The following is a 55,000-nucleotide window of genomic DNA, read 5'->3' on the forward strand; positions in this document are numbered from 1 at the left end:
TGAAAACACAGAAAGGAAGTATAGTATTATTTACTGACCCAGCAATGTGTTACTTAAACTATGAAAACACAGAAAGGAAGTAGAGTATTATCTACTGACCCAGCAATATACTTAAACTATGAAAACACAGAAAGGAAGTAGAGTATTATCTACTGACCCAGCAATGTGTTACTTAAACTATGAAAACACAGAAAGGAAGTACAGTATTATCTACTGACCCAGCAATGTGTTACTTAAACTATGAAAACACAGAAAGGAAGTAGAGTATTATCTACTGACCCAGCAATGTGTTACTTAAACCATGAAAACACAGAAAGGAAGTAGAGTATTATCTACTGAACCAGCAATGTGTTACTTAAACTATGAAAACACAGAAAGGAAGTACAGTATTATCTACTGACCCAGCAATGTGTTACTTAAACTATGAAAACACAGAAAGGAAGTAGAGTATTATCTACTGACCCAGCAATGTGTTACTTAAACCATGAAAACACAGAAAGGAAGTAGAGTATTATCTACTGAACCAGCAATGTGTTACTTAAACTATGAAAACACAGAAAGGAAGTACAGTATTATCTACTGACCCAGCAATGTGTTAGTTAAACTATGAAAACACAGAAAGGAAGTAGAGTATTATCTACTGACCCAGCAATGTGTTAGTTAAACTATGAAAACACAGAAAGGAAGTACAGTATTATCTACTGACCCAGCGATGTGTTAGTTAAACTATGAAAACACAGAAAGGAAGTAGAGTATTATTTACTGACCCAGCAATGTGTTAGTTAAACTATGAAAACACAGAAAGGAAGTAGAGTATTATCTACTGACCCAGCAATGTGTTAGTTAAACTATGAAAACACAGAAAGGAAGTACAGTATTATCTACTGACCCAGCAATGTGTTAGTTAAACTATGAAAACACAGAAAGGAAGTACAGTATTATCTACTGACCCAGCAATGTGTTAGTTAAACCATGAAAACACAGAAAGGAAGTACAGTATTATCTACTGACCCAGCAATGTGTTAGTTAAACCATGAAAACACAGAAAGGAAGTAGAGTATTATCTACTGACCCAGCAATGTGTTAGTTAAACCATGAAAACACAGAAAGGAAGTAGAGTATTATCTACTGACCCAGCGATGTGTTACTTAAACTATGAAAACAAGGAGCGTCTCTGTCTTCCTCTCTCCTTGTTCCCCCTATGTTTAATTGAAAGAAGCAACAAAGTACAAAGGGTACACTCATCAGGCTCTATGACATGGAGGCTAATTAAATTGATACTCTTTGATTTTTCCCCCAGATCAAACAAAGCCGCACTGATGCAACACAAACTAAGACAAGCATTTCAATTAGCGTGTAAGGCTAGAGGACTTAACATGGGCAAAATGTTATATGATGAAACCAATATACATTGCAACAATGTGCTCAGCTCTTATTATTGTGTTTATAAATTGCATGTAAAAATGTATGTTGCAGGTGTAATAAACATCTGTATGTACGAGCCGCTATCTGTGATGATGACTAATATATGACAGCAGTGCTCACAACAACAACAACCCTTCTACACTTCTTTTTTCAATATTTTATTTTTCCGTTTTTTAGAACACAAACAAAACAAAACAAAAACGAACAAACTCAGACACAGGAGAAGAAAAGAAAGAAAATGCATACATATATTATCGACATGACCAAATATTACAACCTGGTGCCTCCAGCCGCGTGAGGTGCTTATGTGCTTGTAAGAGATGTTGTGCATGGGATCCTATGTAAGGGGCTCCATGAGAAATCCGCTGGGCGAGTCACTTGTCGCTTTTAACCTCGTCAAAGTATAGGCCAGAAACAGGTCCCAGATAGTTAAGAATCTTTTAAAGCTGCATTCAATGATGTTTTTTGTGTTAAAATCCGGGATGGTCCGATCCGATACTCAGTATCGGTATCGGAGCCGATCCGGCCAAACTGGATCGGATATCTGGCGTGAAAAAGAAGCAGAATCCTATCCGATCCATAGCCTAAACTATCACTAAATGCTTCACTAAACTTTGAGCAAGAACAATCGCAGCATCGTGCATGTGAACAGAGTGAGATTGCACTGTGTTGTCAGTCACCACAGCTGTGTTGATCAAGGAAGAAAAAAGCCGCCTGCAATTTAATACGATGCGAGAGTTTTAAGCGTTGGAAACTTCAACACCGCGGCGCAGACTGCCTGCCTGATACAATAGTCACTGTTTCACACACAAACAACCTGATAGCAACGTTACAGATTGAGAGGGTGAGAGGAGATCAGATGCAGATCCACTCCAACTAGTCACCGGTGAACCTCAAAACACACCGCCAGCTGCGTCAATTCCGCAGCCAAATCTACGCAATTTCTGCATAACGTAACGGATCGGCAGATGAATGCTAACAAACACTCACCCAACTCAGCAGCGATAAACTTAGTTGTTCTCTCCTCCTGGTAGTCCTTATAATTAATCCCAAAAGTCCAAATCTTCCTTGAAAACGCCAAATAAAACTAGATTAGGCCATGTGTCCATGTATTTACAAACACCATGATCCGTGAACTGCGCTTCGCCCCTTGTTTCACGCAACACGAAAGTTTTTAGGCTAATGTTAAAGTTGTTTAAAGTTAAAAGTTAAGTTAAGTTAAGTTTAGGATATGTTAAAGTTTATAGGCTAATTACGGGGTACCACACTGTATTTATAGTGTAACTACGGGGTACAAGAAGTGAATTTAGACTCTAACTACAGTGTAACAAGATCTGTACTTATAGGCTAATTACCGGGTACCCGTAAATTCACTTCTTGTACCACGTAGTTACACTATAAGTACAGTGTGGTAGGCCTACCCCGTAATTAGCCTATCAGTACAGATCTTGTTACCCTCTAGTTACAGGCTAAATTCACTCCTTGTACCCCGTAGTTACACTATAACTACAGTGTGGTACCCAGTAATTAGCCTATAAGTACAGATCTTGTTACCCTGTAGTTACATGCTTATTTGCGGGCTGTATTCTAAAGCATTACCTATGCCTGTTATAATTGTACTGGGCATAAGCGCGCCACATGCCAAAGCAGGCGTTCCAGTGCTAAAATGTGGGGATAGATGGCATTATCCTATCGTCAGCAGTGTGCAATTACTTTGCACTAATAGCTTTGAAAAGGACCTCTTAATAGGTGCTATACCTCGCTGCGCTGGAGCGCACTATAATCTCAGCGCAGCGCAGAAACGTCATTACGCACGGACGTGCCACCCCAGGACCATCAAATTCTGTTGCTAAAATTGGGTAACCAGCAGATTATTCGGTGAGGGAAACTTTTATCACATTGCAAGGAGGGGTTATGGTAAATTAATTGAGAAAACTTGTACATTGTATAGAATAGAGTAGAATAGAGACAGTCGACATGTGTGGGAACGGCCACAAAATGTTATACGGCTGGCGCGCAAGTGGGGGAAAACCACCCATATATCTCAATGGGCTGACTCACCAAAGGAAGGTGCTGCAGCTCTACACTACAGGTTTGGGGATTCTAAAGCAGAACATAAGACGTCTCTTCAGATGTTCAAATCGCGATCGTGTCAGCCTGGGCTGCCGCGCTAGCAGCTAAATTCTAACTTTGCTGAATGGATAGAACGGGGGATTTACCCCAGTCTGACCACGCCCCCCAGCCAGGCTGAGCCAGCTAACCCAGCGTCTATGACGCAGGGCCGTAACCAGGGTTCCGAAATAGGGGAGGTCCAGCAAGGGGAGTCGGACCTAAAAAAGGGGTTTTTTCCCCCTTTTTTAGCCATATTTAGAGTAATATATCATTTTAAATCAACATTAGGATTATACTGTTGTGATGTCATTATTCAGTATATTCTCTTTCATGTCACCACCTGTAGCCTGTACTACGAAGCTAGTTTAATGCCTTATCTGAGTAAGTTTGAGTTTAAACCTGGTTTAGCCGTACTACAAAGCAAGTTAACTTTCAATCACCATGGCAACTGACGCTGCAAAGCTAACCTGGTCGCGACCAGGTTAGCTTCAGAGGATAAGATCAAAATCCATGAGAGACCCATATAATCGGCTCTCTGGAGTCACTCACCATTCATATAAGATCGTCATATGAAAAATAGATTGCAGTCAACTGAGAATAGAACAAGCAAAACATTCGTGGCTCTGTAGGCTACATAATTAAATTAAGCCTACTTACCACTTTATGTCTTAACAGCTCAACGATGCGTGGAGAAATATGATCACTATTAATCACCGCGGCGCATATCATGAACGGACCCTCAAATGGAGTGAGGGTGATATTCTCCTACATGCCAGAAAAGCCTATACATATAATATAGATATGGGCTAAATATGGGATAGCCCCAATACTAAATATGCAGGCTATTCTTGCATCTTTCAGCTGGAACTGTGTCCTGTAGGCTGTATGCCAATATATGAGCATAAATAGGCTAGTTTTTATCAATGATAACTATGCCCGCATCGTCTCAATTCAGTTCAGCAGTTTTCTCTTTTATAGTAGGCTATTAGGCTTTATACTAGGCTATTTTATATATTAATTATTCGATCAGTGCAACCACACACATGAGTGATAGAGATCATTATTCATTGAGCATGCGTTTCTAAATCTATGGTCTAAATAGGCTTACAGATTGTGGAAATGTATAGACTGAGATTACACATTTACATTTGTTGCTGCTGTATCAATGCAGCTGTATCAGACAGAAATCGCTGATCAAAGTAAATCAAATGACTGATGTGAATACAAGCTGCTGCTTTAGACAGCCCTTCAGCAGACTATCCAACGCGGATTTTCATTCTGACATTAAATCGCGGATACATGAAATATCCGCTAAAACTCTGATCATGCACTGCGCTTTCATTGATCGAGGAAATGGATGTGGAAATGGGTGTGGGCGTGGATCAACTCAGCTGTTCATAATGTGATTGGCTAGCGCACCTCTTTCGCGTGGACGCGCGCCTGTGCACGAGCGAAAAACGTGCGCGTGCACAGGCAGATCCCAGCTTCAGTTATCGAGTAAAAAACCAGCGTCGTAGTATCCTTAAACTAGATAGCTTTGATCCTGTTCAGTCAAACCAGATCAAAGTGACAGATCGCGGGTCTGTTAAGATAGCTTCGTAGTACAGGGTACTGCTCAGCTCTCCTGTCAACATAATTGTAACTAACAAACACAAACTGTTTTAGCCAAATTCATATCAAAATGACACCTACAAACACAGGTACACAACCCAAGCCGTACACAACACACAAAGTCATCATCGATAATAAAAAAAACATACAGAGGGACATTTATTTATTCCTGATAGGAACGATTGAAAAATAAAATAAAATATATTATGTTGTTTTTAACTTTACACCACCTCTTTTTGTTACTTATTGGGTCATGAAACTGAAACCATGCATATAGCCACCTGCATACCTGACTTCGGGAGCTTGGCAATTGGCATCATGCATGATTAGCCAGTAGCATCCCAACGTGTCACACAGGTAACATTACTTAACACATTCACTGCCAACAGTTTATCCAATACAGTAGGTAGCTTCTGCCAATGGGGTTTTTTGAGGATTCTGGCTCATCTTTCAAGAGCAGAGGATTATTTTCTGCTAGGACTTTGTGAACACAAAATATCTCAAAAGAACTAATAGAATGTGTGCTTTCTCTGTCTAAAAGAGTTAGTTTTTATCATGTTCTGTTATGTAGGCATTAGCAGTTGAATACAGCATGGTTTCAGCTAGGGATGTCAATGGTTAACCGTTAATCGATTAACCGTCGCTAACGTCGTTGTTCGGTTATTGCTGTCGGTCTATCAGTTAATATTAAAAAAAAAAAAAAAAAAAAAAAAAAAAATTTTTTTTTTTTTTTTTTTTTGGACACGTTTTTTGAGTTTCCTTGCAGATTTTGCACAGTGTTTTGCATCATGCAACTATTTTGTTCAAATTTTGTTCAATTGTTGGCAGCAAATCGAAATAGGCTATATTTTGTTTAAGTTTTTATGCTGCAAAAGACAGTAGGCCTAATGTGAAAAAATCAAAAGAAATAACAGATTGTTGTTGTTGTAATGTTTACATAAACAGGAAATAAAGCTCTCAAAAATATATTTCCTTGTCATCCATATAAGAGCCAGAATGATTTTGGAATGATTACCTGATCAAAATGTGGCAATAAACTTATAAATTTCAGCAAAGCCAACAAAAAATAAAGGCATAATTCTAACACAAAAAGCATTAACATTTCAGCATCTAAATAGACACGCCTTGTTTGGGCATGAGCTCATTGAGTAAATAGACAATTTTTTTTTTTTTTTTTTTTATATTAAAAAATTATGAATTAACCGATAGGTTAATCGATTATTAGCGTCGGTTAATCGAAAGTGAAATTAACCGAAAATTGACATCCCTAGTTTCAGCGTCTGAGAAGGAAAGCTGAGATAAATGCATTTTTGTGAAATTCGATAGAACAGGCAGAACAGTCACTTTAACCATTTATTTTTGGCATCAGTGAGACATCAGACATCTAAACAATAGTTCTGAACAGTAATTTCCTCCAATATAACAGCACCCCCACAGCACCCCGCAAACTCCTCCCTCCGTGGGTGTGTCTCTGGTGGCTCTGCAGCGTGTGTCACAGGCGAGTCTCTGCTGCCTGTCTGTGCTGACTGGCGGCCGCTCGTCGGGCGAGTCTGGATCGGGCTCGCTCGTTTCTGGGGTTTCGGTTGTGAGCTGGGATGAAGATGCGTGCGATTCTGGGCTTTCTGCTGCGTGTTTCAAAGTGTGTTGCACCCAGAGTCTATTTTTGGAATCCCCCACCGTTGTGCGCCAGCTCCCAGTGCGAAAGCGTTTTCGCCAAACCATTCTCATGAGAATGGTTTCCTCACGCTTTTTCCTGCTGTTTTTACTCGACTTTCTCTAATCTGGAGAGCACTGTCGCCACTTAATGGGTCGGTAAAATAGGTTATACACATTCAATAGCTCCCATATTTTTATAGGAGATGTAAAAGGGTTTGATCCACGTCCCACCGTCAATTTTTTTTTTTTTTTTTTGACGAGTTAACTCGTCAACGGCAGTCAACGGTTGGTTTCTGTTTGATGAGTTAACTCGTCGACGGCAGTGAACGTGTTAAGAGACAGACTAGACACTTACTTTCTTGGTTGTTGCTAAAAAATCTGTCATTGTCACTCACTCACCTCGTCTGTCGTTCACTCGCTCACTGTCTCGCTCACCTTCAATTATCTCGCCAGGCAGACAGACAGTCATCACTCACCACCATGCTGCTGCTCTCTCGGAATCAAGTTACCGCGGACGCGGCGTCAGATGACTTCCTGCCTGACCTGCCTTTCGTTTCAAAATAAAAGCGATCCCGTGTTTTTCATGCTTTTCCATGCAGATTGTTTTATTTTTTTCTCTGAAATATTAGGGGAGGTCTGGACCTCCCCGTCCTCATAGCTAGTTACGGCCATGCTATGACGAGACATCGCCTCAACCTATAGGCTATTCACCTTCACCTGCTATAACCCGGAGGGTCGTTGGCATCACAGCCGATCTGGCACAAGCCTCGGCACGAGTCGAGTTTTACTGAGTCCACTGTAAATCCTCAAATCTTTTCTTTTGTCTCCGCCGTTTACCCGCTGCAAACACGTTTCTATTGTCCAACCCCGTCAACAAAATAACCCAAATTGCATCAAAACACAGATGTTTTTAACAGGTATATGATGTGATGGTGTAGATATAGATTGTTCTGAGATAGGGATAATATATACAGTTAATAGGCCTACACCTAGTCTCTTAGAACAGACGAGTTGGCTTCCGCAATATTCAAATGCTTCCGCCATACCGTCTGTACTTCGTGGGGGAGAATCATGCACCAACCGGAATGGGAAGCAGAAAGGCGGGTCTTCCGCTCATTAGTCCAATCAGAATCCAATATGCCGGCAGAAAGGCGGGTCTTCCGCTCATTAGTCCAATCAGAATCCAATATGCCGCATTCGCGTGTCGTGATTGGTCGGATTCCGTAGAACTTCCTTCCAGTCTGAAGGTTTTTTTCCCAACTTCCTTGTGCATGTTCTGGGGGTGTAACGTACAGACTGTATATAGCTGCATTCGCCGGATGTAGATGATACAGTCTGTTTTAAGAGACTAGCCTACACCTATCCAAATTACGCATGGGAAGAATTACAGCATGCCTCATGCAAACTGTAGGCTATTACATGGACAGCAAGATGGGAATCTGGTTTGATTGATGTGAGGTCTCCAGACCATATTTCAAGCTGAAGGCCACTCATGCATAATCCGATCATCCCCTGACGACAGTCAAGTCCTAGCATAACGTGGTCAGTCAAAGTCCTAGTATGACGCCTGCTATGACGTCAAATACGACGTCAGTTAATCCTCACATATATAGCCAGTGATGGGCAAGCTACTTGGAAAATGTAGTAAGCTAAGCTATCAGTTACTCTCAATTAAATATAGCTAAACTACATTGAAGCTATCCACAGAGAAATGTAGCAAGCTAAGCTACGAGCAACATGACAAAAGCAGCTTGCTACTTTTTTTCTCACATTGAATCAACTTCATGTCAAAGAACAACTTTCCACCAAACAAATAGGCAGGCAAAAAAAATCTCATTTTGATTGTTTATTATATTATAAAATACACTGAAACTCTCACTGGCACAATATTCAAAAACAGACAATAAAACCTGAACGTCTTCTTCATCACTGCCAGTGGCTCCCTCTGGCTCTGCCATCTTTCAAAGTTCGTTGCTGATGTGACTTCGCCAGCACATGCCATATTTTGCTTTACCCTTAACCAATCGTCAGTCTTCATTGCCTAAACCCAACCCAATCAGAGGCAGAGTAGTGCCGCGTAGCGGAGCGTACGCCGGGGCAGAGGGTGCGGCCGCCACGGGCCCACTCGTCAGGGGGGCCCATAAAAAAAAAAAAAAAAAAAAAAAATGTTTTTTTTTTTTTTTTTTTTTTTTTTTTGCAGGCCAGGCCACCTGGCTGGCAACCTGTGTTTTTATTTTTCTTCTTCAGAACAAGCTTGTCTGTAAAGTGGCTTCACTGTAGTCTTTCTTGGACATAATATTACTTGGCTCAATGAGTGACAAATTGTGTTTTCGGATATAGGGGCTATCAGCTATTTTACAGTTGTGACTTAAAATGACTTTATTTAATAAAGTCAGTGGTGTGAGTCTGAGAGGAATTCAATCAATAGACAATAACATTGGTGTGTTTAAAATGAGATATTCCACTAAATATGGCTAAAACCGATTCAAACATGCAAAAAAGGCACATTTTTCTTCACGGCCTGGCAGGCCCGGTTCTACGGGGGGGCAAAAGCATGCATTGCACCCTTATTTGTCTGCATGCTCAGTTGAAAAGTAAAAAAAAAAAAAAAAAAAAAATTTTTTTTTATAAATGCTACAGCTGCACACTTACTGTTTAAACTTGAATTATAGTTGTTGTTTTTCTTTGTTCTTTGATGTGATTTTATGGCTTTTTGGCACCTATGTAACCTTTTAAGGTTGAGATAATTGTATTATCATTATATGGTCCAAATATTTCAGTAAAGCACTTGAAACACTTGAAATATTCTTGCTTGGGTGGTATCATTCTACTTGAAATGATGGTCAAATGCATTATTTTTAGTAAAATAACATGTCAAATTTTTCGGGCGGCCGGCCTTTGGCCGGCCACCCGAGTGGGCCCGGCCAAAGGCCGGGCATCTGCACCCCTTCCTATCTAGGATGCACCCCTAGTCATCTTGTTCTGGAACTGGCCCTGCGGCCTGGCCTGGCCTTCAAATTTTTTTTTTTTTTTTTTTTTATGGGGCCCCCCTAAGAGCTTCGCCCCCTCTGGGCTGTAGGGTCGCTCCGCCCCTGTGCCGGGTCTTGCTGCAAGAGAGGCAAGGATGCTAAAAAGCAAGGATGAGACAACAACACTTGTTGTCCATCATAATAGAACTGGAAGTGCTTTATTGGCTACACACAGGCACACTTGACATATGCAGTGTCTCCTCCTGTTTAATCCAAACCGCACCAGAAATCTCCACTGCGTGCTTTGCTCATGGATTTTCTCTGGCGAGTAGCTTGTAGCTTTTGCGGGAAGCTACAAGCTACTTGGGTCTATAAATAGCTTAGCTACTGAAAAAGCTACTTGGTTCAAAAGTACTGAAGCTACCACCAAGCTACAGAGAAATGTAGTTAAGCTATGTAGCTTCACTACTTGTAGCAAGCTACTGCCCAACACTGTATATAGCAAGGGTTCTACGTCACCTCTCTCTCTCTGGCTGATCATAGCAGCAGCAGCTTCACGGCAGTCCAGCTCCCTCGAAGCCGTCCGAAGCGTTGTTTTGCACCAGATCCGCAGACCGAATCAGCACCCACAAGCCTTCTCTACCCGTGGATATTCCCATTCCTGGCATGTCGAGTACCGAGCCAGAGCAGCCCATGGACTGTGACGACAGCTTAGACATCGGTCCCCTGTTCCGGACCGGCCACGGAGCGTACTTGCCTTCCGAGGTGTCTGACGAAGACGTTGGCGAAGCGACCGGACCACAGGCTGCCAGCATAGCCCCGACGAGAAGGCCCAGCGCGCGTTCCCGTGGCATGGGGCGCGCCACTGCGACGGCCCGTGTAACAGAAGACAAAGCGGCGCGCCGTGGACGCCCAAGAACGCGTGCGGGCGTGCCGGAGGGAGAGGCCGCTCGGCGCGGACGTGCGAGAGGCCGCGGGCGAAGACCAGTAGAGGCAGCTGCCCCGAGAGCCGGGAGCCGCCGGGGAAATGCAGGCCGCGGGGCCGCCGCGAGACGCCACGTACTTCCTGGTCGCACTGACCTCCAGGCCGCCGCCCCGGAAGCGGAAGCGGCCCCATTCGTAGCTCCGCCGAGCCGACAGGGGTCGTCAAGAGCCATTCTGCTGTCCCTGCTAGATGCTCGCAGATCTGTAGAAGCTTGTCTGAGGGCCCTGGAAACCCCCCCCCCCCCCATTCCCCCCACGTTAGCCTCAGCCCAGCAGCAGCCGATCCTGCCCGGGCCATTAAGAGCCATCCTGCTGTCCCTGCTAGATGCTAACAGATCAGTGGAGGCTCGCCTGAGGGTGCTGGAAACCCCCCCCCCCCATTTCCCCCACGCTCGCCTCAGCCCAGCCGGCTCAACAGCCGATCCTGCCCCCGCCCGCGCAGCAAGCCGACGTGCTCCCCACCACCACCCAACCCGCCCGGACGAATACCCTGGCATCCGCCACGCCCCCGGAGCACACCAAGCCCTCCCGGCTGGACCGGCTGATGGACATGCCGCCCGCCGGCCCGGACGTCCAGGTGCAGCATTCCTGGAACAACGACGACCGCTCGCTCAACATCTTCGTCAAGGACGTCAACAAGCTGGTGCTCCACCGCCAACCCGTGGCGCAGAGCACGGACGCCATCCGCGGCCGGGTGGGCTACACGCAGGGACTGCACGTGTGGGAGATCAGCTGGGCCACGCGCCAGAGGGGGTCCCACGCCGTGGTCGGGGTGGCCACGGGCGACGCGCCGATGCATTCGGTGGGCTACACGGTCCTGGTGGGAAACAACACCGAGTCCTGGGGCTGGGACCTGGGCCGGTGTAAACTCTACCACGACGGCAAGAACCACGCGGGCAGAACCTACCCCGCCTTCCTGGAGCCCGACGACACCTTCATAATACCAGACTCGCTGTTAGTCGTCTTGGACATGGACGAGGGGACGTTAGGTTTCATAGTGTACGGACATGACCTAGGGGTGGCGTTCGGAGGACTTAAGGGCAGGAAGGTGTACCCCGCAGTGAGCGCCGTGTGGGGACACTGCGAAATACGAATCCGGTACATAAACGGACTCGATCCGGATCCCCTCCCTCTGTTGGACCTGTGCAGGCGCTCTGTGCGGGCGGCTCTAGGAAGGGACCGCCTGAGCGGAATCCACGGACTGCCCCTGCCCGCCTCTCTCAAGAGCTCTACCAAGGACGGGGTTGACGACCACAGCACACCGAGCATACCCCGGAGGACCAGTCACCCGTGGATGCGAAAGGACCCATGAGGAAAGTATCAGTACTTCAGCATTTAAACGGGCAATCTACCAGTCCAGTAAAATCAATTCAATTCAATTAAAAAAAAAAAAAAAAAAACTTTATTAGTCCCGCAAGGGGCAATTTAAGGCATGAATACTGCAAACAAGCTGTACTCTGTACACATCCAAAACACAATACAAAAAAAAAAAAAAAAAGACAATAAATACAATAAATGACACTGATAAAGCAAGATCCCTGATTACAGTGTATCCAACACCACAAAGGAATATAGGTGTCAGATCAATACAAATTAATTTCAGTCAATACAATCCAAGTGCATATTAGACTTGTTCAAGGGTTCAAATCAAAAGGTCAAGGTACAGACCTAGTCTAGATAAACTGACCACTTCTCGTACTGTGGCTGTTCACCAGTCGAATGGCCCTGGAACAAAACCAAACTTCCTTCTGTTTGTTTTGCAGGCAGGCTGTCTAAAGCGCTTTCCTGATGGCATTAAGTCAAAACAGACATGAAGGACATGTGTGGAGTCATTGATTATCTCGTGCGCTTTCTTGAGCACTCGTGCACTACTAAACTGTACTAGGGATCTTCGTGTTCTGCCTATAATGCCTATAATCCGACGTATTCTCATCTCTTTAATACTCCGTCTGCCCGCAACGGCCCGCCCCACCAAACAGAAATACTGTCTTACATTGCTCTGAAAACACCACATGTACCGTAGGTGTCCCTCGTGCTTTGACTAAGTAAAGCGAAGCTGACTGACAAGTTATTTGGCCTGTGATCTGACTATTCTATCCAGTGGGCATCTCAGCCTGCCTATTTCCGACGCCTAAGCGGAAATCGCTTTCTGGCAAATGGCCAGCGGGAGTCACAATAATAATAATAATAATAATAATTATAATAATAATAATTACAACAATAATAATAATAACCACGCAAGGGGCCATTCTAACACCCCTGGCCCACGGAGCTTGTCTGAGCATCAGCTAGAATGAGTGTTACTGCATAACTTTCGGACCGAAGCCGGTCTTAATACACCACTTCCTGTTCTTAACGAATTTCAAAGTAAAATGCCTCTGGCATTTCTTCAGAAGCAGAATCAGAATGACTTTAATGATCCCCGAGGGGAAATCGGGACAGGTTACAGTAGCTCGCTCACAGAACACACATAGCTTAAAATAAAATAAACAGTAGTAAATGCAATGCAAATGCAATATTAAGCAATAATAAAAAAAAAAAAAAAAAAAACCATAGCATAGAATAACTAGTAAATGCGCTAGAAGCAAAAATAAGTGGAATGTCTAAGTAGCAAAATACAAAATACGTCAGGTAAGTATACATTCGTGTCAATTATCATTATTGCACCCTGGACTATATTAAGTCGGCTTGCCCTATACGCTACACGTGGCTCAGCCAGGCACAGTTAACCTATCGGCTGGCTCAGTCTCAGGGAGACTGAGCGTCTCCGAGGTGCTCTTTAAGAGAGGCATTAAATAGACCAATGGCCACAGGCAGGAATGATTTCCTGTGCCTCTCCGTACTGCATCTAGGTGGAATCAGTCTCTCACCGAACGTACTCCTGTGTTCGACTAGCACGCCGTGGAGTGGGTGCGAGTCATTGTTCATGATGGAGCGTAGCCTGGACAACGTTCTCTTCTCTGACACCGCAGTCAGAGAGCCCAGATCCAGCCCCACAATGTCCCTGGCCTTACGGATCAGTGTTGAGTCGTCGGCATCCGCTGCCCTCAGCCTGCTGCCCCAGCACACAATAGCATACAGGAAGGCACTAGCCCCCTTCTGCCCTTTCTCGTTCATGGCTCACTACGTCAAGCTCAGGCCTCGGACCGGCCCCTCGGCTCCCCTGCTCCTCATCGCACCCTGTCACCAGATGACAAGATCCCGGTTCACCCTGCACCTCAAGCAGACGCTCCAGCAATGCAACCTCCCGACGAAGGACTACTCCAGCCACTCCTTCAGCATCGGAGCGGCCACCTCGGCCGCCGAGCAAGGAGTGTCCTCCGCCTCCCTCCAGCAAATGGGCCGCTGGTCCTCATCGGCATTCTCCAGCTACATCCGCCCGGAGCAGGCGGCCATACTGGCGGCCCAAAGAACCCTCCTCCCTAAATCGGTGAGCATGGCAACAAACAGTGTCCCGGACTTTAAAATGTCTCGTTGGTGGCGGCTCCCCGTAAGCATGGCGCCCAGTAAGGCGCAGTAAATTCCCCGGCTCATTTTTGGGGGGATAGAGTCGGAGAAAGTCAGGGTAGTTGCGCCAAGGCAGGCAAGTAGGCCAAGCCGGGAAGCGCCAAGCTAAACTTTAATGTACCAAGATCGAAGGCCCGACCGAGTTGGGAGCGCCAGCCGCAAATAGCTGTAAGTCGCTAAAAAGGTCGAAGGCCGGAAAAGTACAATCGCGAAGCGCCAAGGCGGCCAGGTAGGCCAAGCTGGGAAGCGCTATCGCGAGGTGCCCGACCGAGTTGGGAGCGCCAGCCGCAAATAGCTGTAAGTCGCTAAAAAGGTCGAAGGCAGGAAAAGCACGTACCAAGGCCCGACCGAGTTGGGAGCGCCAGCCGCAAATAGCTGTAAGTCGCTAAAAAGGTCGAAGGCCGGAAAAGTACAATCGCGAAGCGCCAAGGCGGCCAGGTAGGCCAAGCTGGGAAGCGCTGTCGCGAGGTGCCCGACCGAGTTGGGAGCGCCAGCCGCAAATAGCTGTAAGTCGCTAAAAAGGTCGAAGGCAGGAAAAGCATGTACCAAGAACGAAGGCCCGACCGAGTTGGGAGCGCCAGCCGCAAATAGCTGTAAGTCGCTAAAAAGGTCGAAGGCCGGAAAAGTACAATCGCGAAGCGCCAAGGCGGCCATGTAGGCCAAGCTGGGAAGCGCTATCGCGAGGTGCCCGACCGAGTCGGGAGCGCCAGCCGCAAATAGCTGTAAGTCGCAAAAAGGTCGAAGGGAAAAGTACAATCAACTACTGGCACCTGCAGATCTCAATTAACCTCCGGTAATCAGATCTTCCTTTTGGGGGATCTCCTAGCCTATGCAGGTGCCCTCCTCTTGCCTCAAGAGCAGCGCCACTGGCCAATGGAGTCAAGCGCCAAAGTATTTGCCATGCACGCCATTGCTAAATAAAGTTTGTCTAATCCTACCAACTGGCCTCTCATGATTGAAGTGAGGTCTCCAGACCATATTTCAAGCTGAAGGCCACTCATGCATAATCCGATCATCCCCTGACGACAGTCAAGTCCTAGCATAACGTGGTCAGTCAAAGTCCTAGTATGACGCCTGCTATGACGTCAAATACGACATCAGTTAATCCTCATATATATAGCAAGGGTTCTACGTCACCTCTCTCTCTCTGGCCGATCATAGCAGCAGCAGCTTCACGGCAGTCCAGCTCTCTCGAAGCCGTCCGAAGCATTGTTTTGCCCCACCCACCTCCCCAGTCCGCCACCAACGAGTCTTGACTCCTGATCCCCCATGGGGGGGGGATCTCCTAGCCTATGCAGGTGCCCTCCTCTTGCCTCAAGAGCAGCGCCACTGGCCAATGGAGTCAAGCGCCAAAGTATTTGCCATGCACGCCGATTGCTAAATAAAGTTTGTCTAATCCTACCAACTGGCCTCTCATGATTGAACTAACACCAAGGCATTGCCAGGCCACACCTGTGAATAATTCTGGTGGTTAACACCGCCCAAATCCCGTTTGCGCCATGCATAAATGATTTGGCATGCCGCCTCTAATCTGCGTTTGTGCCCGTTGTTGTGACGAGTTATGCTTTCCCGCACCACCATGCATCGCCACCATATTTTGGTGCTGTTTTAACTTAAAAACAGGAAGGTCACGTCTACCCAAACAATTATATCATCTTTAAACAGTTATGTTTCTGTATAAATCATTGCAATATGTTCCCGTGAGGTGAGGTTTTGCTGCTGTCTGGCGGGGGTACAAAACTTGGCATAACACCTAGACAGCGGACTGCAATCTTCCCTGCTTTAAGGCACGCGCAAACAGGTGTGCAAGCGCTAATAGGGGATATCGCCTGTACGAAGATAGGGCCCCTTGAGTTTTAGGGTCTCGTGCTGAGGAGGTGTTTGTTCAGTCTCTTCTTGAAGGCATGAACACTGCTAGATGATGTAATGTCTCCAACAACCGCGAGGGAAGGCTGTTCCATGTTGCTATGGCAGAGTGGAGAAAGCTCCTGTCCAGGCATTTAGTGTTTGCCCTGGGCAGTGACAGGGCATGGTTGGGTGGGAGCCTCCGGGTGGTTCGACTTGGGACATGAGCGGGGGGTAGCAGCGCTTTCACGTCTGCTGGGCACTTGGTAGTGTGCATTTTGAAAATAACAGTTGTTGCAGCAACTGTTCTGCGATGGCTCAACTTGGTGATGGCAAAATCCTTATGGGCAGAGTCCTCATCCACACCTATGATTTTAATTGCCTTTTTCTGGATATTATCCAGCTGCGTGAGAGTTGTTTGTGAGGCATTCATCCAGGCAAGGCAGGAGTACTTAAATATTGTTCCACAGATTGAACAACATGCTGTTTAGATGGCTGGGTTAAGCAAAGTGCATTGGTAAATGTATTATTAACAGCTAGTTGTATAAGCGAGGGAAAAAGATTGGATCGGATTGATATCGGTATCGGCAGATACTCAAGATTGCGGTATCGGTATCGGATCGGATATGGAAAAAGTGGTATCGTGCCATCCCTAGTTAAAATAAGTGTTATTCTGACAGCAATCTCTGATTGGATAGTGGGAGGTCGCCCACCTCCCACTATCCTGTCTGTCTGTCTGTCTGTCTGTCATGATTTTCGGAGCCTGCGGAGCGGACAATTTCCATAACTGCAGCATCTGGTGCATCATCTCCAGAGTGCACCCTAGGAATCCAGCGCGCGTAAATGTCCTATTTTGGATAGGGTTTACAAAATCAGGGTGCAACACTTTTCATATGATTTGCTGTGAATGACCATAAGAATATGACATTTTTGGGTGAACTATTCCTTCAAATTCATATATGGAGTCTCCAACCTAGAAATCGAGCGTGTAAGATTTCTAGTGATATAATGGAAAATAACACACATGACATGCACTATTCAGTTAGATAGTGGATATCAACTTTTTCAAAGTTCTAAACATTTCACAGTCTGACACTACTTTTGATGGCCAGCTATACTGGGATTAGAAATTTAGATTTTTATCAACAGCGGGTTTGGTAAATCCACATGGGTGTTACTAAAGCTATTCAGGATTGTCCAGTGGCTAAGAATGTGTAATTGGGTAGGAACAATTGGCTGAATTCAATTTTAACAGTGCCCTCTGTTTTGCCGTTGTTACAAACGTTTCAGACTGAATAATGAAGCAAAGTGAAATGCTAATTCAGGATGACTGTCAGACAAACACAATACTCCCATTCTAAGAGAAAATGTCCATGTGTCATTAATTAACAAGAGCTTTCAGGTAGAATGATCGGTTACAAAGTCTGAGATTTACAGTAAACCCGATTGCATTCACACATTGAATAGCCTAATAGCTGACCTTACTTTTCTTACAGTGTATCCATCTGTGACTCAAAATGTTTTGTTTCCCATTGATTAGTTGAAGGATCTCAGTTCTATGAAGTAATAATTACTTGCATAACATTGTAACCTTGTGCGCACATCGACATATCCCCAAGTCAATACAGTACAACATAACAGAGCACAGCATAGCACTGTGAATGTAAATGTGAACATCCTACAAAAGGAATGTGTTCAATATTCAGTTCAGTCTAATTTACAGAATCCAAGGCTACTGATGTGGGGATGCATTACTGAGTTACATAGTTTTTTATTTACTCTAAATATTGTGTAGTTGTTATAACCATAGACATGTTTATGACTCAATCTCAAGCCTGGTCATTGCTGTATTGACTGTGCTGGGTGGTTTCAGGGTGACCTGAGGAGCCCAGACTGAATGATGAGCCACAAGTGCTACAGTGGCCACATGCATCCTTAGGCTCTCTCTGATTGAGCTGATCCCCAGGTTTGATAGCTCCTTTGATCTCTCTCTCTCTCTCTCTCTCTCTCTCTCTCTCTCTCTCTCTCTCTCTCTCTCTCTCTCTCTCTCTCTCTCTGTACGTACACTTATGTGAGGGCAAAAGTCGAATGTCTTAATAAACATTCAATAATCCAACTGAACTTGTATTAATGGTGCATTAACAGTTTTACTTTAAATGATATACTGTCATGTTAGTACTTCCACTTTAGGCCAATACATCTGTGGGGAGAAAACACCTAAGTGAGAACAAATTGATACAAAGGGGTTTCAATGGATTCTGTTACCATTGGGCATGTTAAATAACATACTAAACGTCTACCAAAAGGAAAATTCAGAAAAGGGGTCATTTTCAAGATGGTGTCCGAGATGGAGCTTAAAATGGCTATCTCAATTACTATTCAACCTAGAACGGTGGTTTTGGTGTCCAACTATAGGTTTTAGGGCTCAAGAAATACAACTGAATTAGTGAAATTTCCACAACTTAATTCTGTATTGACAAATCCAAGATGGCGTCCCAAGAGGGGGCCCCAAATTCCAGTGAAAAGGTTAAAATGTTTAAATAATAGATATCATCATGAAACTTCCCCAGTTGATTACTTACATTAAGAAAAAAAAATTGTATTACAAGTTTTCTGAATGAGAACTAACCCATTGCCAGTCAATACAGTATTATGGAAAAAAGAGCACCTAACCCTGAACAAATTGATATAAAAGTTTTTTCAATGGATTCTAGTACTATTGGGCATGTTAAATAACATAATAAAAGTTTACCAAAATGAAAATAAAGGAAAGGGGTCATTTTCAAGATGGTTGCATAGTAAAAAGAGATGGAGCAGGGGTTCCCAACCTTTTTTTGGCTTGTGACCCTACTCTGACAAAAGTCTAGGGACCCGAGATATTCAAATTCCGGTACGCCATCGATATCATCATTAGACCAAGCCCGCTTAGCATACCCTCACCCATGCCCAGGACACAACACACAATGGGCTCAATTGTGGGCTCAAAAAGACAACAGGGAGCTAATAAACAGACACACACACATGCACGAGCACACACACACACACACACACACACACACACACGCATACACACACGCACGCATGCACGCACACACACACACCAGGGGCGTCGCTAGCCCTGGGCTTCCGGGTCTAGAGCCCCGGATGTTTTTTTCCCAGCCCCGGAGGTTATGAACAGCCTCTCAAGTCAGTGCTTGCAGCGAAACCCCCCTCTTTCCCCCGTCGAGTTGGTTTTTCCCATGATGACGCATCATGGAAGAAACCAACTCAGTCAGAGTGTACGAACCCCCCCAGTAACTCCTGTGAAGGTATTTTATTAAGGTACACGCTTCCTGTAAACCTAAATTCTGATGGTGCCGTTTTTGTATCATATGGTACTTTTATTTTGAAACTTAGAGCGGACGTAGTGATGTTATATCTACGCTACTTGACGCATGGGCCGTGGAGCCCGGGCTTGAGCCCGACCTACTTTTGGGGAGTTGGACCGTCGTTTTGTGCAGAGAGACTTGCATGTGGCAGGCAGCTGCCCTGGAGCGCCTGATTCTGTCTGCAGCTGAAGGGGAAAAGGTCGGTTTCCCGTCTGCTATTCTGCGGCTCTACGAGAAGGATTTTAATGTTGACTCTCTCGGCACACAGCTTGATATGTTGCCAGACACAATCAAGCTTTTCGAGGAGGGCGAGGAGGAAGCAGGCAAACCCCTAACCGTGTCATCTGTTGTGTCAGCAATGAACAATACACCTGTGGCACAAACACTCCTGCCAGATGTACACAAACTGTTAAAGTTGTTTTATACAATCCCCGTGTCGTCTGCCAGCGCCGAGAGGTCTTTCTCGTCCCTCCGTCGTTTAAAGACCTATTGATTGATATATATTATGTGATCAACGACCTATATGCGATCAACAATGACACAAAAAATACTTAATAGCCTGATGTGCGGCCATACACACAAGGACTATTTGGACAAAGTGGATGTTTCGGTGATTGCAAGGGAGTTCGTCCAGAGCAACGACAAGAGGACGCAGTTCTTCGGCAGAATGTAAAGAGATAGAGAGAGAAAGATATGGTGAGTCTGGCGTGTGTGTGGAGGAGGAGAGAGGGGAGAAAGTGTGTGTTTCGGAGGTGCAGCATCAGCTGGTGCTTTTTTGTGTTTCACTACTTTGATGTGTATTATTCTATCCCTCCTGTTCGCAAAGTAGTAGTAGCACTATTTAAACCACGAGGCTGAATCGAAGTGATGCTTGATTAATTCATTGATTGATATCGGAATCGGATTGATATAGGCTATAACCACAACTCCGCTCCATTTCAGTAGCAGGGACAGCGCCGCACGGCCCTATGCAAATAGCCTAAACTCACCTGTCTCCGATAATAAGCTTCATTTAACTAATGGAGTAAACTTCAAAAAGTTTCATATTGTTGTCTGATGTAGTCTAGTCTAATTTTTGCGGTTGAGCCCGACCTACTTGAACAGCCTTCCGCGGCCCCTGGTAGGTTGTATGGTTAATAATATTCTGTGTGAAGATATTTTCTGAGATAAATGGGCCTTGAGCATCAAGGCCCATTTATCTCAGAAAATATCTTCACAACTAAACAACTAAATAACAAGATAATTTCATAGTTGTAGCTACTGTGATGCTGTGCATGTTGATGCATGTCATTTGTGTGAATAATTTCATAGTGAGATGATGAGCTCATGTGGAGAGGAGGTGGTGAGGAGTGAAGCAGAAACATTATGTAATGACACACTATGACAATAGTAACTGATAATTTGGTCCTGCATAGCCTACTGATATTTTCTGTTTGTTTTTTTCTCATCTCAGCCTGAGGGGAGTGGAGCAGAGCAAAACAGAGGACACCAGACCACAGCAGAGGAGAGGAGAGGAGAGTTGAGGAGACCAGACCAGAGGATGAGGAGGGGAGGTGGTGAGAACTTCTTGTAAGTGAAAGAGGCTAATGCTGATATTTATAAATTCATGAATTTGCTAAGTGGACTCCCGCCAGAACCCTATCAAGGACCTCTGGTGGTCCCTGGACCTCACTTTGAGACCCACTAATCTTGTTCTTCTGTATTCATCTCAAATGACTCACAACATGGGTATTTACGGATTGGAAAAACCAAAATTTTCCCCCCTATCCCCCCTTTCCCCCCCTCCCCGTCGGGGTACCTGGCTAAAGCCCCCAATGTCTTCAGGACCTAGAAACGCCCCTGACACACACACACACACACACACACACACACACACACACACACACACACACACACACACACACACACACACACGCAAGCAAGCATTGTTTTGTGAAACATGTGAACGAGTTGTATCAACATCCATTCATCTTACAGACACATCAACCATCATTAGGACTCACACTAAGTACATCCCAAGCCATGATTGGGAAGTTGGAATGTCATCGATAGTTACAGGTGAGCTTACAACCTTTATCTGAGGGTATGGATGCATCGGGAGCACTGTCTGGGGGAGCGAGCCAGCACCAGTCAAAGCTATCGGGGTGTGTGTTATTCAGTGTAGCCCGAGGCTAAATTAGCCTCGAGCATATTAGCCTGGTTAATATGCTAGCATGATGGCAGACAGGAGTTGGCTAATAGCATTGGCCGAAGTTTTGCAATGAAAGCTAGACTAGTTTCTTGAAATGCATTCTATTGCATGCATTTTATTTCATGTCTGTTATATACTGTTGTACACTTTACAGACCTCCTATATACAGTACATCCTCTGTATGTGTGAAAAGTCAAATAAAAATATTTTTTGTAGAAATACATTCTAACCAGCCGAAATATTCACATAAAACAACACAGCGTATTGCTGATGGTGGCCTGGTGGAGTGGGTTAGAGAAACTATCTGGCATGGCAACTGAGTTTTGGTATTATTGTGGCTCACGGGCAGTTCCAGGTAGTTGCAATACAGTGTTTAGCCTGAAGTGAACATAAAATGACTTTTTATTTAATTTAATCTTTTTATTTGCCCTTGAGAGTCTTAACTCAGGGGGGAGTAGTCCAAGAATAAATACCTGAGTGCAGACATGCAGGCCAACATCGATAGTTTGTATGACTTTTTCCCAGAATTCTTTAGTTTTGAGCAACTCCAGACTCTTGCTCTTATGACATCACTGATGATGTCACAAACTGATGATGTCACAACTTCACATCACAGTTGCTCTTATGACATCACTGATGATGTCACAATGCCTATGACATCATCAGTGATGTCACAATGCACAATTGCTCAAGTGACATCACTGATGACATCACTTCCGGGACAAAATTGAAACAGAGAACATTGCCCAAATGCTCCCTTTTATAATATAAATAAATCCGGATTATTGTTGTCAAAACGATGTAACAGGGAAGGAGTTATGAATGTACGCATAAACCATTTAAATTGTAACATCTTTGGTTTGTTTTGATAGTCTGAATTTGTGCGTCTTGGCAAACTTCCTTCCAGTCATCTTCAGAGATTTCTGCATCTAAAGTCGTTAGACCAAGCCAATCTTTTGTTGTCCGAGGATTCCTTAGATTTATCTACCATCAATTTATACAAAAAGGAAACCTGGCCACGACCTTGAATACGCTCTATTATGACCTTTTCAAGGCAGGAGAGAGGAGGTTTATAAGGGGACTGTCTAAGTGCTTTTAAAACATAACCCCCGAATTGTAGGTACTTGAAGAAGTGTTTTTCAGGAATATTGTGGATTCTTTGTAAATCCTCAAAACTGTGAAATATATCATTTTCGTTATATAAATCCATTACTTTAGTGACCCCTCTCTCTGACCAAGATCTAAAAGCCAGGGTCACCTCTGCCTGGAGAACATCTGTGGTTTCGCCATATTGGTGTAAAACAAATCACCTCTTTTAGTTCCCTTTACGAACCAAAATGTGTGAATATTTGCTTCCTCCCTTATTTACTTCATTGAAAACCAAGGGCAAATGATCAGCCATCAACTTTCCCTGACGAAAGAAATCATACACACATTTTGATTTGTTCTTCAAGCACGATGCTAAACTAACATATGCTCCCACATATCGCTGCTACAGTAGCACCCTCCTCAAAAAGACAATTTGTTGGAGAAAATCCGATGTGACCGGCCCCAGAGCAGTGTGTGCTCTGCACCGTCCGCGGCACACCGCTCCTCCCAAAAGGAAACTTGTGTCCTTATGTGAACGGGTAGTAGGCACAGAGCCAGACAGAAGTTGGCGACGAACTCCAGGGACAGTTTGACTACAGGAGGGGGGCCATCCACCATGACTGGCCCTGATATCTATAGAGAGGATGCAGCCACCGCCTCCACAACCCCCCTACATGGATCATGGCACACACTGACAGCTCTGCGTTGATGACATTCAAAACCACAGTCTGTGTGTGTGTGTGTATAGTGCAGAAAAAGGATTAGAGATAAATGTATTTGAGTTCTGAGATGGTCAGAATGAGAATAGACAGAATTCTTACAATAGTGCCTGTAAGTGTTTCTTATCTGTTGTTTGCAAGACTGAAATTATTATTGACATACTGTGGGGGGGGGGGGGGGGGTAAATGGACACACAGATAACCTGTGCTGCATGGCGGAAACATGTTTTTGAAAGGACAAAGAACATCAGTACCCTAGGCTATCCAAATATGTCAGTTGCTTGTGGGTACATTTTTTTTTAAATCTTTTTCATCAGGTTTGTTTGGTTATATTTTTCCACCTTGATTTTTGGACCTAGCAGTGCATGTTTTTCATCTTTTGGCATTTTTTTGTTTTGTTTAGTTTTTTATTGGAAAATATTCTAGCCAAAATGGTCAGTCCTGTACAGTAGGTTGTTGCGGCTGGTAAATAAGCAAATGTGGGTGTAGGATGGTGGGGAGGGACAGGTTTGTTATTCCATGGCCCACAGGTCTGTTGTTTCAGACTGGAGAAGCCCAGCGGAGGGCAGTAGTGGGAGGAGGGTTTCTGTCACAAGCTGTGCAGTTGTGTTGGAGGAGGTAGAAAACAGAAGGCAGAAGTCATCGGAGGGTTCAGTGTGTATACCTTGCAGGGTGTTCCTATAGCATTGTGGTTGTGGCTGGTGTTTTGTAGTGCCTCTAACAAGCTGGGATGGCTGCCAGGTGTGTGAACTGATGAGCTGCCAGCCAGGGCTCCCTTCCATTTGTGAGCCATGAGCTTCTTTGTTAACGTCTGCACTGTCCATGGAGCTATCTATGATGGTGGTGCAGAGGCTGTGGGTGGTGGGGAGGTGGAGGGGTGAAGGCCTGTAACGACAACACACTGAACAGTAAGATCTTTTAAGCTGAGTGGTCTTGGTTGCAGGTGGACAACCCAATGACCATTGTGCCATGTGAGTCTCCCTGGTAGAACTTAGAGAATTCAGTTTTTAAACCGGTTACTCAAGTAATGTAAAGATGGATGCGTAATCACTTGGTTTGATTTACCTGGTTCTTTTCTCACTTTAATCATGAAAAACACAGTGTTTCTGGCTTACAGGTTACTGTAGGTATGTAGTCTAATCATTTTACTTCAGTTTTGGTTTTTGCCATCTGCCCAATAAACTCAGACTTACTCCATTATTGGTACATTTTAATGCAAACAAAAACTGCAATGATCAGTACTTACCATAGCTGTCACTGTTTGCCAGTGTTGGGCAAGTTACTTTCAAAATGTAATATACTACATATTACTAGTTACTTTCATTTGAAAGTAATAAGTTACTTTACAGTATTACTTTCTGTGTTGAGTAACTTGTTACTTATTACACTACTTTTGCATTACTTTGACCAAAACAACAGCAGCAGCAGAATGACATCGCCGCCCCGGAACATCCCGAAAAATAATTTCAACCGCCTTGAAGTCAGTGTAAACAATTCAAAATTCAAGATGTTATCCTTTTCCTTTGTTATTGACATCTATAGTGGTTATTTGCATAAAAACACACAGTTTGATTAGGACATGATTGTATCTTTTTTTTTAAATATGTGCTTTGATTTAATAAAATGTAACTCAATTTGTAACTTGAGTTACTTGACAAAGTAACTGGTATAATATTACTGAAATCCTATAAGTAATAAGTGATATTACTGAGTTACTGCTAAAAGTAATATATTACATGTAATATCTTACTTTTGTAATGAGTTACCCCCAACACTGCTGTTTGCACCATCGTTTCTTTACTCTGAGACGTGCTTGTGAAAGCACACCAATAGAAATCCAAACCACATTCCACATTGAAAGAGTAAATAAATAAAACTGGCCTGTGCTTTGTGTTAAGTAAGCTACCATTCAGTCAAAGAGGGCAGCTGGCACCTGCCTCTTTTTCATTCTTTTTTGCTGGCAGACGAGTATGTCTGTGTCTAGGACACGACAGGTGGACAGGAATCACTCGCAGGGTATCAAAGGCACAATAAACTGCTTAACCCAAGTAAGACCTGAAACGGAGTATGGCCAATAGGCAGGTTCTCAGAACTTGAACGGATAGAACAGTCTTTCCACTGTAGTATTTTGGCTGCTACACAATGTTTTGTTGTTGTCTATGGTTAGTCTCTATGGTAATGGAAGTTTGGCCATTATGGCCATAACGTGTGTCACACTGGCTGCCACACATCGTGAGAGGGATAAGCTTTGTAATGTTAAAACACTAACGTTAAATTAATCAAATGTGACAACTTACCAACAGTAATATCACGCAATTAATTGGTCCAAAAATCCTTCAGAAGCTCCCCGTTGACAGCAAAGCGACAGAGATAGCTCAAGGCAATTCCTTTCTCCAAGTAGGTCGCTGCGACTTGCCGTAAGCCAGTTTATATAGACTCTATATAAACTGGCTTACGGCAAGTTGCAGCGAGATATAGGTAGACTCTATATTATAGAGTCTACCAAGTGCCAAGGAGGTTTATATCAAAGAACTTGCATTGCTAAGAACTGAAGGCTCCTAGGTCATTCCATTTCAGCCGACAGCAAATCCGCCATTTTGGCCTGAAGGAGACTACCGTAATGTCGTCAGTAAAAAGCCCCGCCTACAAAGTGCTATACAAAAGTACCTCTACCGAAATGGCCTGTGTTCTTCCTGGTCTTGGTGTGTCCCTCTGTCATGGTTCTGTGAGGTTTCCCATTGGCACAAGGAGGCAATTTCAGACCAAAATGGTGGCAGCGCTGTTGGACTTTGTCTCTTGGCTTCTATACTCTTTGTACTCTTTGTTTATATTATGGAACATAAAAATGGCCATTCTATCCATTCAAGTTCTGTGGGCTATTCTGTACATGTATGCAAACAATGACGTGCAGCTCTCTCGTTTTGATTCAAAGTTTATTTAAATTTGTGTAATATACGAAGTGCACTAGCATTTCCAATGTGTGTGAATGTTTAAATGGTTTCAGTCATATCTACAAAGAAATTTACTTTAAACAATTTAATGATATACTGTGTTTGTAGGGTCAACTGACTTAGACGTAGGTGTTGTTGACCTGCCATGTAAATCCACAAGAAGTCAAAAATGTATAATTTGTTGTAGGCATGATGATTAATGATTAACCATGATTACTAACCACTAATTAATATGGCGTGCCAGTTATATTCTACTCTGTGGTATTCTAATAATGTCCCTAGCTGCCAGTTAATTAGTATCATAAATTATAAAGCACATGGATACAGGGAGGAGTGACAACAAACTGATTCCTGACTACACTGATTACAGTTGCTTACCTGCCCGGTAATCAGGAGCAACTGTTTATATTGGCGATTCATTTACATTTCATTGTTGGGTCCATCGCTTCTGTTGTAGGCATGTTGTGCATTGATCTCCCTTGGTTTATGTGAAAAATATGTCCCAAGCTTTTCTGAATACATTATAGTAATAGTGCCTTACCTAAACTCTTCAAACATCTTTTCCTGTTCAAACAGTATCCATTTATTACCAAAAAGAGAGCAAATTATACATTTTATAGGCTACATGATGTATTAATGATTTCTCCATTCAAATAGCACTCTGATTAACATATCAGTCTTGTTGGCTCAGCGACTTCCTTTTACAGCTTGTTTTTCAAACAGAGTGGAGCAGAGCTTAAACTCATGGGTCTGTGTAATGCTCTGTGTACCCAGAGATGGGCAGTATTGGAATTATTTCTGAGTAGTTTGTCATTTGTATTTCAGAGCTTGTATTTGTGTACTGTATTTTAAATACTCATGTTGGTACAAATTTCCCCTCATATAAAGGTATGTATAGCCTACTCAAAATATTATGATCAGATGTTGCATGCTAACGGAATGACACTAAAATAGAACAGAGCAATTTGAAAACCTGTGCTCTAAAACTGGCAAATATACTATGCGATACTCGGCGAACTTACTATTACTACTAACGTTATCGGATCACACAAAAACATTGCAACAGTACCTTTATTTAAATGGCATTATTTTGAAGTTTATAACCGGAAGTTTCCCTTTTATTCTGGCTAACTTGACGCTGCTCAACCGTACTATTTTTAGACGCCGATGGAATGGCTCAGTTTACGGTCTTGTCATTGGTGTTGCCTTCCTTGTATTTATTCCTGTGTGCCTTCAGCCTTGGTATCAGAAATATAAATGTAATAAGAATAACTAGATAGGCTGAGTCTTGCGTCGAGGCTAGTTGACTGCTTCTTGGTGTGGGCTAAACACTGGATTGGCTTGTTGCATAGCCTCATAGTTTGTCCTTGGCTATTGATGGGATCATACACATTTGAGTTGTTGATGATGAGTATACAGTACTACCCGAATGTGTCCAGAGTCGGCTTGGAAATGTTTGATATTGTAGCGATCCAGGTAATCGCAGGTATTGTGGTGTTTCCGTGTGTAGCTAGGAACTAATGTGTGTGGGTGTGTTCCTAGGGGGAAGGGGATATATGTGACCAGCGGCCGGGGCGGAAGTCAGTCAAGCTATGTGAGCGAGCTGACCGGGTGTGTTTAGAGCTAGCAGCAAGGCTACCGCTGGAAGCTAGGAGAATGAGCCTGTGAATAAAGAACCCTGTACCAACTACAAGTCTCCGTTCCTTGGCGAATTAACGATCCGCTACAATTGGTGTCAGAAGTGAAGCGGTAACGCCTCTGATTCGGTCGAGAGGGGAGAGAGTGAGGAGGAACGGCGGAGGAAAAGTTGGAGATCAGACGGCTCGAGCGACCTAGCGGTAGCAGGCTAGCTGCGTGTGCTAGCTGCTAGGGGCGCCACGTGTGATGGTGCGCGGTGAAGAATGGCCAGTGGTGAACGGGAGAAAAGAGGAGCTGACGACGGGGATCAGCTCGGTGCTGGCGAGCATGGAAGCCCGTTTGTTGAGAGAGGTCAGATGGCTGGCGGAGGCGATTCCTGCCTGGGCAGTGGAGCTGTGGCGGGCGCTGCGGGAAGTCGGGCGGCGTGTGGACGAGTTGAGCACAGAGGGAGCGCAATGTGGAGAACGGCCGGAGGAGCCACAAAAGAGACTGTGTTGGACCTGTGGAGAACCGGGCCACGTGGCGAGGTGGTGCCGAAGCGGTCCCGGGAGACGGACCGGATATGCGGAGCAAAGGTACTGGGGACAGCAGGGAGCCTGCTGGGCATGTGGTGCAGTGGGACACATAGCCAGAGAGTGTCAAGAAGCTGTCGGGGACTGGAGAACAGCGGGAGAAGAGAGACGTGCAGGCGGCGGACAGGTGAGACTTTGTTGGACGTGCCGTTCGCCTGAGCATTTAGCCAGAGACTGCACTAAGAGTGTGAACGCTGGAAGAGACACACAGCCGGGGGAGCAGCCGGAGCAACAGGCAGAGGAGCAGCGGAGTAGCGGAGCAGTGGAGCAGCCTGAGCAACAAGCAGCGGAGCAGTGCAGAGCCGGGCATTCAGGTCAGGAGAGTGTGGACTGCTTGTCCAGATGGACGGGTGTTGCTAACGCCGGAGAAGCCAAGCTGCTCTGCATACCAGCCGGTAGAGGGCGACATCATCATCAGCGACAAGACCATCAGGAGAGCGGGGATCGTGCTGAACAGCCAGAGGGAAGTGAGAGACATCACCTGCAATGCTGTTGCAGTCGGGGGAGTGACACTCGTGTCGCCGGGTGAGCCTGGGGGGTTACCGCCGGGGGAACCGGTCCAGCCTAGCCGCTACACACCCCCCACGGTTGCACTACAGAGAGCCGAGGTGGAGATCGACGCCGGTGGTGTTCGCCCTGCTGTCCTGAACACGCCGCCCCCTAGGGGAGCGGGACGGGAGGACGAGCGAGTGCAAGACCTGGAGGATGAGAACGTGACGATGGAGGATGTCGATCTGGAGGAGTGGATACGCAGACAGGCGGAGGACGCTAGCATTGGACCGGTGCGCAGGTGGGTGGCGGCCGGATGCCGGCCTCGCCTGGAGGAGATGTGCATGTGTTCAAGTACCACGAAGAGACTGTGGGAGTTGTTTCCGGACGTGAGGGTGAGGGAGTCGGGGATTCTGGGGTTGGATGGGCGCGGGAAGAGTGGCAGCGTCGTAGTGGTGCCCAGTTGCCTGCGGGGATTGGCGCTACGGGGGGCGCACAGGGGCCGCAGAGGTCAGGGGCATCGCGGGCCTGAAGAGACACTCAGCCGCCTTTGTCGAGTTTTCTACTGGGTACAGATGAAGGGAGACGTAGAGGACTACTGCCTTAGCTGTGTCGACTGTAATGTGCTTCGGGTGGGACCGAAGCTGTAAAAGGGGGGATGGAAATGGTGGTGGTCAAAAGGAAGGTAATGAAGGGGAAAGAAAAAAGAAAATAAGGTAAATGATGGGTTTGAGTTAAATTGAAGATGAGTGTAAAGAAAAGAGGGAAAACGAAATAATGTAAATGTGGGGGTTATTGGTGAATTGAGAAAAAAGAAAAGAGACTTATTTGAATGGGAATGTTGTGAGGGGAATGTTGATTGAGATGTGGGTAATGTGAAGCAACGAAATGATGATGATGGTGGAACGGGAATGAAGTGGTGTGTGGAAAGAAAGAAAAGACTGTTGTTGGGAAGTAAGAAATGTAAACGGTGGTGGTGGAATGCGAAAAGAAGTGTGCTGAAAAATAAGAGACTATGTGGGGAAATTGATGTGGTAATGGAAAAATGTTGTGGGGTGTTGTGTTTTGGTACAGGGGGGATATGTGTGGGTTGTGGGTGTCGCGTGGGAGCGACAATTAAAGTTGAGTGGGGGATATGTAGCGATTCAGGTAATCGCAGGTATTGTGGTGTTTCCGTGTGTAGCTAGGAACTAATGTGTGTGGGTGTGTTCCTAGGGGGAAGGGGATATATGTGACCAGCGGCCGGGGCGGAAGTCAGTCAAGCTATGTGAGCGAGCTGACCGGGTGTGGTTAGAGCTAGCAGCAAGGCTACCGCTGGAAGCTAGGAGAATGAGCCTGTGAATAAAGAACCCTGTACCAACTACAAGTCTCCGTTCCTTGGCGAATTAACGATTCGCTACAATATAATTGTCGTGGCTCAGACTTGCGTCGGGAGGCAGTCCTTTCCCAACACACACTTGACGATTCAAATCTGTACCCCTCATACACTTACAGATTTTGGTGCCAACTGGCCACGTCAACTGCAGATAGTGTAGACAAAGATAGCCTTTGCCCAACTGGAAATTGTGGATACAATCTGGGGTCTTGTTATGGTTAGTTTACACTACATGACCCCCCCCCCCCCCCCCCCCCCCCCGATTTTACACAGGATTTACAGTTGGGTCTTTGTTGACTCTAGCCTGCAGTTGTTGTCTGCAGTTGTTGTGCCAGTCGGCAGCAAAATCTGTTAGTATACTGGGTACAGATTTCTAATCTGTTAGTGTAAACTGCCTCCAGATTTCTAGTCTTCAAGTGTAAACTGCCTCCCGATGCCAGTCGGAGCCACAAAGATTATCAAACATGTTTGAATTTCAAAGTGAAAAGTCTTGTAGTGTATACTGCCTCGTCTGAGTCCGCTGAGTCAGTTATGTAGTGTATTTCAGTCAGTGTATGTTCAATATGAAAACAGGAGTGACTGAAATAGGATGATACACATCCCCCTCTCTCTCTCTCTCTCTCTCTCTCTCTCTCTCTCTTATTTGCTTCCTTGCTGACTTTTTACACTACTGCCATCTAACTGTCTGGGTTGGCAAGTGCATACGTCCTCTGAGATATGGCTCTTTGTGTGTGTGTGTGTGTGTGTGTGTGTGTGTGTGTGTGTGTGTGTGTGTGTGTGTGAAAGAGAGAGTGTGTGTGTGTGTGTGTGTGTGTGTGTGTGTTTGTTTGTGTGTCATCAATTTTCTGCCCAAATAAGGGTTCCATCACCTTGTCAGACTAATGTGAACATGAACAGAGTGTAAGTGTAAGTGATTGCCTACTTTACTTTCCCTTCGAAATTACTACATCCAACACCAACACTGATTTTGTTTAAAGGCATACTGAGCAGGACGTCGCCTCTTGTCTCACTATACTCTTTGGCTCTTTGGTCAGAAAGGAAACTTTTTTCGGAAAACGACGCCATGACAGTTTGCCCACCTCGTCAAGAAAAACCTTATCCACCTTATTTTTGAATATAGTCACGTTATAAACAACTAACCAACGCTGCGGGTCCGTATGGAAACAGTGTTACTCGAAATGGTTAAAAGTTAAATCAATTTGGTCATTCAGTGGCGTTTTACTGCCATGTAAAGTCTATTACGCTAGCCGTTAGCATTAGCCACAGTAGCCGACTACCCACAATGCATTACATTATCCCAGCACCCGAACGACACGGCTGAATGGCGCTGTTGTAAAATCCTCATAGACGTTTTTTTTGTCAAGTTAAAACAGTGTAAAAATTACACCGGAAGCGGAAGAAGCACCCATCAGGCATCATGGCAGCTAGAAATAAGGTGGATATGAGACCTACAAAATCTGTATAAATATCAACAACTAGCCAACGCTGGTGGCCTGTATGGAAACAGTGTTGCTCAAAATGGTTGAAAGTTATATCAATTTGGTCATTCAGTGGCAAACTACTTTATTGACATTGACTCCCATGTATCTACGTTAAAAGAGCCTGGTTATCGCCAGCCGCAGCACAGCACAATAGGCAGGACAAACCCCCCGCTCTGAACACGCTCTAATGTAATCACAATGGGAGATTTCTGCATTGAGGTAAACACGTTATTAACTTGTCCAACTTGTCCTCTACAACGCTATGAAGTGAGTTTTTAATTTTCGTTTGGGATTTGTTTGTGATTCTTTTCCAAAGGAGCAGTGCAGCTCTGCTCTTTCCTCGCGCTCGAGCTGGGCCGCAGAGTAGTACAAACACAACATTCTCCCCCCGCCCCCCTCCTCAGGGCCCGGCAGCTCACCTTACAGGCGAAACAGCCTCCTGCCTGGGGTGCCCGTTCGGCTAGGGCGCTCTGTAGCCCTCATAAAACAACAACAAACAAACACAATCAAAAATCGCTGGTGTGCGCCCAGGCGCTCCCCCCCCCCCCCCTTTTCTGCACAATCAGTGTCTGAAATTGGGTACAGGATTGCGGGAATCCCGCATCTGTTTGCGCGAACTGCTGCATACGATTGGACAAGCCGCTGGTCACAGACAGGGCCAGAGCGTCTGAAGTGCTATTAGGTGAAAGCTTTAGGTTGGCTAACTTTCTATGCCGTTTTCTGTGGACTGAAGGTCTGTCGTTCTCTCTGAAACTGTTTAACATTTGCTAAGCTATCTAGCATCTCTAAAGTGAGATGATTTCCAACAGATTGAATATAGTGTCAGCAGAGCAACAGCAACAGGTAGGATGCCAAAGTAAAAGTAAAATTACTTGCAGCAGTGCCTTAACATTAGTGTAGGCCCTGGGGCTGTGCACTGCAGTGCTCTCCGAGGTGCTGGATAGCTCCCGAGCTGCTCCCAGCAGCAGGATCAGCACCTTGGAAAGCTCCACAATATTGCTCTCCGTGGCCGCATAGCACTAACCTTGCAAGCAAGCTGGATTCTCTCATGAGATCTAGATCTCAAACAGAATGTGAAACAAACCCATCCATCTGACAGCGTCAGGTTAACATAGCACAGGATGACGGTAAGCTGGTCAACATGGGTTACATGTGGCACGGAGTCCACACTGATTGAGAACTATTCTGCCACTTTTACATGATGATTTCAGTGACAACCTTATCTCCCGTTAGCTCAATAAATTATTTGCACACATTCAGGACAGGACATATATGAGGGGGTCCCCCTGCCAACAGGGTTTTTTTTAAGACCGGGACCTAAAGCCCAAAACAAAACTCCTGGGCCCCTATCTTCCCACTGGCCTTAAATTAGCGCTTAGCGCCAGGCGCAGCCTATATTAGTGGCCGTGGACCGGCGCAGTGCCTATTTTTGTGTCGGCGCTACACGCAGCCTTAAGCATTATAACTACGCCTTTTAAGTGTAGAATTATTCACACCGAGCTCATTGGAGGAGTGCAGTAAACGAATCACAATGTCCCTTTCATGTTCCATTCCACAGAGCGATCCAATCCGGTCAGAAAAGCCCGACCAAAGCGCTCTGAGCTCCCCCCTCCCTCTTTCATCCCCGTCTGTCTCCATATATATTATTCGATATTATTATGCTTCTCAACCAATCTCACTGCAGTTTAAATACAGCAAGCATGTAAATACGCTCCACTATAGCAAGATCAAAGTGAAAAGAATGTTCTAAACGCATCGGCTAGAAAAATATAGCCTATCCCTGGATGTCATGATGAGATTAGATTGGTGAAAGTTTGGGCAGAATGATATCGTTTTCTCTCGCTATACCTTTTCTTCTCCCCCACTGCACAGGTAGGATGATGCAACAGCCTCTGAATGACAGGGGCTCAAAACTACGGTATAACAACTTTTTTTTCATCAGTCATTGTGCCTGTCTGACGCGCGAGAGAGAGTGTGAGATCGGCAGAGGAGAGCTGCGCGTAATTATGCAGAGTAATATCCGCGGCGCACTGAATAAGGCCTGGTTTCGAAAAGCGCTAAGCACTAAATTAACGCCAGGGGGGAAGATATCGTTAGGCCGGTATTTAAGGCCGAAACGCCCATTCTGGCCTATTCTGGCACTGCGCCACGCCTCTTCGGCGTAAAGCGCATTTCGGAGCCTAAAAACATGATGCTATCTTCCCAAGTCAGGCGCAAAGCGCGTTTTTTTGCGTTTAACGCCAGTTTAGTGCCTAAGGCCAGTGAGAAGATAGGGCTCCTGGTCTACAGGGCCGTTGTCCTCCCCACCCTATTGTACGGAGCTGAATCATGGACCACCTACAGCAGGCACCTGAGAGCCCTGGAACAACACCACCAAAGATCCCTACGAAAGATTCTGAGGATCAACTGGGAGGACAGACGCACCAACATCAGCGTTCTAGAGGAAGCTAACATGAGCAGCATCACCACCACAATAATCCAGCACCAATTACGATGGACAGGTCATGTCATCTGCATGTCCAACACACGTCTCCCAAAACAGATCCTCTACTCACAGCTGAAGGAAGGTCAGCGAGCCCCTGACGGGCAAAATAAGCGGTTCAAGGACAACATTAAAACTCGTCTGAAAAATGTTAACATCACATCAAGCAACTGGGAGCACATTGCACTAGACAGGCACTCGTGGAAGAAAGCCGTGCAGGAAGGAGCTGCACGGCACCAAAGGGAACTCCGCCGTGTCGCAGAGACAAAGCGACAGCACCGCAAGTAGAGAGAGAGAGAAAGCCTCCACCTCCACCAATCACCACCACCACCCCTGCCCACACGGATCGGCCTCTACAGCCATCTGAGGATCCACAAGTAGACGACCCAACAGAGGAGGACAGTCATACTCGTTCCGAGTGACCGCCGATCATGATTTCCATACTTTTCAATTGGGGCTTTCAGGAATGAGTCTTATAAGCTCCAAACTATCCAAATAATTTGGCTATGATCCCTCAAAGGAAATCCATGCTCTATCAAATACTTAATGACGCAACGGTCCTCTGAAGAACCTGGGTCCACACACATTGCAGCCCTTCCGCATGTATGATGCGCCGCTATGATGCGGCCGTGACGTAAGACGCGGCAGAGCGGTGCATTGTGAATGGGAATGAAAAGGGAGTACAGCCAAGAGGGTTTGCTGAGGGGAGGTAAAGGCTGCCCATCTACTCATACTACTGACATTGTAAGGATACAAATCTGGTTGAAAACCGGTAAAGCCATCCTTTAACAGGCCCGCTTAATCAATCACAGGTAGTCTCTTTCTGAAGGAGTGCAGTCTTTTAAATCCTTAAACAGTGATTTACCACAATTATACCAAAATCACACTGAAACAGTTGAATTTGATTAAAAGTTGACAGTATTTATTATATGTAAAATAAAAGAGGGATATTGGCATTACAATCAACAAGTTTCTTCTATAACTAAGTTACATTCCAAAATCATTGACCTATAGGAGGGGGAAATGTGAGGGAAGGTATGACCTCTGCATATGAGTGTAGGGTTACCGGGTGGTCACTAGATGGCGCCAGAGCGGTGGGTGTGTGTGTATATATGGTTAGAGCTGGCTCATTGGCTTGTCACAAAATGGCGGACGCGTTAACTTCCGCCTATCATAACATGGCGGCTAGCCGTCCTATGTAGAGGTGTGTGTATGAGGTAGGGGGTCACGTGTTCTTGCGTAACACGTGTGCCCGTGAGTGAGAACTAGTGCACTTAATGGAGACCGTGAGGCACTTATTCCAACACGGCTATGGATTAGCCGACATTTAACTGATGGAATAATTTCAACACAGTCTACAGTCTAGATCCGTTCAGCGGATCGGTGGACATTCGGTGGCAGTCTGGTTCAGTAAATACATGGTAAATGGACTGTATTTATATAGCGCTTTTATCCAAAGCGCTTTACAATGTGTCTACATTCACCCATTCACACACCGAGGGCGGCCAGCTGCCACGCAGGGTGCTGGCACAGCCATCGGGAGCAATTTGGGGTTCAGGGCGCCCCCTCGATGCTCTTAGCTGAGTGTCCCGCGGGGTCCGAAGCGTTTACTTTGAAAAAATTAGAGTGTTCAAAGCAGGCCCGGTCGCCTGAATACCGCAGCTAGGAATAATGGAATAGGACTCTGGTTCTATTTTGTGGGTTTTCTTCTCTGAACTGGGGCCATGATTAAGAGGGACGGCCTGTCTTGCCCAAGTACACTTCGACATGCGGACTGGAGGAGCCGGGGATCGAACTACCAACCTTCCGATTGGTAGACAACCTGCTCTATCTCCTGAGCCACAGCCGCCCCCATCATAAATAAATGGGGTTACATAGGCAAGCACAGTTACAATCACAAACAATTTCAGGTATCAAATCACTTCACAGTATTGTAGCGTTCCAGGTAATCCAGGTATTACCTGTAATGTGATGTGCAATAGGAGTGTCTAGATTGCACCTAGGAACTAATGTGTGTAGGTGTGTTCCTAGGGGGAAGGGGGTATATAGGACCAGCGGCCGGGGGCCGGATGTCAGTCTAGCTATGGAGCGAGCTGAGACGGTTGCTGTGTGTAGAGCTAGCGGTGTGAAGCTAGCTGCTAGGAGCTAAAGGAGCCTGTGAATAAAGACCCTGTACCAACTACAACTCTCCGTTCCTTGGCGTATCAGCGATACGTTACATTGGTGTCAGCAAGTGAAGCGGTAGCGCCTCTGATTCGGTCGAGAGGGGAGAGAGTGAGGAGGAACGGCGGAGGAAAAGTTGGAGATCAAAGGCTCGAGCGACCTAGCGGTAGCAAGCTAGCTGTGTGAGCTAGCTGCTACGAGCGCCACGTGTGATGGTGCGCTTAGAAGAATGCCTGTCGGCGAACGGGAGAAAAGAGGAGCTGACGACGGAGATCAGCTCGATGCTGGCGGGCATGGAAGCCCGTGTGTTGAAAGAAGTCAGACGGCTGGTGGAAGAGACTCCTGCCTGGGCTGTAGAGGTGATGCGGACCCTGCGGGAAGTTATGCAGCGGGTGGATTTGATGAGCGCGGAGGAAATGCAGTGTGGAGAACGGCCGAAGGAGCCACAAAATAGACTGTGTTGGACCTGTGGAGAGCCGGGCCACGTGGCGAGGTGGTGCCGAGGCGGTCCCGGGAGACGGACCGGGTATGGGGGACAACGACATGGACAGCAGGGAGCCTGCTGGGCATGCGGCGCGATCGGACATCTAGCTAGAGAGTGTCGAGAAGCTGTCGGGGACTGGAAGACAGCGAGAGAGGAGAGACGTGCAGGCGGCGGACAGGTGAGGCTTTGTTGGACTTGCCAGTCGCCTGAACATTTAGCCAGAGACTGCACTAAGAGTGCGGACGCTGGAAGAGACACACAGCCGGGGGAGCAGCCGGAGCAAAAGGCAGAGGAGCAGCGGAGTAGCGGAGCAGTGGAGCAGCCTGAGCTACAAGCAGCGGAGCAACGGGGCAGTGCAGAGCCGGTTGTTCTGGGCAGGAGAGTGACGTTTGAGCCTGCCCAGGCTAGCTGCTCTGCATACCAGCCAGTAGTGGCGGAGATCACCATCAGTGACGAGACAATCAGGATAATGGGGATTGTGTTGAACAGCCAGAAGGAAGGGAGATACATCACCTGCAATGCTGTTACAGTCGGGGGAGCGGCGCTCGTGTCCCCGGATGAGCGAGAGGGGTCAACGCCGGAGGAGACGGCCCAACCAAGCCGCTACACACCCCCCACGGCTGCACTGCAGAAAGCCGAGGTGGAGATCGACGCCGATGGTGTTCGCCCTGCTGTCCTCAACACGCCGCCCCCTGGGGGAGCAGGACGGGAGGACGAGCGAGTGCAAGAGCTGGACGACGACGACAGGGTCATCTGGGATGTCGACGTGTATGAGTGGAAACGCAAGCAGGCGGAGGACGCTGACATCGGTCCGGTGCTCGCGTGGGTGGCGAACGGACGCCGGCCCCCTGTGGAGGAGATCCACAAGTGTTCCGGTGCCACGAAGGGACTGTGGAACATGTTTTCGGACCTGCGTCTAGATGAGGGGATTTTGAAGAGAAAGGCGCACGGAAGCGCGGGGTTCCAGTGGCTTGTACCTAGTTGCCTGCGAAAATTGCCACTGAGGGCGGTGCATGTGGGCCCTGAATCCAGTCATTTTGGGCCCGAAGAGACAATAAGCCGCATCCGTAGAGTTTACTACTGGGGAAAACAAAAGGAGGACGTGCGGCGATACTGCAGGGAGTGTGAGGGCTGTGGACCATGCTGAGTTACACTGAAGAGGACTAACCCCACTGGGGTTTGAGCGGGACTAGTGTGCTTCAGGTGGGACAGAAGCTGTAAAAGGGGGGATGGAAATGGGGTTTAAATGAAAAATTAAGAAGTTGCTGGGAAAAGAAAAGTTAAGGAAAATGTGGGGGCTTGTGTTTAATTGAGATGTGGGGGTTATTGTTGAATGGGAAATGTGGGTTGAATTTAAATGTGTGAAAAAGAAAGGAAATAATGAAAAACTAGACATTATGGAGTGCCTAATGGGAAACTAGACATTATGGGGGTACCTAATGGAAAACTAGACATTACGGAGTACCTAATGGAAAACTGGACATTATGACGGGGGTGCTGAAAAGAAAAGACTGTTGTTGGGGAATTAGAATTTGATGTGATGGGAAAAATGTTGTGGGGTGCTGTGTTTTGGTACAGGGGGATATGTGTGGGTTGTGCATGTCGCGTGGAAGCGACATTATTGTTGGGTGGGGAGTATGTAGCGTTCCAGGTAATCCAGGTATTACCTGTAATGTGATGTGCAATAGGAGTGTCTAGATTGCACCTAGGAACTAATGTGTGTAGGTTTGTTCCTAGGGGGAAGGGGGTATATAGGACCAGCGGCCGGGGGCCGGATGTCAGTCTAGCTATGGAGCGAGCTGAGACGGTTGCTGTGTGTAGAGCTAGCGGTGTGAAGCTAGCTGCTAGGAGCTAAAGGAGCCTGTGAATAAAGACCCTGTACCAACTACAACTCTCCGTTCCTTGGCGTATCAGCGATACGTTACAGTATTCAATCACTTCACAGTATTCAAACACTTCTAACGCTAAACAACCTGTCTGCCCGAACAATATTTAAATGAGCCTCTTACTTTATATCTGTACGCGCGTACGTGGTTCGGTGCGGCGGTCCGTGCCGGGGTTCTCCGGCGACGAGGGGGAGGTGGAGAGGAGAGGTGCGGTCCGCAGCGGACGCCGGTCTCTGCTGGCCAAGCAGAGAGGGCTTCAGTCGGCAAGGGGAAAGCGGCGATGCGGTCCCGGGTCTTCGGTTAGGGGACCGGAGAGGATGGATAGTGAAGCTCCGGAGTAGCTAATTCAGATTAGCTTTGTAGCTGGTTAGCGTAGCCGGAGGGTGGCTAATGCTAATTCACGTTACAAGAGAGAGGGGGGTTGCTACCTTTCTCTCTCTGGGGTGCAGAACGTCCTGTTGCAAGCGCGAGCTGCTTAGAACTGAAGTCTGTAGCCACTTTCACACATGTCTGGAATTCAGGAGTTATCTAGAGGGCATCTGTATGCCGGTGTATGTGTGAACAGATTTTGGTGGCTCATGCGCGCTCCCGCGAGCCTCCTCCTAGCCGTAGGGAAGTGTACCCCCAGCCGTAGTGGCAGGAGCGGATTGTCCCCCCCCCCCCCCCCCAGAGCTCCGTGAAGTAGCCGCTCAGTGACTGCATGAGGACAGAGACAGAAAGCCAGCGTGACAGATTATTATTATATAAATAGTCGATGTGAATGAGCGAGCAAAAAAAACATCATGCCGTTTCAGTGTTTCCAAATGAAGCTCAAACCTGCTCAATGTGCGACAGCCAGTAGCGGAGCGTACGCCGGGGCAGAGGGTGCGGCCGCCACGGGCCCACTCGTCAGGGGGGCCCATCAAAAAAAAAAAAAAGAATTTTTTTTTTTTTTTTTTTTTTGCAGGCCAGGCCACCTGGCTGGCAACCTGTGTTTTTATTTTTCTTCTTCAGAACAAGCTTGTCTGTAAAGTGGCTTCACTGTAGTCTTTCTTGGACATAATATTACTTGGCTCAGTGAGTGACAAATTGTGTTTTCGGATATAGGGGCTATCAGCTATTTTACAGTTGTGACTTAAAATGACTTTATTTAATAAAGTCAGTGGTGTGAGTCTGAGAGGAATTCAATCAATAGACAATAACATTGGTGTGTTTAAAATGAGATATTCCACTAAATATGGCTAAAACCGATTCAAACATGCAAAAAAGGCACATTTTTCTTCGCGGCCTGGCAGGCCCGGTTCTACGGGGGTGCAAAAGCATGCATTGCACCCTTATTTGTCTGCATGCTCAGTTGAAAAGTAAAAAAATGTATAAATGCTACAGCTGCACACTTACTGTTTAAACTTGAATTATAGTTGTTGTTTTTCTTTGTTCTTTGATGTGATTTTATGGCTTTTTGGCACCTATATGTAACCTTTTAAGGTTGAGATAATTGTATTATCATTATATGGTCCAAATATTTCAGTAAAGCACTTGAAACACTTGAAATATTCTTGCTTGGGTGGTATCATTCTACTTGAAATGATGGTCAAATGCATTATTTTTAGTAAAATAACATGTCAAATTTTTCGGCCGGCCGGCCTTTGGCCGGCCACCCAAGTGGGCCCGGCCTTTGGCCGGGCATCTGCACCCCTTCCTATCTAGGATGCACCCCTAGTCATCTTGTTCTGGAACCGGCCCTGCGGCCTGGCCTGGCCTTCAAAAAAAAAAAAAAAAAAAAAAATTTTTTTTTTTTTTTTTGATGGGGCTCCCCTAAGAGCTTCGCCCCCTCTGGGCTGATAGGGTCGCTCCGCCCCTGGCGACAGCCATAGGTGTAGTCGTGGGGGAACGGCGTTCCCATACTTCTCCAAGGGGTGTTTTGTATGGTGGGCTGAATTATTCACACAGCATCAACTCGCGGCTTGAAGAAAGAAGGAAACATTCCACCTTAACTATATTTAAGGTGGGCTGAATGATTCACACAGCATCAACTCGTGGCTTGAAGGAAAAGGAAACATTCCACCTTAACTAGCTACAGCGCGGGGGAAACCTCAGTTTAATAAAAGCTATACTGAAACATACTGGCTTTTTCAGCATCAAAATATTTTTTTTTCCACCAGTACCTCACTATAACAAGTAAAGATGAAAAAGGCAGCCAAACATCCTTTCATTTTTCGGACCAGCTGCTAAAAAGGTACGTTTACAAGCATGAAGAAACAATGTTAAAAGCGTGTTTCTTTTCAACGCGGTTGAATCAAAAGTTAGCGTTAATCACCCCATTGCAATTTGCATCGCCAGATGCCAGTTGCCTTGTGCAACTTGTGTGATTGCTGGTTGAGAGATTGTTTAGCTGTTTGTGTTGATAACTGACTCTGCTGTGCCCATATACGTATTGTAGCGTTCCTGGTATTTAGGGAATCAGAGGCTTCTTGCTGGTATAGGGTTCTTTATTCACAGTTAGTCATATTACAACTCTTGGCGGTTGTCACGCACATAGCTAGCTAGCTGCTTCTCCCTTTGGCGGTATCTGGAGACTGACCCCGCGCATGCTCTGTCTCCCAGAAGTCTCCCACAAGCATAGTGTTCCCCCCCAGTAACACTCCCCCACATCAGTTCCTATCTGCAATTGAGACACTTCTATTGCTCACCACATTATGTGTAACACTGGTTCGCTACATACTCCCCGCCCAACAATAAGGCCAGCTCCCACGCTGGCACCACAACCCACACATCCCCCTGTACCAAAACACACCCAAACATCTTCTTCTTTTTTAGCAACTTTCTTTTTTTAAACACATTTTATACTTCATTCTCCAGGTTTTCTCCCACATCTTCCATCCCCCACAATATCTCATGCCATGTACATTATTTTTCTTTTTTTACATCCATTTCCAACCACCACCATCCTCCTTTTTTTTTTTTTTTTTTTTTTTTAATAACTCTCAAAGTCCCGGTATCGTCCCGGAGCCCGTGGCTCTCTACACGGCCGTGTTACTCCCTGTGATTCTGTCTCTGAGACTTCAAGTCCCTGGGTGGTGGCCGTCCGGTCATAACCGGACGCCCCTCTCTGTGGAAACAGATTCCTTCTCCCAGCACGTCTAGGTGAGACCGCTGGGCGGCCGAGATCTGGGGGAAGGGTGCACCCCCCCCGGTACGGGGCCAACCTGTCTCGGTGGAGTACCTTCCTGCCACCAAGTGGCATCTGCACTTGGTACACCACCTCCCCCATTCTCTCCAGGACCCTGCATGGGCCTGTCCAGTGACAGTCCAGTTTAGGGCTTTGCGCTTTCTTCCTCCGGGGTGTGTACACCCAGACCAACTCCCCCCCCTGGAAATGGTTTCCCTTCGCCCTCACGTCATAGTTCCTTTTTTGTCTCATGCCCGCTTTCTCCAGCTGGCCTCGAGCGAAGTTGTGAGCGGACTCTAATCGATCTTGCAGCCTCCTGGCATACTCTCGCCCCGGGGGCGCATCCAGTGCGCCCGGTGGTTTGCCGAACGCCATTTCCGCTGGTGTCCGCAGTTCTCGGCCTAACATGAGCAGAGCGGGTGTGCAGGAGGTGGACTCTTGGGCGGCAGATCGGTAGGCCATGAGGATGAGAGGCAGGTGCGTGTCCCAGTCTTTCTGGTGCTCCTCGGTGAGGATGGCCAACTGCTTTTTCAGTGTCCGATTGAATCTCTCCACCAGGCCATCGCTCTGGGGGTGCAGTGCTGTGGTCCGTGTCTTTTTTATGTTTAGTTTCTCGCACATGGTGGCGAACACTCGTGACTCAAAGTTCCTCCCTTGGTCACTGTGGAGGGTCTCCGGTGCTCCGAACCTACTGAACATGCCCGTCACCAGTGCGTCGACCACCGTTCCCGCCTCCTGGTCGGGCAGCGCGTATGCTTCTGGCCATTTTGTGAAATAGTCCATGGCGGCCAGGACGTATCGATTTCCACTGTCTGTGCGTGGAAATGGTCCCATCACGTCCACCGCCACCCTCTCCATGGGAGCTCCTGCTGCTAGCTGCTGGAGCGGGGCGCGAGACTGGTCTAACGGACCCTTGTACGCTGCGCAGAGGTCGCAACGTCGACAAAAGTCCTGCACGTCTCTCCTCATCCTCCTCCAATAAAAACCCTGCCTAAGGCGACGGAGGGTTTTGCTTACCCCAAAGTGCCCGGCCCCTGCAGTTCCATGGCAGCTCCTGCACACCTCCTCTCTCAACGTCGTCGGCACTACTTTCCGCCACTTGCTCTCTCCCGTCGCTGGCTCCTTCCAGGACTTCATCAGCACCCCGCTGCTCAATCTCAGGGTTTCGAACTCTGACCACAGTCCCTTGGTTGCGTCGGTGACCCCTGCCACCTCTTCCCACGGCGGCTTCTGGCCCTCTTCTACCCATTGCAGTACTGGCAATAGCTCCATGTCGTTTTCTTGATGGGCCCTCCAATCTGCCGCTTCTGCCATCCGCAGCGCCTTGCACACTGGTCCGTCCCCCGTATGGTTAGGGCATATCCTCGCTTCCTCTTGGAGCTCCCTCTCCCTTCCCTCTCTCTTCTCGCAGTACACACACCCTCTCTCTGCGCAGGGTCGTCGTGACAGGGCGTCTGCGTTGACGTGGTGCGCCCCTGCCCTGTGTTCTATGGTGAAGTTGTAGTCCGCCATCCTTTCTAACCAGCGGCACACCTGTCCCTCCGGCTCCCGGAAGGACCACAGCCACTGCAGCGCCGAGTGATCGGTCCGTATGGTGAACCGAGGCTGTCCCAGGAGGTAGTATCTAAAGTGCCGTAGTGCTTCCACGACGGCGAGGAGCTCCCGGCGGGTGACGCAGTAGTTTCGTTCTGTTTTATCAAACGTTTTGCTGAAGTACGCCACCACCCGCTCTCCGTCCGGCCCCGTCTGGGACAACACGGCCCCCATACCCCCATTGCTGGCATCAGTGTCTAGTAGGAACGGCAGTGTGGGGTCTGGTGCTCTAAGCACCGGAGACTCGGTCAGCGCTTTCTTGAGGGATTCGAAGGCGAGGTGGCATTCTGTCGTCCAGTGGAAGTCTGTGTTCTTTTCTTTTAGCCGGAACAATGGCTCTGCGATTTTAGAAAACCCTTTTACGAATTTCCTATAGTATGAGGCTAACCCTACGAAGCTCTCGAGTTCTCCTTTGTCTCTGGGGGTGGGCCACTCTACGAGCGCCCATGTCTTCTCTTCCAGGGTGCGAATGCCCCCCGCGCCAATGCCATGCCCTAAGAACTCCACCCTCCTCTTCAGGAAGTGGCACTTATCTGGGTGTAACTTCAGACCCGCCTCTGCTATCTTCTGCAGGACCTTTCGTAACGCCCCCACGGCTGCCTGAAACGAGCCCCCGTGTGTCAAGATGTCATCTAAGCACACAACGCATTCGGTTTGGGGAATGTCTCCCAGCAGTTTCTCCATTAACCTCTCGAACGTTGCTGGTGCGTTGCACAGACCGAAACTGAGTACTCGAAACTGCCACAGCCCCCTCTCGTTGCGGAAGGCGGTCTTTGGCTTGGCATCGTCACAGAGGGGCACCTGCCAGTACCCGCTGCGGAGGTCTAGGGATGAGAACCATGATGACTCTCCCACCGCATCTAACAGCTCCTCGATGATGGGCCGCGCCCCCTCAGTGTCTATTTGGTGTTGCACCAGGTGGGTACAGCCTAGCTCATCATCAGACATCGCGAAAATGTCCTTATATTCCTCTAGTACTCGCCACAGTTCATCCTCTGTTGGGGTTCTAAACCCTCACTCTGGCGTTGGTGCAATCCCCTCAGCATCTCTAACCTCTCGGTCTCCCCCTCTGCCTGTAGCGGTGGCTGAGGGCAAGTGTTCGGAGGTGGGCCAGGGGCGTGGTTTTGGGGAGGGGTTTGGTGCGGGGCAGGGGTCTGGGTTGGGGGAGGGGTTTGGTGCGGGGCAGGGGTCTGGGTTGGGGGAGGGGCTTGGTTTACTGGGTGGGGCTCGTGCTCAACTGTGACGCGGTATACAGTGATGTTATTGACGTTAGGTCGCTCCCCTAGAGCGGTGGGAGGGTGACCCATCTGGACTACTGGCCCCCCTGCGAACGTCAGTGTGCTCTTCCCTAGGTCTACAGTGCATTGGTTTAGCGTCAAGTAGTCCTCTCCCAAGATACAGGGCCCCGCCATCTCTACCACCCATACGGGAAAGTTCACTGTCTGTCCCCCCACTGTTATCATCACGGACCCCCTTCCCCTCATTGGCATCAACTCACCGGATACTGTCCTCAGCAGCTGTGCCGCTGGCTGCTCCAGAAGCGTTCCCTCGGGCATCATGTTGACGTTCACCAGCGTTGCCGTACACCCCGTGTCCACCAGGGCGACACAGTATCTCCCCTGTAGGTAGACTGGAACATGGCAGCCGTTCATCGTGCGCGGCCCGTTCTGCATGCTGACAGTTCCGGCGATGTCGTCTACTTCGGGGGGAGGCGGAGCCCCACCTCCCCGTTGATGTCGGTGGGCTCCCTCCTGCGACGACGTGGCTACGGGGAATGTGACATCGGAGACCCGTCTCGCCCCATCTAGACGGGCCCCGTGCCGTTTCCCTGGTTCCACGTTCTCCGGCGGCACTCTGCTTCCCGATGTCCGGGGCGTCCACAGCCCCAGCAGATCATGCTCCCTCTGCCCCAGCCACCGTTCCGCGGGGTGGGCTGCCGAGCGGGGGCGGGCTGCAGAGTCGCGCTTCGGAGCAGTTGTTCTTTTAGCTGCTGCACCGACTCGGACAGTTCTTTCACCATGTTGCCTTGCTCCGCCAACGCCATCTTCCACGCTGGCTCTTCTTGTAACGGGCTCTCCGCCACCATTCTCACTACGGGGGCGGCTCTCCCCGTGTCGCCGCTCGCGGCCCAGCCCTCCACTGTCTCTCTTTCAAGCGCCAACTCCAGCGCCTCCTCCAGTGGCTTTGGCCGTTTCAGCATTACCTGATCGCTTAGACTTCGCGGCACGATTGCCTGGATAAAGTAATTTCTGGCTAACTCGCCCAGCGACTCTGGCGGCAGCCGGCTGTATACGCGCCGGCTGAGGATCTCAATGTCTGTTGCCAGTGCCCGCAGCAACTCCCCCGGTCGTCTACGCCTGTTACACAGCTCCGCAACCACGATGCCTTCTTCTTTGCATTGGCCGAACCGCCTCCGCAGGGCCGCCATCACCACATCTAAGTCTTTTGTGTCGGCCATCGCCGCCACGCACATTATAGCTTCGCCTTCGAGGGACATCACCAGATGGCTGGCTCTCTCTTCCCTTGACCAGCCATTCATGTCCGCTGCCACGTTAAACATTGTGCAATATGGCTCCCACTCGCCTTTACCGTTATATTTCGGCGGAGTCACTTCCTTCTTGCTTCGGCGGGCGCTGTCCCTCGCCGCCTCGATCCGCGCCACTTCCCCGTCACTGGCCCGCAGGCTAGCCTCGCTGGGCCGCGGAATAGCCTCCATGGCTACGGCGACAATGTCGTCTGGCTCTGCCTTCACTCCCACTAGCACTCGGCTTCCTACTGTCTGCTCCGCTTGGATCTCTGCAGTAGTGGCTGCGTCTGCCCAGTCTTCCTCCTCTTCGGACGCCTGGCTGTCTGCCCCGGCTCCTTCTCTTCCCGCCTCTCATTTGATTCTTCTCCGCTCTCTCCTCAGGAACTTGTTCACCATCTCGCCGATTACGGAGGCAATATTCACCGCTTAACTTCTGACGCCAATGTAGCGTTCCTGGTATTTAGGGAATCAGAGGCTTCTTGCTGGTATAGGGTTCTTTATTCACAGTTAGTCATATTACAACTCTTGGCGGTTGTCACGCACATAGCTAGCTAGCTGCTTCTCCCTTTGGCGGTATCTGGAGACTGACCCCGCGCATGCTCTGTCTCCCGGAAGTCTCCCACAAGCATAGTGTTCCCCCCCCAGTAACATTCCCCCACATCAGTTCCTATCTGCAATCGAGACGCTTCTATTGCTCACCACATTATGTGTAACACTGGTTCGCTACAGTATTTTAGTTTCAGAGCTGCAAATGTCACGGGCTTCTGCAGTGTTTATAGAGGACACAAGTTAGTCGTGTGTCACTGACAGTGGTTTGCAGCACTTGAGGAATCTGTGAGTTTGCTCGTTTAATTCGTTGATATAAGCGATTGCCCGCCCCCAACGATTAATTAATGAATAGGCTGCGTGAACGTTAGCGTGTGTGCGTGCGCGGGAGGGGGAGGGGGGGGGGGGGGGGGGGCTTTGTTGGGACCTGTGCGTGTGCAGGTGTTCCCCATATAGGTGCGTTCCCCCACTTCTCTAGATAGCACCACACCTCTGGCGACAGCCAACATGTTGCTGGATTGAAAGGCTCATGGCTCTGATCTGATTTCAACGTCTGCATAGCTTCGCACAGCACACACATTTAATAAGCATTTTTGGACGCGAGGGTCGTCCCGCTTCCCAGTATTGGACATCGCTAGGTAGGGTATCTGGATCTGGTTGCGTTCATGCCTTTGATTCAACGTTTACACAGCGTTTGTGAAGATTCAAGGGCAGAACCGCAAATTCCAAGTAGCGTCAAGTCAGGCAGTATAAAACGAAAACTTCCGGGTATAACCTTCGCAATAATGGCAATTAAATAAAGTAAATGCACGTGTAATGTTTTTTTGTGTGTGTGTTTCGAAAGATACAGAACGGAGATAAACTGGAAGAATATCTGCTCCCTTCGAAAAGTCAATTTTAACCCGTAGTGAGTCGACCATTCTGATTTTTTGTTACTAAGTAATACAACATTTATTTTATTTTGAAGGTAAAAACGTCTAGCTTCCTGTATTCTGTATAATTCTAGTAGGTTTGATGCATTTTAGGACTGAACATAGCAAAGACCTGTTTTCTTTGCAGTGCTTGCGACTCGAGGAAATTGATGCATCTGGGCGTTTTTTTGTTTAATTAATTACTAACGTTATGCGCAAACGATTATATGCCGTGAACGTTAGGCAGTTATCGCCCATTATGTATTTTTAGTTTTCACAACTCCCCATTGTGTAGTCATGCCCAAATTCCCCCACCCCCGCCCCCTCTCTACTTTACAAACTCTGTGGAGGTGCTACTCATGTGAGAATGCAACATGCGTGGCTTCCCCTGAGTACAGTGTGTGGGTCAGGACGTGTCTTTGTTGTAGATAAGCCACTCATGTTTGATCATTGACTTGCATTCTCTGGTTACCCTTGGATCACAAATGAGTTGGCTCACCCCCCTGCCGTTTTATGATGGGTCCGGCCAGTTGACCAACTGGTGGAATGTGGTAGTGGGGGTTGAGAGTTTCGCTCTCTGTCTTCTGTCAGAGAATGTCAATACGGTCAATACATGGCCCCAACATCTCCTTACACCGCAGTGCAAACCTGCCCGCTGTCACAGTTGGAATGTGGTGAGGATGACTGTTCTCTACCAGAAATCATCCCAGGACAGATGCTTCAGTCATCTGGATAGAGGATGACGACTGTCCTCTAACAAATGTCATCCCAGGACAGATGCTTCAGTCATCTGGATGGAGCCATATGGAGAGCCAGTCAATACATATTTGTTTCAAATGCTGTGGCTACTGAATCTCATCAGGAAGCAGAGGGGAAGAGCTTCAGGCTGATTTGCATGTCAACTACATTACAACCCATCGATGATGTGGCTATCTGGTGTTGAGAGCACTGAACAAAAGTCTACACATATCCCACATTGTTGTCCTGAAACAGATCCAATCCTCTCTTTATTTACTGGTTTAATTTGTGCTGGAGGTCAATCTGTAGATATTCTACTTTGTTTCCAGATCAGAAAGCTATTTTCTCCTCATTAGGAGTTCATTTAGTCCTTTGTTATCTGGGGCTTATGGCATTTACAGCCTCTGCAGACTCATCCAATGTGACATTGTCTCTGAACACGTTCTGTTCAAAGTACTGACTTACTGCAGTCCCTCCTGCAGTTGTGTCGAGTAAGATAGAATCACATTGCATGGTGGAGGGTGCTTTTGTTGTTTTATTCTGCTGTTATAGAGAGCATTATACGTTATGGAATTTCTGTTTGGTTTGGCAACTTATCAGTTAAATGAAGATCACAAATCCATAGACTGGTTAACACGGCAATGAAAGTGATGGGGGTGAGAAACCATCCCACCCTCCAAATGCTTTTTGAGAAAACTGTAATTAGACAAGCTAGGAAAATTACTGCTGACCCCTCCCATGTCTTGCATATAGAATACGAACTGCTTCCATCTGGTAGATGCTACAGAGTCCCAATTAAAAACAAAAAACGATACCTCAACAGATACAAGAACTCTTTCATCCCCATATCAGTTAGTCTCCTAAACTCGGGTCATAATAAGCATCTACTGTAACTATGATGCACTTGCACTTAATTGTATGTTTGCACATGTTTGCACTGTCTTGTGGTTTGCACTGTTTTGTATGTAGCAGCCGTATGTACAGTATGTCCAAGACAAATTTCCCTTGGGATAAATAAAATAATCTTGAATCTTGAATCTTGTTGAGCAGAGCATACAGTGTTTGATGTTCAATTTCACATGTAACGAATCATCTAATTCCATCGAGCTGCACATGCAATATACTGATGAGATGGTGCCCTTCATGCAACTACTATTAGTATTAGTATTAGTATTATTACAGGGGAGTCTGGTGATTTGAATTATTAATAATAATAATAATAATAATAACTTTATTTATAGTACTTTCACAGACCGAAATCACAAAGTGCTTTACAAAGCAAAAATCGAGAATAAAGATAGAGGTCACTGAACATAGTGTTCAGGACAGTAAACAATGGGTAGAGCAAAACCACTCACTACAAACGGACCACGTTGTTAAAAGATATATCATTCAATAAAACATCAACAAAACAGGGATACAGGGCAAGACCGGCATCAATCACTGAGAGCTTCTCTAAAAAGGTGAGTCTTTAGGAGACGTTTGAAGGACTCCACATAAACAGCCGATCTAAGGGGCGGAGGCAGGCTGTTCCACAGTTTAGGGGCCATGGCCTCAAAGGCTCGGTCGCCACGGGTCTTGAGGCGTGTCCGAGGAACCTGAAGCAGGTTTAGATCATTGGATCTGAGGGAACGAGCAGAAGTAAGGGGGTGAAGTAGGTCCGAGATGTAATCAGGTGCCTGAGAGTGTAGTGCTTTGTAGGTGAGGGTGATGATTTTGAACTGGAATCTATAGGCAACAGGTAACCAGTGAAGTGACTTGAGTACCGGGGTGATGATGTGACAACTCCTGTTTGACCTGGTGAGCAAGCGCGTGGCAGCATTTTGAATGGCCTGAGCGGCCTGAGCGGATTTACACTACATCACACTACCGGTGTGACCAGCGTTGCCAGACATACGATAATTATCGTATTTGTACGATGATTTCGACCTCTGTACGATCAATAATCCCCAAATCCCCCAAATGTACGATCATTTCATGATTTTGTGACACTCAATCGAATCCTACGTCTACCACTCTATCTGTTTATACATCTCTTCACGCAACGTCTTTGCAGCCAATGCGTGCTTGAACGTGAGGCACGTGATGTGAACGTGAGTCATGATTGGTTGAGGGGGAGAAGGAAATAGAACCCGGCACGGCCGCGCACAACCTGAAAACCACGGGGCGTACGATAATTTCACTCCAAAAACGATAATTTTGCCCCTCTGGTACGATAATTCAACATTTGCCATCTGGCAACACTGGGTGTGACATATGTAGTAGGCTTTGCATAACCTGTGGGTTGAACTCCAACTGACATACTTAAATGGACAGCATTTAATTAGACAAGGACAAACCGTTTCGATCCGATACGGATCTTTGTCAGTGTCATGTGAAGCACATACATTTCAGGAAGTGTTTTTATAGCTATAGGTACGTGGGTACTGGCTTGGAGGTAGACCCCGGCTCACTTTAAAGAGGAAGTGCTCTCTAAGAACAAACTTCTAAATATAACGAAAAGGTGTACATCTGTACACAACATCTGTACATCTGTACACAAGTACTAACGTCATCTATATGCTGAAATGTCCATGTGGAAAAGCGTATGTGGGTAAAACAACACGACCACTGAAAACACGCATAACAGAGCATCGTAGCACAATAAGAAACTGATGATGAAAAAAGTCCAGTGGCAGTACATTTTAAAAATGCACACCACAACGTCGCTTCACTCAGATATTTAGGCATAGAACAAGTCAATGTTCCAAGACGTGGGGGTAACATCAACAACCTCTTACTAAAGAGAGAGCTGTGGTGGATCCACTTTCTGAACATCATGGCACCCATTGGACTCAATGAAGAGTTTGATATCAGACCTTACCTGTGAGGGGTCTCTGTGCTGCATATTTCGATATTATTTTATTCCTTGTTCCTATTCCTTTGTTGTTTTTCCTGGAGGAAGAATTGGACTCAAAGATATATAGTCTTGAAAAATATTCTTAACTCATTAAGTGCCATAGACGACCTAACTCGTCTTACATAATCCAGCGCTTAAGTGCCAAGGACGAGCTAACTCGTCTTACATAAACATTTTTTTTTTTTGACGGTGGGACATCAATCAACCCCTTTTACATCTTCGAGATAACTATTTGGAGCAAGAGCATGTGTGTAATCTATTTTACCGACCACTAAGTGGCGACAGAGACCGAGAGAAGTCACAGCCACGGGACCCAAAAGCCACAAAAGCAGCCGCCTCCCGCGGAAATGGCTTGGCGATTTTACAGTCAGAAGCCCGGACACACACACACAGAACGGACAGAGATCCCTTCCCCCCAGAGCCGCGCAGCAACGCGCGAACACACACACACACACACACACACACACACACACACACACACACACACACACACACACACACACACACCGCGGGAGCAAGCCATTCAAGGAAATGGCGACGCGATTTTACAGTAATCCATTTCAGACTCGTCTTGCCCGACAGGCAGACAGGCAGGCAGGCAGCAGCAACGCGCTTCTGACACGCCCGCTGTTAGAGCCAGGAGGAAGGAGGAGAAGACACACGGAGGGAGGAGTTTGAATGAGAGGGGTGTTTCCTGTTGTTATGGAGGAAATTACTGTTCAAAACTATTGTTTAGAATGTCTGACGGTCTTACTGATGCCAAAAATGAATGGTTAAAGTGACTGTTTCACAAAAAGCCATTTATCTCTGAATAAATTTCCAGACGCTGAAACCATGCTGTACTCAACGGCTAATATCTACATAACTACTAACTCTGCAAACTAACTCTTTTAGACAGAGAAAGCACACATTCTATTAGTTATTTTTAGATGATTGATGTTCATGAATTCTTAACAGAAAAGAATCCTCGGCTGTTCTAAAATGAGCCAGAATCGTCAAAAACACCCCTGGCACAACTTACCTACAGGAATGAAAACATGGCTGGCATTCAATGTGTTAAAAACGTTCTTGAAAAATATTCGTATGTACCTGTATACTCTAGGGTTGAGTGTTTAGAAACTTTGAAACTGTCTTTACATATACATATGTCAAGAAAAAGAAAAAAACACTGAATGTATTTGATGTGTCTTGCCTTAGTATATTAAAATGTATTGACTAATTGAATCACTTTGAAATTTGAACTCTATGGCCTCTATCTTCCGACAGGTGCTATCCCTAAATAGCGCTTTGCGCACTGTTTGCGCGTGCCTTAAGCCTTAAGGCACGCCGAGCAGCAAAAAAAACATCCCCAACTCACGGGAGCTACTTGTAATGATGTATACAGAAATGTAACTCATTCAAAGTGATATAATTGTCTGTAGACGTGACCTCCCTGATTTCTAAGTTAAAACAGCCCCGAAATATGTTGGGTAGGGTTGGCACGATGGACGATGGCATCGACCATCGTGATTGGCCGACCCCCCATCGACCTCTGAGCCGTCTACATCGGATCATCGTGATTAATTATCTGTTTGAAATAAATTTGTGACATTTTAATAATAAAAAATACCAAGTCCACTCACCGTGACGCGTGGGGGACGCGCCGGCGGCATTAAACGAGCGCGCCCAGTTCAGACTCAGAGAAGCCTCCCCTCCCCCTCCTCCTCTTTAGTGCTTCTCTGCACTGGGTGTGCTTGTTTAATGACGCCGGGGCGTCCCCCGCGCATGAGAAGTCAGTTCTTTTTTTGCGAAAACTTTTAAGACAAAGAAGAAACTTCATGTTCTTTCCTGTTTTCAACCCAAAGTGAGTACAAGTCTTCAACTGTGAATTTAACTCACCTGTTTCCAAAGTGAAAGTTGAAGTCGCTCACAGCAGCAGCCTCAACGCTAGATGCATCAGTCTGAATGACAAAACGTTAACGTTACAGGTCCTCCCCAACAACGTGTGTGTTGAATTTAACTAGCTGGCAGTAAACTGACTGAATTACTGGCTGATATAACGTTAGATTCGCGTGGGCTTTTGAACCTAATGAGAGCGATTTGACGAGAGGAGAGTTGAGAGAGAAGCACAGCTGCTGCTGCATGAGGCTACAATCTAACGTTATATCAGCCAGTAATTCAGTCAGTTTACTGCCAGCTAGTTAAATTCAACACACACGTTGTTGGTGAGGACCTGTAACGTTAACGTTTTGTTATTTGCGCCGTTCAAATTGTTGGTAGTGAGAGCCACTGCTTCATTCAGTCACCTGGCTCTGTGCTGTTAGCACAGAGGCTTTAGTAGCCTATCGAAGCCCGCTGGTCTCCGTGAAGACCTGAGCTGTCCAGTTGTAATGAACGCATTGCAATGAATGGCATTACCGCACCGCAGCGACTTAATAAATTATTAATTATTCCCCCCACCCCCGCCAATGACGATGCCATCGTGGATCACGATGGTTCACTGTGGAATAATCACGATGGATAAATTCCTGACATCGCACAACCCTAATGTTGGGGATGCAATTCTCGGCGGGCATGCGGAAGCGTTCATGGCACTTGTCGCAAGCGCAAATTAGAGCCGTGCCAATTCTGCCAAAAATCATCTGCGCCCCAAAATGCCTGCGCAAACGGGATTTGGGCAGTCTTAATTATTCACAGGCGTGGCCAGGCAAGGCTGGGCATTACATCAATCAAAACTAATCAGATTCCCGTCTCGCAATGGTTGTTTGCGCGAGGTTGCCTCTCCGAGGCATGCAATATGCTGTAATTATCTCCATGCGTAATAGAGTGTACTCACTCATACGAGGACAGAGGGAGCTTATTGACAGATCGTCTGTGGTGCCAATGACCCTTCGGGTTATGAAGGTAAATAGCCTACAGTATGTCCATTGTCCCACAGGCACTTGTTTATCTCTCTTATTTCCATGTCCCTGACAGGACTGGCTCTCCTATCTTTTTTTTTTAATCTTGTTTATCTTTTTATCTCTTCTTTTTTAGTATTTTAACATGCTTTTTATCCTTCATATGTACTTTGTTATTTGTATGTGCAACTGGAAGCTGCTGTACAACAGAATTTCCCTTGGGATTAATAAAGTATTTATCTATCTATATCTATCTATTGTCCCACAAGCGTTCTCAATTAATTTCCCCCTTTGCGATGTGATAAAAGTTTCTCAATGAGTTATAGTTGATTGCCTTCTGAATTATCTGCTAATACCCAATTTTAGCAGCATAATTTGATGTCTTGGCGTGGCAAGGCTGTGCTTAATGACGTATCCAAAAGGAATTCCACTTTCTACTGCGCAAATACCTCTCTGTGCTGGGAGCGCAGCCGTAATCTCCGTGCAGAGCGCCCAGCGCAGAGAGGTATTTGCGCGTAAGAGGTCCTTTTCAAAGCTCTTAGCGCAAAGTAATTGCGCGCTGCTGACGATAGGGTAACGCCATCTATCCCACATTTTAGCGCTGAAACGCCTGCTTTGGCATGGGGCAGCCAATGCCCAGTACAATTATCACAGGCATGCGCTTGTGTCCGCCCCCAATTTGCATTGCGCATGGCGTTAAACGAGCGCAAGCGCAAAATTAGCGCTTTTGGGAAGATAGAGCCCTATGTCTTCTGATATATA

The 55,000-nt window shown here is 46.8% G+C and overlaps 1 pseudogene across 1 annotated transcript; it reads left to right on the forward strand.

Annotated features, from left to right (window-relative positions):
• The first annotated feature begins 10,439 nt into the window (after nt 1-10,439).
• Nucleotides 10,440-34,752, forward strand: LOC310795287 (SPRY domain-containing SOCS box protein 1 pseudogene; annotated as a pseudogene). Its single transcript has 3 exons — nt 10,440-10,494; nt 11,204-12,047; nt 34,227-34,752. The product of its transcript is annotated as an SPRY domain-containing SOCS box protein 1 pseudogene (transcript).
• The last annotated feature ends 20,248 nt before the right edge of the window (nt 34,753-55,000 follow it).

This window comes from Poromitra crassiceps (assembly GCF_964638095.1).
Source record: "Poromitra crassiceps genome assembly, chromosome: 1".
NCBI classification, from domain to species: domain Eukaryota; kingdom Metazoa; phylum Chordata; class Actinopteri; order Beryciformes; family Melamphaidae; genus Poromitra; species Poromitra crassiceps.